Raw genomic sequence first — 72,089 nt, forward strand, 5'->3', positions numbered from 1 at the left:
CAGATTCTACTAACTGAGAAGAATATTTACATTCACTATAGATGGTGACGAGTTCTGGCGTATCCTTGTTCCTAATTTTCATCTCAGTCTGACAATAACGTTTTGATTTACATGATAAAAAATATCTTAATAATCCTGTAATCACTTCCTAGTTAGTTTCATTATCTAAACAACTTTATATAGCAGTGGAAATTAATAGTTATTATGGTAATGTGAACGGATTAACCAGATTAATTTGTGGACTGCTGTAAATCCTACTGTTGTGAAATATATACATTAGATGCAACTTTCCCGGGGGTTCAGTGAGAGATGTGACAACCTTCGGAGCTGTATTTTGCACCCCAGTTGAATATTTGTATTTCCAGATAATGGGATCTATTTACTAAAGGGGGGTACTCATGGGAGAGATGTGTGCTGAGCGATCTTAACACAGACCACTCAGCACACATCTCTCACCCCGCTCAGCACAGCGCGATGTGCTGAGCGAGGGGGAAAGCCGACGGGGGGCCGCTCACTTCACACAATGGTGAAGTGAGCGACCCGCTAGATTGAGCCTGCATGCAGCTCAATCTAGCACTGGCGATAGCGATGCGCGGGCCGCGCATCGCTATCGCTGGAGGGCATACACACGGCAGATCCGTGCTTAAAATCTAAGCAATCTAGCAAGATTGCTTAGATTTTAAGCACGGATCTCTCCGTGTGTACCCCCCTTTAGTCTTGGGTGGAGTTAAAGTGGACAGAGATAAAGTACCAGCCAACCAGTTTTCAAACACAGCTTGTGACGTGTCAGGAGCTGATTGGCTGGTACTTTATCTCAGTCCACTTTGTCTCAGTTCAAGGTTTAGTAAATAGACCCTACAGTCCAGTGACGTGCGGTGGGGTGAGGCAGGTGAGGTAGCTCACCGCACGTCACTGCTACAGTCACCCAACTATTCAAAATCAAGTTCAAAAATCTACAGTAGGGCTTCATCTTTCCAAATTCTGTGATACAGCTGGGGATGTACAAGGGGTCATCTCTAGAGTTTTCTGTAACAGAAATAATTTGTATTACAGTTTTTATGATGCCATTGCTGATTGGGGGGAGGGGGGGGGGGTTCTGCTCCCTCTAGTCTGAGTGAACTGGATATAAATTATTTTTAAAATATAGTCTAATGAGAACACATTAGATAATAATTAGATAGCTAATACATTGAGAAAAGTCCTGTGAAAGAACACTATACAAAGGTCTTTTCTCAGTTTAATAAATAGACCTCTTAATCTAGATCAGGCAATGGGGCAGATGTATTGAGCCCAGAGAAGGCATAAGGAAGTGATAAACCAGTGATAAGTGCAAGGTGATAACGCACCAGCCAATCAGATCCTAACTGTTAATTTACATATTGGAGCTGATTGGCTGGTACGTTATCACCTTGCGTTTATCACTGCTTTATCACTTCCTTATGCCTTCTCCAGGTTAATACATCTGCCCCATTGTTTCATAGCTGATTGGCTTCAAATTTGGTGTTCGTCATTTGAGGACAAGGCGATTACAAATCGGATCAGCCCAAAATCATAGTTGTGCCCAAATCAATTTCTAGACCATTGAAGGGGCCAAATTTGTTCAAATTTCGAACCAGATTGAATAATTGTTATCATCTTTAATTACTGGCAATTCTGCCATTGTGCTATTTATAGCTTTAGCTTTTATGGATTATTTGAGCGAATGGAGCAGACCGGATCACCAGAACTGGATGTGGCTGCTGTGCGAGCCTCTTGCAGAGGAAAGCGCGTCCAGCTGACGTGAGCCTGTAGAACGATAGAACGGTTGTTTTCTTATTTATTAGTTTGTTTTTGTTCTAAAATATTTGTTGTTTCAACCGCATAACTGTTTTCAATTAATCATGAATGTGTGGGAGGTGTATTACATATCACTGGTGTCTGATGGAATATTTTTATTATGTGAATATTTGTGTGGCTGTAAATGGATTTACCCGCCTCAAGACTCTAGGAAGAGTCCTAATAGTTCTGAACTTCTTCCATTTATGGATGATGGAGGCCACTGTGCTCATTGGGACCTTCAAAAGCAACAGATATTTTTCTATACCCTTACTCAGATTTGTGCCTAGAGACAATCCTGTCTTGGAAGTCTACAGACAATTACTTTGACTTCATGCTTGGTTTGTGCTGAGACATGCACTGTCAAGTGTGGAACCTTATATAGACAGGTGTGTGCCTTTCCAAATCATGTCCAATCAACTGAATTTACCACAGGTGGACTCCAATTAAGCTGTAGGAACATCTCAAGGCTGTGGATACTTATGTACATGTGATTTCTTAGTTTCTTATTTTTAATAAATTAGCAAAAATCACACAAAAAACTTTTTTCATGTTGTCATTATGGGGTATTGTGTGTAGAATTTTGAGGGGAAAAAATGAATTTATTCCATTTTGGAATAAGGCTGTAACATAACAAAATGTGGAAAGAGTGAAGCGCTGTGAATACTTTCCGGATACACTGTACATACGAAATACTCGCGGTTAGGATGCCATCCTGACACTGAAGATCCCGACATCAGCGGGGTAAGTATTTTTACTCTCCCCTGTCCCCTACCCTAACTCTCGCCCTCAGGGTGCTAGCCCTCCGGGGGTGTCGGCTACAGCTAACCCTCGGGGGGTGGCGGCTATGGCTAACCATACCTCCTAGTGCCTAACCCTAGTCCCCCTCCCCACAGGCCCTAACCCTGAACCCAGATACTCACATTTGGGATGTCAGCTGTCGTTTAATATCCGGGGCTGAGTTTATGAGTGGTGTTGCGATTCCGTCGTCGGTCACATGACTGTCTGTATCACGGCTGCCGGGATGCTAAACGCATCCCCTCTATAACACTGCAGAAAAGGTCTCTTAAAGAAAGCTGAGTAAGCCGTCTATGCAAAGACATTAACAATAAATGTCAAAATGGCTTCAGAACATTCAGGTAAATATGATTTCTTTTTATAGTTTATTCATAGTCTCTGTCACCAGGCAGTGATACTCAGAAAATCACCATATCGCCAAATATAGCCATTTCACTTTTGCAAAATGTAAATCTGAAAGGACAGTGAAATACCACACAGTGAAACTAACAGTGACTCACAACTTGCATAACAGATAGTCAAAGCAAAGACTTGAGAACAATGTGATTGCTCAATTAAACACATTACATTAAACCAAATTGGGAACTTGATTTTATTAAATGCAACTCAAGTTTTGACTTTTTCCTTTTTTTAATTAAGTCCATCTAACACCTCTGGATATATGTGTAATACAGAGAGCATAACAGAGACTGCCATACAATAAATGGCATCCTAGTGACCACCATACTGTCAACGTTTCGGGGGCGGCTTCCCTTCCTCAGGATTACACCACAGTATACATTTTTACTCTGTGACTAGGGAGGCCAATCCTGGGCCATTTTTTTATCTTTTCAATGTGTCCTCTGCCCAGACCAACCCAGATAATTTAACCTAATCTGGATAGGAGGGTGGGTCACTTGCTGCGAGGAGAGGAGGTGAGGTCCGGGCAGCTGGCTGCGCAGTGTGACCTCTGACTTCATGTCATGCTTCGCAGTGCGCACAGCCGATTGAATCCCAGGCAATGTTAGGCTGGGATCCCAGAATCCCAACGATCCCTGATTTTGGCCACCATATCTGTGACAATTACAGAAACAGATCAAGTGAGTGTATTAGTCAATGTTTCGGGGTCGGTGCCCTTCTTTAGGACTACACCACATCATACAGATATTCTGTGATGTAGTTCTGAGGAAGGGACACCAACCCCTGAAACATTGATTAATTCACTCACTTGATTTGCCGTTCCTTTTGGAGGATGCATGCTTACTGATCTTGGGCACCGGAGCATGCAGTGGATTTGTCTAAGAATGCCGGCAGAAGTTTTGCCCATCTGCAGGGTCAAATAAGCTCACTGCATAGGTGTGTTCTCAACTAGCCTATCACCTATGTGTACTGATGTCACAGGCCTTCTGCCTATTAAGAGAACATCCGACCAGCAATCTGGGCTTGTTATTAAAAGTCTACCTTGCCTTGAGTTCTGAGCCTGGGAAGAGCTCACATGTGACTTGACCCAGCGCTTGTTTTCCTGAACACAATCTTGCTAGAAGTCATGTCTGGATTTCACCTGGAAACATCTGACTACCTGTGTACCAAATTCTGCTACTGACCACGTTACCACAGTTAGCTCTTGTTTGTACTTTGCCTGGATTTAAGTGACTACTTGTGTACCAGACCCTTCTGCCATGCCATTATCACGGATTTACCCTTGGGTGTTCTGTGCCCAGCTGGGTCTGTCTTTCATTTATCCATGTCCGGCTGCTGAACCCGTTGGTTCCACTGCCAGCATCAGGGGCATTGTGAGGGAGGGGGGGGCAGCTACTAAATAGTCAGAGACAGGCTTGATGCAAGGGTCCAGCCGTGCCCCAGGTTCGAGGCTGCCCCCCCTACCCCTTTACCCTTTCATATATGTCAGCAGCAGCAGTGGTTCAGGGGAAACTGCTGCTGCTTGGTGCAGCAGCGGTGTCCCCTGCCTGCACCTGATGTGGGGAAGAGTGATCAGGGCCGGTTCCGGGGCTTCGGGCGCACCGGGCGGCATTAGGGGGCGTGGCTTCGTACAGGGGGCGTGGTCATTTACACCCCCTGTACAGACTGAAATGATGTGCGGTGCGCGATGACGTCATCGCGCACCGCACAGCAAAGGTCCTCTCCACGAAGAGAAACTAGACGCGTAGGCGGCGCCCCGGGCAAAAGTCCTGCTTGCCCATGGCAAGATCCGCTACTGGGAGTGATAGCACTGATTGTGCCTCCCCCAGGATCTTCCCATGACTGAGGGGCGCATGGCACCCCCCTGTATGGCACACATACCAATTCGTGGAGCAGCAAATGCATTTTTTGCACACGGTTTTAGTAGGGGGTGTGGCTATGTATCCATAATTGACCATGCCCCCTATATTATGTGGGCCCTGCACAGGTCTCTACGGCCCTGGCCGGCATACCACGTGGGTTACCAGCCACAGAAATCTTGTCCCTGACTGCAAGTGCGGACTTATTTTATGCAGAGAGCAGCCTTGTGACCACCATACAATACAGAGAGCATCCTAGTGCTCACCATACAAAAAAAGGACAAAAACGCTACCATTGTTAATCATTGTGCCTTCCAACCCTCTGTGATTAGATATTTGCAAAATAGGTTAGCACACTGCAACCCCATAACAACCAATTAGATGCCAGGTTTTAACATCAGAGTGTAGTACGTTAATGAAAGCTAAGATCTTATTGGTTGCTGTATGATACAGCACAAATGCTATGTTTGAACTATGGTATATAAATTAAATATATAAATATACAGAAACCTGTTGCAATTGACCATAACCAAGTGATTCCTAAATTAGGGCATTTAAGGGGTAAGCAGCTGGCTCTTATGAGTAAGTGGACGTTTGTCTTATGGGTAAGTCACTCCCTACACGTGGTATTAGAGAATGTCCATGCAGCTTGCCAATGAATTCCAGCTAAATAACACATTAATTTCATGATATGAGATATTATGAGATATTAATGAATGATAGAATACGGTCATATGATGTTCATTGCATTTCAAGATTCAATTATGTCAGTTTAATTGCATTTAATTATGCTGTCAGTTTCAAGTATACTGCACAGGAAGCCTTAATATGCTGAATATTTACATACAAGGAGTGCCATGCTGCTCACAAATAAAAATACATTTTCATTTAACTTTTCATTTAATTAAGTACCACACAGCCACCACAGCAGGGGTGTGCAAATACCCTAGTGTCTGCAGAACTACATTCCCACCCAGAATTCGGGATGAACATGCTGATCACAGGACAGTCCTCAAATCTCACTAATCTCAAGCAAGAACAATAAACTACCTACATATTAAATGGGGAGGAACTAGGGGATTCTGTACTGGAAAAAGATTTAGGTGTTCACGTAGATAACAAACTTAGCAGTAGTAACCAAAGTAGGAATGCAGCAAATAAGGCAAACAAGGTATTAGCATGCATAAAGCGGGGAATTGATGCAAGGGATAAGAGTGTTATACTCCAATTATACAAATCACTAGTGAGGGCACATCTCGATTACTGTGCACAATTATGGGCACCATACTACAAAGAGGATATCCTGAACCTAGACAAGGTTCAGAGACGGGCGACCAAACTGATTAAGGGGATGAGACGCTAGAATATGAGGAAAGGCTTGCTAGGCTAGGCATGTTTACACTGGAAAAGAGGAGACTAAGAGGGGACATGATTAACATTTAGGGAACAATACACAGAGCTAGCGGGGGAGTTGTTTTTGGTAAGATCATCACAAAGGACACGAGGACACCCGATTAGGTTAGAGGAGAGGAGATTTCGCACACAGAGTTGGAATGGTTACTTCACAGTAAGAACAATACGAATTCGGAATTCCTTGCCTGAGAGAGTAGTAATGGTGGACTCGGTCATTGCTTTGATAAAACTAAATATTTATCTTCTAACATTTACTATATATGGGTAAGAAACTCAGTACGCAATGGGCGTACGGGGTACCGTAAGGGTACGCACTTAGCGTAGCAGACGCTATGCCCACAAGAAGAACACGAGCGGCGCAGACGCTCACAGGATGACACACAGTAAACCTTGTATGCAACACAATGAAAGGCTGAGCCTATACTGTAAACCTTGGTTTTGTAATGTGAACACAATGTAATGCTAATTAACCTCTATTATATAGAAGCCGCTTGAGCGATTGAGACTTTCCGAATACCCTTAGCAATGTAATGATAAACACACAATACCTTGTAAGGTTCCAAAACCTTTACTAACGAGATTTAGTTATGTAAAAAGGGAAAATACAGTTAACATCTTATACACTACAGACTAACATCAATATCTAACATAATAACTACACATATACAATATACAACAGCTTCTTAATCCTAAACAATAACAAAGAGAGAGAGAGAGTATGGCAAATACAAACAGAGAATAAGTTGGTTACAGAGAAAAACTTACACACTGGGGAATGATCGCTGCGCAGTCCTGGTCACCAGCTCTCAAGTTAGTCAGTGATGAAAACCTTTTGTGGAGAGTAGACTGAGCTGGCCCAAACTGGCTGCCTTATATACACTGCATACAGTACACTACAAAGGGGCCTACAATCTCATTGTTCATTGGACACAGGAATCTGTCTTCACATTATAACAAAAGGTCATAGGTTTGTTTGAACAGGTGGGCTGTGACTATTCCAAAATTCTCAGGTGGGAGGGAATCTCAGGTTTCCCCCCACATGTGTAATAAAACAGCAAATACTTTTAAAGTCCATAAACTTCTTTTAAACATAACTATAAGCAGGAGCGATTAATCTCTTTCAAACCAACGCCGGAATGTTACTAATAAAATACTCTACCGTTGCATACCAAACACCACTGCTCAAAACCTGTCTGACCCTTCGTATCATGTAAAGAGGGATCTCTCTGTCCATGAACCAGTTACACTAAACAAACTTACTGATATTATTAAGGAGACCATAACCTACAAAATACACTATTTGGATTAACTATGTGACAATCGAGTGGCCCGCCAGACGCACACAAACTCTACCGTAAATGCACATACCACGCGCTTGAGCGCATGTCCGTGGAGGCGCCGTCACGCAACTGCGAATATGCGCACGCACGGGAGAGAATGTGCACGTGCAGCGGGCAAGCGCATGGGGTTAGTACAAGGCATCATAGGTCGCTATATTTTTTGACTTTGACAGTCCACCCTTTAGCAGTCACCAATAACTGCCACTTCCTAAACAAAACAGAAAAATATATGTCATCATGTAAATACCTTTTTATGATTGGGTAAAGGGAGGAGAGGAGAAGGTGGGAAAAGTATGACCTAGTGAGACAGTAAAAGCATGTGTGTATGAAATCCATGTTTGAGGGGTCATGTATCATCGTGCCGTACGTGTTTTAAATCAAGCTTCGAGGTATTGCGAAGTATACATTTGAATCCTTCTTATCCCGGGTCTGTGGATGGGCTGTCAAACTCTACCAAGCTCTTTTTGGCTTTTGGTTGCAAGAAATGGGGGAGCACATTTAGTTGATGATACATGAAGGGGGGGGAACATGTGAATGCTAATATGTGAGAATCACCTGTCGACTATGTGAGATACTACCTGGAGGTTGTAGAGCTGAAGATAAGAAACACTCGCTATAAATGCAGTCGTAAACTATGTGAGTTTAAATAAACAGTCGCCGATTGAGGTCTTATCTGATGTCTTGTCGGATGTACATGTTGTCTGATGTCTCTCGGTGCTTTTGCTATAAATAGCGAGCAAAAGCTTTTCCATTGTCCATAAAGTTACAGTCTCTAAAGTATTGGGCTATCGTAAAAGTTAAAGTCACTAGGGATATTGGGGGCTTGTGGCATAGTTCATCAATGGTCTGTATAAAAGAGGTTGTCAAATTCTTCTTCCAAGCGGATGTCTTTGTACCTTGGAGGAAAACAAAGGAGAAACGGGTGAAAGAAACGGACCGTGGAATCACATTTTCATCACAACATTGTCTCTATCGTTGGGTCATAAATCAAATTAGTTGTTGTTATTACAGTGTCCTTGCTCCTCAGACTCATCACTCTGGTACTACCTTTACACTTCGTTAAAGCCCGAACGCATCTAAATATCAGGCCAACCAATATGACGACTCCCAGAATACACAAGAGAAATTTCCCTACGTCCATTATAATACCTTGGGTCCATTCTCCTAAACCAGAGAACCAATTTCGTGGGTTCAACCATGACACCCAACTGGTCAGCTCATTACCCACAGCAGCGAGTGTGAGATTGTGTTTCCTTCGAAACTCCCACTTCAATTGCAAAATGTCATCCATCTTTTGGTCTATGACCTCGGCCGGGTCCTCGGTGCTGTTTGTAATATACGTGCAGCACTTTACTCCATACTGAGTTGCTAGGGTAACACAATACCCGCCTGTCACTGCTGTGAGATAATTGAGAATCATCCTATGCTGAACCAGCTCTGTTTTGTAGGCTTGTAACTCTTTCCCAGTGTACCTGAACGTGTCGTCATACATTTCGGTGATATTGTCTAACAAGTTCGCTAGCGCAGATATATATTTATAATTTATCACTCCTCTGGCGGTACGAGTGATATCTAACGCGAGTAAGAATTGAATCCCGGTGGATTCATGGATCAGATCAGAGGCCGGATGCTCTGTCCTTTCAATCAGGTGCCGTTTAACGACGTGCTCGTAATGAGTGTGAGTAGAAGGAGCTTGGGCACCGCGGTGAATGTCTTTTATTTTGTTATGGGATACAGTCATTACTTCAGGCAGTACCTTTCCAATGTAACACAATCCCTCTGAGTTTGGGGCAAGCCACTTATACGCCTTTCTCCCGCATATAAAATATGCATCATCGGGGAGAACATATGGGACAGAGTATGACATTACCATGTTACAAATTTTCCATGTGAAATCTCCAAACCCTAACTCTCCCATCTGTCTAGTACACGTATCCGGTTGTACGATATGTGCACAGTATCCTGGTGATACTTCTCCAACTCGCATGGTCCTACTTCCTAGAGTGTACCTATACCGGAAATATTTTCCACTGTTGGCTATCTGGCGTATAAGCTCTGTTTCTGTGGGCATTCTATCGGCTCTATATGAAAATGTCATGGTTTGATTACTCCATGACACTTCCCAATTTCCCGGCTTTCGGGGATTGGAAATGTTAAAGCATACTAAGGACTTATCCACATGATATTGGTGGAGCTTCAAACTAGGAGGACTAGAGATATTAAACCTCTTGTCCACCGGCCTCCCACCACTTAACTCAAGTACCTCTCCTGCAGTTAAAGGGAAGGGTACTAGTCCTGATTTGCTATGACCTTGAGGTACTTGAGAGCATACCCAACAGTCTGTCTGGTTTAACACTTTACCCACTAAGGAGTGATAGTCACTCAATGGATGCCGGTCCATGTGGACATTAAAACTGGACTGACATTTCTTGATACACCCATCCTCAACTATATTGTCACAATGCCTACAGATGCAGTTCTCTTCAGCTAACAATCCATCACAATTCCTTCTATTGTCAATGCTACCAGATCGTTTTCTGATACTCGCCTTTACTCAGTGATTATGTTGCTCTTGGAAAACTACGCCTCCATCCTGGTCATCAGAACCCATTCCAGATCCTTTCTCGACCTCCATGGTACTCTCACCGAAACAGACTGCTCTGGTCAACATCATGGTCAACAGGAAAATCCGGATCACAGTCTCTTGGGGCAAGTCCATCTTATAGGAGGAAAAGGAGAAATTTGTAATGGGGGTACAAAAAAATAATTGAGGGGAAAGAAAACTGTTACGATGTCTTCTAGTCTTGTTGTTCCTCTTGCTCTGTTGTCATCTTAAAGGTGCTGTCTCTCAATCTTCCAAACGAACATTCTGGTGATACAATATTCCTTCCAAATCTGCGATCTTTCTGTAAGGAGCAAAAAATCTTGCATTACCATTTGTCTAACTGATGTGTGACATACCATCTGTAAAGCATGAGAACATGAGAGAGAAGAAAAAAAAAAAAAACGAGAGAGAGAACAATTCATATATATGTTACCTAAAACAACAAACAAAAAAACATTGTCAGATCTTCCGTTCACCATCAGGCTGTCACACCATCACATCCATTGGTAATCTTTGCGCAGTCTCCCCCCACCAGTATTTCCACACTCTACCCTTTTGTGCCTGGCCAGGACACACCGATGTCGGTAGGTCACACTGGGGTTAGATAGACTTCTGTAAAGACCAAGTAGCTATGTGATGTTTGAGTTCTGCCGATGAACGTCAGAGATGGGGAGAAAGAAACATTTACAGATAAATTACAAAGTTTACCCGGCCGTTCCTGTGTCTACACGGAACTGACCTCCCAATATCATTGACTGTAACCTCAGGCTTACTATCAGTCCTAATGATCACCTTTCCTGACTGCATATTACAGGTGCGGCCCAAACTTCTTCCTATATGATCCCTGATTACAATTTTGTGTGTCATAACTCTGCTCGTGTTTTTGTCTAGGGGGTTGATATGACTTTTGTATATTTCTTGACCTACAATCTCTTGCATAATGTCCCTCTTTGTGACAATGATAACAAACTATCACATTTGAATTTCTCACAGGGGTTTGGGGCTTAAGCTGGTGTGGCTTCGTTGTCAGGGCTTGTCTACTGATTGTCATTTGCTTACTGCCCTGTGACTCCAGGTGTCTTTTGATGTTCCATTCAATTATAACATCATCTTGTGTTGGTTCTACAATATGAGATACATTTGTTTGTGCGTGATATATAACACTGTACGTACCTGTGGACACGACCTCACCTGACCCTCCGTAAGGGGGTTTGACTACTGCCTTTACCGATTTGGTCGCGTCCACCTGGATGTCTTGTATGATGGCTGCTGGAAATGGTGCCGACCTCGTGCTGGGCTCACTTTCTTGCTTGTAATCCTGAGGGAAGTTTAACATGGAGTGCAACTTGCACGGGTTAACAGTTGTACATTTAACAGTTTTACTTTCATCATTGTTACATTCGTTAAAATTATTCTTATCATCTATACAGTTACTAAGTGCATGTTTATCATACCCCAGTGTGCCATTCTCTGTAACCACTTTCTCTCCTGTTGCCATATTTTTCTTACCAAAGTGAGAGTCAGCTGTGTAAGCTAATCCTCCTTGTATTTCACTTTCCCGTTGCCATAACTGTAAATAATCATAATGTTTGATCCGTCTCTTTGCAGATTTAATGAGACATATCCTTCTCCTTAGATTTTGTAACACCTCGGGGCTAAATGGCCTATATGGGTATTGCACCAACCCTCCTGTGGTTGTGCTTCTTGACTCTATCTATAGTGGACTTCCTAGTCTGTTGTACCTGGACCTCCTGGTCCGTGACCTCCTGGTCTGTGTCTACAGTAGACCTCCTGGTCTGCTATACTCTAATGCTCTTATTTTAATATGTTTAACAAGGGATGCCTCCCAAGCCACCGCGCTGTCACTTTCACGTATGTACCTCACGAGAACTCGATTTCCTGTGGTTCCACCCAAAAATGAGAAACTTATATATATGTATACACACTCTTTCACCTCATACACTCTTTACTTTCATTTCTGCGCAGAAATCCCTTTCATTCAGTATCGCAGTCTAGTCCCGAAAGGAGTTACAACTAGAGAAGGATTATTTACGCTAAAATTTAGGACACTGAGAGTGACTTGCGCTATTATCGCGTTGCCTCCGTATCGCCTACTAAAACAATACTATCGTGTGATTTGTATTACGTGGGCGTACCCATACGCTCCGTTGCGTAATATACGCTACGTGCGTCGGCCCTTGCGTCGCGTACGCTTGTCCCGCCCTTTGCTAGGGACACGTGTACACAGGCCAGACACGTCCACAGTAACACAAGTAACACGTTTCTATCAATGCAAATTATATTTAACTGTAATCATTTACTGAACACCACACAGATCTCCCTTGTATCTTAGGCAAAGCCGTGTGCGTGTTTTACAAATTACTCCCTTACGTATTAATTTTACTTTTAACTACCAATAGCAACAAATCTTTCTCAGCACGTTATCAATGATAAATGGCAAACAGGAAAGCGAGATGTGAAATTACACAAATGACAAATGCAGGTGTGTGCGTGTGTTGCGTACGCAATGTGTATCAAACAGAAATAAAACAGTTTTAAAAGACAATAGCGTACTGTTCTTACCTTCCGGTTCCGGATTCCACCAACTCTCCTATAGCGTAGCGATGCAGACGCTTATCTAGTCAGCACTACCGTATCCCTCACCACCAACACGGATACGAAGGGATACGCCTTCCCGCCCTTTGCTGGCAGATAAAGTCTGCTTGTGTTCGCTAGAGCGGATATGTGGAGGATGGACGAGCCGCCAATTGATAAAACTAAATATTTATCTTATAACATTTACTATATATGGGTAAGAGACTCAGTACGCAATGGGCGTACGGGGTACCGTAAGGGTACGCACTTAGCGTAGCAGACGCTATGCCCACAAGAAGAACACGAGCGGCGCAGACGCTCACAGGATGACACACAGTAAACCTTGTATGCAACACAATGAAAGGCTGAGCCTATACTGTAAACCTTGGTTTTGTAATGTGAACACAATGTAATGCTAATTAACCTCTATTATATAGAAGCCGCTTGAGCGATTGAGACGCTCCGAATACCCTTAGCAATGTAATGATAAACACACAATACCTTGTAAGGTTCCAAAACCTTTACTAACGAGATTTAGTTATGTAAAAAGGGAAAATACAGTTAACATCTTATACACTACAGACTAACATCAATATCTAACATAATAACTACACATATACAATATACAACAGCTTCTTAATCCTAAACAATAACAAAGAGAGAGAGAGAGAGTATGGCAAATACAAACAGAGAATAAGTTGGTTACAGAGAAAAACTTACACACTGGGGAATGATTGCTGCGCAGTCCTGGTCACCAGCTCTCAAGTTAGTCAGTGATGAAAACCTTTTGTGGAGAGTAGACTGAGCTGGCCCAAACTGGCTGCCTTATATACACTGCATACAGTACACTACAAAGGGGCCTACAATCTCATTGTTCATTGGACACAGGAATCTGTCTTCACATTATAACAAAAGGTCATAGGTTTGTTTGAACAGGTGGGCTGTGACTATTCCAAAATGCTCAGGTGGGAGGGAATCTCAGGTTTCCCCCCACATGTGTAATAAAACAGCAAATACTTTTAAAGTCCATAAACTTCTTTTAAACATAACTATAAGCAGGAGCGATTAATCTCTTTCAAACCAACGCCGGAATGTTACTAATAAAATACTCTACCGTTGCATACCAAACACCACTGCTCAAAACCTGTCTGACCCTTCGTATCATGTAAAGAGGGATCTCTCTGTCCATGAACCAGTTACACTAAACAAACTTACTGATATTATTAAGGAGACCATAACCTACAAAATACACTATTTGGATTAACTATGTGACAATCGAGTCGCCCGCCAGACGCACACAAACTCTACCGTAAATGCACATACCAAGCGCTTGAGCGCATGTCCGTGGAGGCGCCGTCACGCAACGGCGAATATGCGCACGCACGGGAGAGAATGTGCACGTGCAGCGGGCAAGCGCATGGGGTTAGTACAAGGCATCATAGGTCGCTATATTTTTCGACTTTGACAGCTTTTAAGAATGGGCTAGATAAATTCTTAATGGATAAGGCTATTCAGAGCTATGGTGGGTAAATCAAGCATAAATAAAATAAAATATAAGAGTAATAGACATAACGGCTAAACATTTACCACAGTTAAAATTAGTCCTAAAAATATACTATTTTTTCAACCTCAGAAACTATGTTACTATGTTACTATATATTGTATATAAGTACCAGATAATTCTATCTATCTAAATATATATATACACATATATATATATATATATTCACCACTCATAAGGTGGGGTGCATGTAGCCCATGGCCACCTACTTAAATATATACAAACAGAAAATTCAGCACTCACCATAGCAAGCTCACTTATCCTCACAACATCAATGAATAATTGATGGGGGTTTAGTTAGTGAATTGGCCAATGCACGGAAGCCTGCAAACCGCTCGCCAAGGTACTCCACCTTCTTGCAGGTCCTACAATATCACAGAGTCTTAAAAATTAAAACCTGGCAACTGTATCACACATAATATAACTGCAAATATGCCCACTAGGTTTAATGTGTACCTGCCATATACCTTATGGCTTTTAAAGGTACACTAGTCACCTGACACTGGCTGATAAATTACTAAAGAACAGCTGACACAGGTTTAGAACAATTGAGCTTACATAGGGGTGCATGAAAAAGCTTGTGGCCACAGTTAATAAGAGTTGTGAGGATAAGTGAGCTTGCTATGGTGAGTGCTGAATTTTCTGTTTGTATAAACATATATATATAGAGAGGATAGAGGAATAGAAGCTGTTAGACACGTTCTTGAAAATGACCTCAATAATTCTCCTCTAGAGGTCACCTTCATTATTGATTGCATCAAGTTAATTCTAGAACATAACTTCTTCGAATTCAATGGTACCCATTTCCTACAAAAACAGGGTACCGCGATGGGGACCAAGTTTGCCCCATCGTATGCTAATTTGCTGATGGGTGAGTGGGAAAATAAGTTTATATACAACACAGAATTCGAAAAAGTGAACATAAAATTATATAAGAGATATATTGATGATCTGCTATTCATTTGGCAGGGGGATTCGGAAAGTATTGCAAAGTTTATGGATCATTTGAATAAGAATGACTATAATTTGAAATTTACCTTCAAAACAGACCCCACCACCATTGATTACTTGGATCTAGAATTGATGGGACACAATCTAGAAGGAGTTACTACTAAGACTCACTTTAAATCTGTCGACGCAAACAGTTATATACCCAGTGACAGCTGTCATCATTCTGTTTGGAAAAATGGAGTACCCTACTCTCAATTTGTCAGGATTCGTAAAAACTGTAGTGATATCAATAGTTATTGGGAACAGTCAACCATCTTATATAACAGATTTATTGAAAGGGGATATGACATTAATTTTCTGAACGAAGCCAGATGGAAAGCTTCCAAAAGATCTAGGGTTGAACTAATAAGAGAAAACCCCACTACTTCTCAAAGTATTAGTCAATCTAGACCTTTTGTCACTCAGTTTAGTAAGGATGCCAACAAAATAAATAAAATAATGAAAAAACATTGGAACATACTACAGAAAGACCCCATTTTAGGACCTGATCTGCCAGATAGACCAAGGCTAGTCTTTAAACGCGCTCCGAATCTAAAAAGTATGATAGCACCGAGCACCCTCAAAGTGGAGAAGTTTATGAATACACCAAAGGATTTTCTTTTGGGCAACAAATGGGGTTGTTTTCCATGCACCCACTGTATTTGTTGCAAATACATGCAAAAGGCCATTGTGAAAATAAAACTAGATAATGGTAGTTTTCATTTTCTGAAAGATCGGGTAACCTGTACGACTGAATATGTGATCTATAAAATAAATTGCCCTTGTGGTCTGTCTTATGTGGGCAAGACGAAACGTAGATTGAAAATTAGAGTCCAGGAACATCTGAGGAATATCAAAAACAAAATGATGTCACACAGTTTGCCCAGACACTTTGCGGAAGTACATCAATCAGATGTGACCGGGCTGACTTTCACAGTATTAGAACATATTAAACCCGATATAAGAGGAGGAGATCGAGATCTAATATTAGCCAAATGAGAGTCATATTGGATCTACACATTAAACACTCTGCATCCGATTGGTCTCAATGAGAACATCGACATAGTCTCCTTCCTGGGTTGTTGAGTTGGGTCCATTATTCTGGTCAATATTTCAATAGAATACTTTATGAAAATATGATATATATGCATCCTTAGATATGAAGTAACTTTTGTCGACATGGGGACGTCTAATTATTCGTTATGTTTAACTCTAGATACATTTGATCCACGCGTGTTATATCTAATAGCCCTTAATAATATAAGACTGAGGGCTACTTCCCTTATGTAGTACTTTATATGTTATGTATAACCTTAATTATATTTGATCCACGTGTGTTATATTCAATAGTTATTAACAACATAAGATTGAGGGCTATCTCTTTCATGTATCATTTTATGATCCTCCAAATATGACAGTGTGAATTATTGTTCATTCACCACACTTTATAAATAGGATATATGTAAATTCTCGAATGCATATCTGCAAGTGACTAATAAACTATGTGATAAGTGAACCAAAAAATCTCTATTGTATGTCATATTATATTATTATTAATGTTATAATGTTTGTAAAGACATTGAGAAAATAGCGTTTAAATTCCATCAATACGCGTTCTCTCTCAAAAATGTGGGACACCCAAGAGTTAAATATCATATATCACTTTAACACTAGTACTCTCTGAAGTATAGTGTATTATTAGTATGGACAGAATGCCTAGCTAAAATAGGAATCGATACTGTGCGTCTCACCGTCTGGACAGGTGGAACGCACAGGCGCCTGTCGCGGAAGTGACGCATTGCGTTCCACCCTCACTATGGATGGAACACACATGTCTGTGTCGCGTGCGTTCCATTCATACTATGGATGGAACGCACGGGTCCGCTGATACGGGCTCCCTGTTTCTTGCTCTGACCGGGATCTGTAGTAATCCCGGATCGGATGTACCTCCTCTGGGCTTAATAATAATTCACCATATGTCCCTTCTGGGCTTAATATACTTATCTAAATTGGGAGGTGCAACGATTGGACGGAAGTCCATGCGTTCCACCATGCGACAGGTGGAACGCAGGGCCGAAATAGACGATTATCTGTTCATTTAAACCTTCTATCTCATACCCTACAGTATCCTCTTGATTTATGAACTTTATTTTTATAAGTTTAGGAATAGAATATTTATTTGTTGGGTGTGAATAGCCCTCTATAGCTATTTATTTGATTGACCTATCAGCAGAGAAAGGAAGTGATGTAATACCTCTACAGGTATAAATAGGTCAGGCCCTCACATGTCAGTTCACTTGACATTGAGGAGAGAAAGTAGTCACAAGGTCCAGGATCCTGCTATGTAAGTAATTATTTAGGTTAATCTTATCTTTTTGTTTACTAATTTTTTTAATTAATCAATTAATTAAATCCACTTAATTTTTAGTTGGTTATCCTTGTTTTACCTGGATTCCTGTCCGGTATTATTGACTTTGGTTTTAAAAGTAAGTTATTTATAATTCTTACGATAGAACCTCAATTTAAAGGTCTGCATATACCTTATCCAAATGATCAAATTTATTTAGATTTTATCTGGCCTTCCCTAAACCTCTGAAGACAGTTCATAATCGGTTACGGGTACCTTTTGAACCCAAATGTGAGTATAACAATTAAAGATGGTTAGTTCTAATAGTCAATTAACCCCAGTTTGAGACAACCCTTTTTTCTATAGATACTTCCACTATATTCTACATGGAAGATTTTGGATGTATGAGATTCATTTAATGTGAGTGAGCCATGTCATCTTGTAGCTCTCAGTGTAAAAAGTAATTGGGATCTTTCTGACAGACTTTATCCTTTATAGAATACCTCACACCAAATACCATAATTAACAGTGGAAATACTGTAATCACTAATAACATACTTTATGGTCGTAAGGGATCCACCCGAAGTAATACCCATAGTAAGTAGTCACTACCAACCATTGCATTTGTTGAGAATGTTTCTCTCTTTTCTCATTGTCTGATGATCCTTTGTATGTATAAATTATCTACCCTTGATTATTAGCTGAATGAATATATGTTGCTTTTTGAATGAATACTTGTTATTTTTCTAAGAAAAAAGAATGTTGAAATTGAAATGCATTCTATGACATCAATTGATATTCCTCTTCCCTTGTTCTTTACTTTTCTTCTTCCTCTTTCCTTCATGACCAGCTACGAACTGTACCCCTGATGAAGTCCTTATAGGACGAAACGCGTTGGGTTTATGAAAATATTTATGAAGTGCCACATATGTACAAATTAATAATGTGCTTATGAACTATTGTACTTCTGTATGATTTTAATGTTTTAATGCTTGATTAAAAAATATTGCTATTCGGTTCTTGCTGGTTTCCAATATCTGGAGTTAATGTTACAGTGCGCCTTCTGAATACTTTATTTTATATATATATATATATATATATGTATATATATATACACAAACAAATATAGAAAACCACAGCACTCGCCACCCCAGAAGCGGGGTGCAGTGTCTGCACTCACCACTCATAGGGTGGCGTGCATGCAACCCATGGCCACCTACCCAAATACATACAAATAGAGAATTCAGCACTCACCATAGCAAGCTCACTTGTCCTCACAATATCAATAAATAAATGATGGGGGTTTAGTTAGTGAATTGGCCAATGCACGGAAGCCTGCATACCGCTCGCCAAGGTACCCCACCTTCATGCAGGTCCTACACTACCACAAAGCCTTAAGAATTAAAACCTGGCAACTGTATCACATATAATATAACTGCAAATATGCCCACTAAGTTTAATGTATGCCTGCCACATATCTAGGGGCTTTTAAAGGCATACTAGTCACCTGACACAGCCGATAAATTACTAAGGAGCAGCTGACACAGGTTTAGAACAATTGAGATTACACAGGGGTGCATGAAAAGGCCTGTGACCATGGTTAATAAGAGTTGACCAAAGATTAACCCCATAATATACAAACAAATATAGAAAACCACAGCACTCGCCACCCCAGAAGCGGGGTGCAGTATCTGCACTCACCACTCATAGGGTGGGGTGCATGCAGCCCATGGCCACCTACCCAAATACATACAAATAGAGAATTCAGCACTCACCATAGCAAGCTCACTTGTCCTCACAACATCAATAAATAAATGATGCCTTAAGAATTAAAACCTGGCAACTGTATCACATATAATATAACTGCAAATATGCCCACTAAGTTTAATGTATGCCTGCCACATATCTAGTGGCTTTTAAAGGCATACTAGTCACCTGACACAGCAGATAAATTACTAAGGAGCAGCTGACACAGGTTTAGAACAATTGAGATTACACAGGGGTGCATGAAACCTTGGCGAGCGGTATGCAGGCTTCCGTGCATTGGCCAATTCACTAACTAAACCCCCATCATTTATTTATTGATGTTGTGAGGACAAGTGAGCTTGCTATGGTGAGTGCTGAATTCTCTATTTGTATATATATATATATATATATATATATATATATATATATATTACAAGATCCGAGGGCGCTAATATACAGCTTCCCAATTTAAACCATCCAGTATTACCAACTTATTTATAAAAGTATATTTTCAATTATAACATCCTTTCTTATACATATAAAATGTATTCAAAGTAAAATAGATAAAATAAGCAACGCCATCAGTTTACAGCCACATATACAGCATTTGTCATTACAGTTCACAGCAGTGAAAGAGAATTCATCCACTTTAGATTCAGCTCTTTAGGTTCCTTTAGTGGCGTTTAATCTTAATACAATGCAGATGTTGAATAAACGAGATAAACCCAACGCGTTTCCTCACCAAGGACTTCTTCAGGGGTATATAATCTGGATGGCAGATAAGACAATTTCAGACTAAAGAATCCTATACACATAAATAAATAACAGGGAATATAAAAAATCTAGGCTTAGATACATACCAGGTGCCAAAATTACTTGTACATGAACTCAATTAGGCAGCTTGACATAAAATGTGTACAGCTTGATCTGCCGTAAGGTGGCCTATCTGGAAACTGGTAAGTATATGATATACATTAGTGCGCACCTTTAGAACAACATCTATCATGAGAGGCAGGTAGGGAAATTCATACATTAAAAAAGATAAAAATCAATCAATTAGTAAAATCATGCACTTTGGACCTGTTTACATGCAATCCACAGCCCGAGTTTGGTTTTTAAATCTGAGTTCCGAACTAACAGTAGTGATTCCGAACTTGGACTCGATTTGACTTGGAACCCCTAAGTTCGGGTGTGTTCGTATTTCCGCAAAAAGGAACCGCACATCCAGTGGCGGAACTAGCAAGCGGTGGGCCCAGGTGCGACAAAATGCTTTGGGCCCCCCTCCCCATCCCATCCAAGTCCACCCCCTCACCCCTTGAGAGGATCTGGTGAGGGGGACCTGCTCAGGGCAAGAGAAATGGATACCTAGCAACAGTGCCGTAACTAGACATTTTAGCACTGTGTGCAAGAAACGACATCGGAGCCCCACCCCTGCATGTAAAACAGGGGCAGTGCGCATCGTAGGCGCGCGCAAAAATACATAGTGGTGTGGCTTCGCGGGGAAGGAGTGTGGCCACAAAATAATACCAATTCCTAAAACGGTGCACAGTAGTCTCCATTCTTCAAATTACGCTGCACAGTAGCACCACTACACCAGGTAGAGACCCTTTTACACCTTACAGCGAACAGATTCCTCTTTTTACACATTACGGCAGACAGCGTCCCCTTTTTACACATTACGGCAGACAGCGTCCCCCTTTTTATACATTACGGCAGACAGCGTCCCCTTTTTACACATAACGGCAGACAGCGTGCCCTTGTTACACATAGCGGCAGACAGCGTGCACTTTTTACACATTACGGCAGACAGCGTACACTTTTTACACATAACGGCAGACAGCGTGCCCTTGTTAAACATAGCGGCAGACAGCGTACACTTTTTACACATAACGGCAGACAGCGTCCCCCTCTTTACACATTACGGCAGACAGCGTCCCCTTTTTACACATTACGGCAGACAGCGTACACTTTTTACACATAACGGCAGACAACGTACACTTTTTACACATAGCGGCAGACAGCGTGCCCTTGTTACACATTACGGCAGACAGCGTGCCCTTGTTACACATTACAGCAGACAGCGTCCCCTTGTTACACATTACGGCAGACAGCGTGCCCTTGTTACACATTACGGCAGATAGCGTCCCCTTGTTACACATTACGGCAGACAGCGTGCCCTTGTTACACATTACGGCAGACAGCGTGCCCTTGTTACACATTACGGCAGGCAGATTCCCCCTTTTTACACGTTGCGGCAGGCAGTCCCCCGTTTTTACACATTGCGGCAGGCAGATTCCCCATTTTTACACATTATGGCAGGCAGATTCTCCCTTTTTACACATAGCGGCAGGCAGATTCCCCATTTTTACACATTGCGGCAGGCAGATTCCCCATTTTTACACATTGCGGCAGGCAGTCCCCCCTTTTTACACATTGCGGCAGGCAGTCCCCCATTTTTACACATAGCGGCAGGCAGTCCACCCTTTTTACACATTGCGGTAGGCAGTCCCCCATTTTTACACATAGCGGCAGGCAGTCCCAACAAATAAATAAAGAAAGAGACAGAAAGAAATAAAGAAAGAAAGAGACAGAAAGAAAGAAAGAAAGAAAGAAAGAAAGAAAGAAAGAAAGAAAGAAAGAAAGAAAGAAAGAAAGAAAGAAAGAAAGAAAGAAAGAAAGTAGAATCATACTTACCCTCTCCGCTGGCTCAGGCTCCTCGTGCAGCTTGACGACTCCCGGGCAGTAGACGAGGTGGAGGAGGGAGCCGCAGCAGCGCTGTGTTATTGGTGGAGGCGCTGCTGCTGCTGCCCCCCTGCTTCACTATAGGCTGTTCTCGGAAGACAGCCTATAGTGAAGCAGAGGGGCAGCAGCAGCAGCGCCTCCACCAGTAACAAAGCGCTGCTGCGGCTCCCTCCTTCACCTCCGTCCTCCTCCTTCCCCCGTCCGTGCCGCTGCTCTTCTCCTCTGTGGGCGGCTGTGCGCTGCGGGCAGCGGTTGCCCGCAGCGCACAGCGGCATGTAATGAGTCAGTTTGACTCTTACATGCTTGGGCCCCTGGACAGAGGCGGGCCCCAGTGCTGCGCACTGCTTGCCCTGCCGGTAGTTCCGCCTCTGCGCACATCTCTAATTTGAACACGTAAATATATATATATATATATATAGATACATACAGATGTGTCCTTATCCAACGTTGCCGCTATGCGTATGCTCCTGAAGAGGCCCGCCACTACCCAGACCAGCAACATGTTTCCCTTGGCACGAGTCGCCCCGACCTTTTCTGCAGGATTCAATTGACCAATGGGGAGCTGCGAGTATGACCTTGTGACTTTGGACTTGGGGCGGAGTCGGGTAATTGGTCACAGGCAGCGGGGAAGAAGACTGGATAGGAGACTTGTACTACAGTACAGATTGCTGTGTACTGTGCGGCTGATTGGTTGCGGGAACCTGGGAGAGATGCAGGTACCACCTGGTAGCTCCATGCCTGGTGGGGCTGCCTCAGTGTGTGCAGCGGCCATATGCAGCATTACCATTTTAGTCCACAGAGCAGATGTTCTAAGCTTTGAAGAAAGATAAAGTGGAGTGAGTACCAACCAGCTGCTGTCATTTTTTAAAAAGAACACGGCAGTTAGAGCTGATTGGCTGGTACTTTATCTCTCTCCACTTTATCATTCTCCAGGACTTAGTAAATCTCCCCTTATATAATTAACTCATGTTCCTACTTGGACCGAAACTATTTCACGATCTATGTTCTTTAACACTGAGATTCCTGGAAGAAGATCTGTATGTACAGGATGAACACTACATAAAACTGTTGACAGTCTGCAGACAGAATGGTGAGCATCTCGGACAGGCATTTACAAATGAGCAACAAAGCAGCCACAGTGTCCGGGGAGATAATTGACTTTGGTATTTAAGAAAAAAAAGTCCCTTTCTTGTGGACAGAATTCCCAAACGGAGCCATCTGCCCCAACACTAATTTGTCAGATCATTTCTGATCGCTAAACAATTATTATTTTTTTTGGCGTTTCTTGAACACAGAATATTTTTTGATGGTCACGTTTCAGCATTATCTCATCAATCGGGCAATTGATGAAAAGCAGAATAGCTATTCCGCCACAAATTAAGCGCCTCCCACACAAAAAGAAACAAGAAGTCAAAATTTGACTCTAAAATGTTGTGATTTGTTTTGGTGTATTAATTTTCAATATTGTATTCAATAAAACAAGTAAAATTTATTCTGATTCTGATTCGGGTTTTATTATATTTACTGGTGGGAAAAAAGAATAAAACACACACACACACTATTACAAAAATACACATTTATGGCCCTCATTCCGAGTTGATCGCTCGCTAGCTGCTTTTAGCAGCAGTGCAAACGCTAGGCCGCCGCCCTCTGGGAGTGTATCCTAGCTTAGCAGAAGTGCGAACGAAAGGTTAGCAGAACTGCTCGTAAAAATTTTCATGCAGTTTCTGAGCAGCTCCAGACCTACTCCTACCTTGCGATCACCTCAGTCAGTTTAGTTCCTGCTTTGACGTCACAAACACGCCCTGCGTTCGGCCAGCCACTCCCCCGTTTCCCAAGGCACGCCTGATTTTTACCTGTCACACCTGCGTTTTTTAGCACACTCCCTGAAAACGGGCAGTTACCACCCAGAAACACCCACTTCCTGTCTATCACTCACCGATCAACACAGCGACAGAAAAGCGTCGCTCGGCCTTGTATAAAACTGCATAGTTTTGTGTGAAAATACTTCGCGTGTGCGTATTGTGGCCCGTACGCATGCGCAGAAATGGCGCTTTTTCAATGAATCGCCGCGCTGCGACCGAAAGCAGCTAGCAATCAACTCGGAATGAGGGCCCATATCCCAAAACTCAGTTTTGCCATTATGTGCAAAAGATTTATTCACCTGGGTGGATGAGATATTCCTGCCTGTCCCTTCCTAATTACTCTTTCTGTTTGTAATAAGTGTGCACACTCCATCCCTTCGCAAGTTCCCTTTATGGGTACTCACTATGGGGGCCGTTGTTCACTGCGTAGCGATTATTGAAAAAAATGGCTAATCTGCGCATGCGTAGGCATCGCAATGCGCATGCACGTCATATGGGTACAAAGTCCTTTGTGGTTTTGCCCTGGTTCTAGCGACGAATCCAATCGTACAGCCAAACGCAAGGAGATTGACAGGAAGAGGGCGTTTCTGGGTGTCAACTGACCGTTTTCTGGGAGTGTTTGGAAAAATGAAGGCGTGGCCGGCGCGTTTGCTGGGCGGGTATCTGACGTCATTACCGTGTCACTCATCGCAGCAATCATCGCACAGGATAAGTAACTACAGGGCTGATCTTGTTTTGCACAAAATGTGTTTGCAGGCGCTCTGCTGCACAGGCGTTCACACTCCTGCAAAGCGAAAATACACTCCCCCGTGGGCGGCGACTATGCGTTTTCACGGCTGCTAAAAACTGCTAGCGAGCGATCAACTCGGAATGACCCCCTATATCCATCCCAGAGCCAGATCATGTACATTTGCAAATATACAGCTGGGTTATCTACCTACAGATCTTAAGAGCGAGGGGAACCACTGACTTATCTAAAATCGGTGCAGTGTGTGAGGTGCACACAGGCCCCTGAGTCCAGCGGGGGCCCCCACTGCACACGCTGCACCCATTTTTTGAATGCACACCCCTCTGGAGTCTCGCGCCGGCATCTATAGCGCCGTTAAAACACCGTGGTAAAGAAATCACTGCGTGGTAAAGAAATCACTGGGAAAATGGCCGCCGTGCCATTTTCCCGGAGATCTGCGCATGCGCAGTAGAGTCTGAGCCAGAGGCGTAGCTAGGGTTTTCGGAGCCCAGGGCAAGATGGAAAATGGCGCCCCCCCCCAAAAAAAAAAAAAAAAAAAACACACCAAAAGAAGCATGTGCGCGCGCCGAAGGGGTGTGGCCACTGAAAATGGCCCACAGTGCCAGTTACATTGCCCCACAGTGCCAGATACAATGCCCCACAGTGCCGGATACATGCCCCACAGTGCCAGATACATGCCCCGCAGTGCCAGTTACATTGCCCCACAGTGCCAGATACAATGCCCCGCAGTGCCGGATACATGCCCCACTGTGCCAGTTACATGCCCCACTGTGCCAGTTACATGCCCCACTCAGTGCCAGATACATGCCCCACTGTACCAGTTACATGCCCCACTCAGTGCCAGTTACATGCCCCACTCAGTGCCAGTTACATGCCCCACTCAGTGCCAGATACATGCCCCACTGTGCCAGTTACATGCCCCACTGTGCCAGTTACATGCCCCACTCAGTGCCAGATACATGCCCCACTGCCCCCCCCCCCCGGTCACTCACCGCTTGTTGATATGTGAGGGGAGGAGAGCGCAGCGCCGCGCCTCTCCTTCCCCTCACCGCTCCAGGTCTCCGGCGGCTGTGTGGCGCCGGTTCGTTAGCCAATCAGAGCTCGCGGACCGGCAGCCAATCAGGAGCCGGTCCGCAAGCTCTGATTGGCTAACGCCGCCGGAGACCGGACACACGCCAGCACTGCTAGTGCTGGCAGCGGCGGTGAGGGGAGGGAGAGACGCTGCGCTCTCCTCCCCTCACATTTCGGCGTGACGGGGGCGAGTGGGGCATGATGCCCTGCCCGCCGGCGGCGCCCCCCTCTCCTGGGCCTGCCAAGGCGCCCAGGACACGTGCCCCACTCGCCCTACCCTTGTTACGCCTCTGGTCTGAGCCCTCTAGTGCTCAGACTCTCAGAGCGGCCAGAATTTACCCTTTGGGTGTGTATATAGAGTTACGTTCTAATCTGAGCTGAGTTAGATCTTCTCCGGTAAGCATAGGGAAGGTGTAAGGGGTGTGGTGTCCTTTGTCAACATTCTTCAAGTTGACATTCATCATATCGACATGAGAATGTTGACATGGTCATAATGTCAACAGGCAGCATATCGACACGCTTGGCATGTCAACATTGACCATGTTGACACTGTTGAAATGTTGATATGATTAGAATGTTGACAAAAGGTCCCTAGTGGTGGTGGGATCCGGACTATAGGTTGGCATACATTAAGCCGACAGTCATTTGGTTGACCCCATATGGTCATTATGCACAAGGTCTACGTGGACAAAAAGGTCAACATATTAAAGGTCGACACTGGAAAATGCCGATAGGTTCAAAGGCCAACATGTTCATATGGTCGACATCACAATGGTTGACACACATATAATACATGTTTTTTGGACTTTTTCCTTCCTTGCTATCCATGTCATTAATCACAACCCTTAGAAACCTTGTGGAGAGTCGGGGTGTGACTTACATGCAACTCTACACCAGCCACAGAGAACCTAAAGCCAGACAAAGGGCGGGATGTACTAAAGATAAAAAGTGGCAAAACCCCCATTAGGGGGTTTTATCACATTTGAAAATGTGGTAAAATAAGAATTTACTTACCGATAATTCTATTTCTCGTAGTCCGTAGTGGATGCTGGGGACTCCGTCAGGACCATGGGGATTAGCGGCTCCGCAGGAGACAGGGCACAAAAGTAAAAGCTTTAGGATCAGGTGGTGTGCACTGGCTCCTCCCCCTATGACCCTCCTCCAAGCCTCAGTTAGGATACTGTGCCCGGACGAGCGTACACAATAAGGAAGGATTTTGAATCCCGGGTAAGACTCATACCAGCCACACCAATCACACTGTACAACCTGTGATCTGAACCCAGTTAACAGCATGATAACAGCGGAGCCTCTGAAAAGATGGCTCACAACAACAATAACCCGATTTTTGTAACAATAACTATGTACAAGTATTGCAGACAATCCGCACTTGGGATGGGCGCCCAGCATCCACTACGGACTACGAGAAATAGAATTATCGGTAAGTAAATTCTTATTTTCTCTGACGTCCTAAGTGGATGCTGGGGACTCCGTCAGGACCATGGGGATTATACCAAAGCTCCCAAACGGGCGGGAGAGTGCGGATGACTCTGCAGCACCGAGTGAGAGAACTCCAGGTCCTCCTCAGCCAGGGTGTGCCCCTGACCAAGTAGCAGCTCGGCAAAGTTGTAAAGCCGAGACCCCTCGGGCAGCCGCCCAAGATGAGCCCACCTTCCTTGTGGAATGGGCATTTACATATTTTGGCTGTGGCAGGCCTGCCACAGAATGTGCAAGCTGAATTGTACTACACATCCAACTAGCAATCGTCTGCTTAGAAGCAAGAGCACCCAGTTTGTTGGGTGCATACAGGATAACAGCAAGTCAGTTTTCCTGACTCCAGCCGTCCTGGAAACCTATATTTTCAGGGCCCTGACAACATCTAGCAACCTGGAGTCCTCCAAGTCCCTAGTAGCCGCAGGTACCACAATAAGCTGGTTCAGGTGAAACGCTGACACCACCTTAGGGAGAAACTGGGGACGAGTCCGCAGCTCTGCCCTGTCCGAATGGACAATCAGATATGGGCTTTTGTGAGACAAAGCCGCCAATTCTGACACTCGCCTGGCCGAGGCCAGGGCCAACATCATGGTCACTTTCCATGTGAAATATTTCAAATCCACAGATTTGAGCGGTTTAAACCAATGTGATTTGAGGAATCCCAGAACTACGTTGAGATCCCACAGTGCCACTGGAGGCACAAAAGGGGGTTTTTGCAGTACTCCCTTGACAAACTTCTGGACTTCAGGAACTGAAGCCAATTCTTTCTGGAAGAAAATCGACAGGGCCGAAATTTGAACCTTAATGGACCCCAATTTGAGGCCCATAGACACTCCTGTTTTCAGGAAAAGCAGGAATCGACCGAGTTGAAATTTCTTCGTGAGGCCTTCCTGGCCTCACACCACGCAACATATTTTCGCCACATGTGGTGATAATGTTGTGCGGTCACCTCCTTCCTGGCTTTGACCAGGGTAGGAATGACCTCTTCCGGAATGCCTTTTTCCCTTAGGATCCGGCGTTCAACCGCCATGCCGTCAAACGCAGCCGCGGTAAGTTTTGGAACAGACATGGTACTTGCTGAAGCAAGTCCCTTCTTAGCGGCAGAGGCCATGAGTCCTCTGTGAGCATCTCTTGAAGTTCCGGGTACCAAGTCCTTCTTGGCCAATCCGGAGCCACGAGAATAGTTCTTACTCCTCTACGTCTTATAATTCTCAGTACCTTAGGTATGAGAAGCAGAGGAGGGAACACATACACCGACTGGTACACCCACGGTGTTACCAGAACGTCCACAGCTATTGCCTGAGGGTCTCTTGACCTGGCGCAATACCTGTCCAGTTTTTTGTTCAGGCGGGACGCCATCATGTCCACCTTTGGTCTTTCCCAACGGTTCACAATCATGTGGAAGACTTCCCGATGAAGTCCCCACTCTCCCGGGTGGAGGTCGTGCTGAGGAAGTCTGCTTCCCAGTTGTCCACTCCCGGAATGAACACTGCTGACAGTGCTAACACATGATTTTCCGCCCAGCGAAGAATCCTTGCAGTTTCTGCCATTGCCCTCCTGCTTCTTGTGCCGCCCAGTCTGTTTACGTGGGCGACTGCCGTGATGTTGTCCCACTGGATCAATACCGGCTGACCTTGAAGCAGAGGTCTTGCTAAGCTTAGAGCATTGTAAATTGCTCTTAGCTCCAGTATATTTATGTGGAGAGAAGTCTCCAGACTTGATCACACTCCCTGGAAATTTTTTCCTTGTGTGACTGCTCCCCAGCCTTTCAGGCTGGCATCCGTGGTCACCAGGACCCAGTCCTGAATGCCGAATCTGTGGCCCTTTAGTAGATGAGCACTCTGCAGCCACCACAGAAGAGACACCCTTGTCCTTGGAGACAGGGTTATCCGCTGATGCATCTGAAGATGCGATCCGGACCATTTTTCCAGCAGATCCCACTGAAAAGTTCTTGCGTAAAATCTGCCGAATGGAATCGCTTCGTAAGAAGCCACCATTTTTCCCAGGACCCTTGTGCAATGATGCACTGACACTTTTCCTGGTTTTAGGAGGTTCCTGACTAGCTCGGATAACTCCCTGGCTTTCTCCTCCGGGAGAAACACCTTTTTCTGGACTGTGTCCAGAATCATCCCTAGGAACAGCAGACGTGTCGTCGGAGACAGCTGCGATTTTGGAATATTTAGAATCCACCCGTGCTGTCGTAGAACTACTTGAGATAGTGCTACTCCGACCTCCAACTGTTCTCTGGACCTTGCCCTTATCAGGAGATCGTCCAAGTAAGGGATAATTAAGACGCCTTTTCTTTGAAGAAGAATCATCATTTCGGCCATTACCTTGGTAAAGACCCGGGGTGCCGTGGACAATCCAAACGGCAGCGTCTGAAACTGATAGTGACAGTTTTGTACCACGAACCTGAGGTACCCTTGTGAGAAGGGCAAATTGGGACATGGAGGTAAGCATCCTTGATGTCCAGGGACACCATATAGTCCCCTTCTTCCTGGTTCGCTATCACTGCTCTGAGTGACTCCATCTTGATTTGAACCTTTGTATGTAAGTGTTCAAATATTTCAGATTTAGAATAGGTCTCACCGAGCCGTCTGGCTTCAGTACCACAATATAGTGTGGAATAATACCCCTTTCCTTATTGTAGGAGGGGTACTTTGATTATCACCTGCTGGGAATACAGCTTGTGAATTGTTTCCAATACTGCCTCCCTGTCGGAGGGAGACGTTGGTAAAGCAGACTTCAGGAACCTGCGAGGGGGAGACGTCTCGAATCTCCAATCTGTACCCCTGGGATACTACTTGTAGGATCCAGGGGTCCACTTGCGAGTGAGCCCACTGCGCGCTGAAACTCTTGAGACGACCCCCCACCGCAGCTGAGTCCGCTTGTACGGCCCCAGCGTCATGCTGAGGACTTGGCCAAAGCGGTGGAGGGCTTCTGTTCCTGGGAATGGGCTGCCTGCTGCAGTCTTCTTCCCTTTCCTCTATCCCTGGGCAGATATGACTGGCCTTTTGCCTGCTTGCCCTTATGGGGACGAAAGGACTGAGGCTGAAAAGACGGTGTCTTTTTCTGCTGAGATGTGACTTGGGGTAAAAAAGGTGGATTTTCCAGCTGTTGCCGTGGCCACCAGGTCCGATGGACCGACCCCAAATAACTCCTCCCCTTTATACGGCAATACTTCCATGTGCCGTTTGGAATCTGCATCACCTGACCACTGTCGTGTCCATAAACATCTTCTGGCAGATATGGACATCGCACTTACTCTTGATGCCAGAGTGCAAATATCCCTCTGTGCATCTCGCATATATAGAAATGCATCCTTTAAATGCTCTATAGTCAATAAAATACTGTCCCTGTCAAGGGTATCAATATTTTCAGTCAGGGAATCCGACCAAGCCACCCCAGCGCTGCACATCCAAATGAGGCGATCGCTGGTCGCAGTATAACACCAGTATGTGTGTATATACTTTTTAGGATATTTTCCAGCCTCCTATCAGCTGGCTCCTTGAGGGCGGCCGTATCTGGAGACGGTAACGCCACTTGTTTTGATAAGCGTGTGAGCGCCTTATCCACCCTAAGGGGTGTTTCCCAACGCGCCCTAACTTCTGGCGGGAAAGGGTATAACGCCAATAATTTTCTATCGGGGAAAACCCACGCATCATCACACACTTCATTTAATTTATCTGATTCAGGAAAAACTACAGGTAGTTTTTTCACACCCCACATAATACCCTCTTTTGTGGTACTTGTAGTATCAGAAATATGTAACACCTCCTTCATTGCCCTTAACATGTAACGTGTGGCCCAAATGGAAAATACGTTTGTTTCTTCACCGTCGACACTGGAGTCAGTGTCCGTGTCTGTGTCTGTGTCGACCGACTGAGGTAAATGGGCGTTTTAAAGCCCCTGACGGTGTTTTAGATGCCTGGACAGGTACTAATTGGTTTGCCGGCCGTCTCATGTCGTCAACCGACCTTGCAGCGTGTTGACATTATCACGTAATTCCCTAAATAAGCCATCCATTCCGGTGTCGACTCCCTAGAGAGTGACATCACCATTACAGGCAATTGCTCCGTCTCCTCACCAACATCGTCCTCATACATGTCGACACACACGTACCGACACACAGCACACACACAGGGAATGCTCTGATAGAGGACAGGACCCCACTAGCCCTTTGGGGAGACAGAGGGAGAGTTTGCCAGCACACACCAAAACGCTATAATTATACAGGGACAACCTTTATATAAGTGTTTTTCCCTTATAGCATCTTAATATATATAATCATATCGCCAAATAAGTGCCCCCCCTCTCTGTTTTAACCCTGTTTCTGTAGTGCAGTGCAGGGGAGAGCTTGGGAGCCTTCCCACCAGCATTTCTGTGAGGGAAAATGGCGCTGTGTGCTGAGGAGAATAGGCTCCGCCCCCTTTTCGGCGGGCTTCTTCTCCCGTTTTTCTGAGACCTGGCAGGGGTTAAATACATCCATATAGCCCCAGGGGCTATATGTGATGTATCTTTTAGCCAGTATAGGTATTTCATTGCTGCCCAGGGCGCCCCCCCCCAGCGCCCTGCACCCTCAGTGACCGCTGGTGTGAAGTGTGCTGACAACAATGGCGCACAGCTGCAGTGCTGTGCGCTACCTCATGAAGACTGAAAAGTCTTCTGCCGCCGGTTTCTGGACCTCTTCACTCTTCGGCATCTGCAAGGGGGTCGGCGGCGCGGCTCTGGGACCGGACTCCATGGCTGGGCCTGTGTTCGATCCCTCTGGAGCTAATGGTGTCCAGTAGCCTAAGAAGCCAATCCATCCTGCACGCAGGTGAGTTCACTTCTTCTCCCCTAAGTCCCTCGTAGCAGTGAGCCTGTTGCCAGCAGGACTCACTGAAAATAAAAAACCTAACAAAACTTTTACTCTAAGCAGCTCTTTAGGAGAGCCACCTAGATTGCACCCTTCTCGGCCGGGCACAAAAATCTAACTGAGGCTTGGAGGAGGGTCATAGGGGGAGGAGCCAGTGCACACCACCTGATCCTAAAGCTTTTACTTTTGTGCCCTGTCTCCTGCGGAGCCGCTAATCCCCATGGTCCTGACGGAGTCCCCAGCATCCACTTAGGACGTCAGAGAAAACTGCTTAACGATGCGGAGGGTATCGCCATATTTTTATGGCGATACCCTATAGAAGCCTATGGGCCTCTTACCGCATCCTGCCGCCTCCACCGCCTCAGCATACCTGCATACAGGCAGCCCATGGCCCCGGAACCCAAACTCTTCCTCCCCCAGCATCACAGCCGTAGGCCCTTCCGACTGCAGGGAGGAGGAGCCCGGGACTGACTGCTGACGTCACCTCCCAGGGCTGGGAGGTGACAGAGACCCCAGGGAGATGATGGAGACCCCGCGCACACCTTCTCACAGGTATCGCAGGGGTCCTCTGTCATCACATTGTGATGTTAACATCATGTATTTTAATATTTCCTGCCCGAACAAAGATATAAACATCATTATTTCATTTTTGGAACAACTGGTACAGGACACAAACCCTGCATTTATAAACAGAATACAGGCCAGGTTTATCACATGCAACGTAACGTAGGCACGTGTACAACAAAACCTAAATTATCTGTTAGAATTGCTAAGATAATTCATGCTATATGGCGACAGCGGTCACATGTAAGGAACACTTTTAAAATGAATTTATATTGTTCTTTTTCATGGTTCTAACCTTCTGTTCGCATGAAATCTACATTACAAAGCTCCAAATAGCCGAATCGCAAGTATGCAGGATGCTTATTGCTGACCCAAGCGTTTAATACGCATATATAGAGTGTGATATGTATTCCCTATTGTTATAGTCTGAGTATAGCTCTGCCTTCAGAGAGTGTCCATGAGAACAGAATCTGGCTCTGTCTGGGCCGGTGAGTCACGGGGCACCGGGCTGACTTTGATTTATGCCGCGGTCATCGCGTCCTGTATACTGTATATTCCATTTAAAATCAGCCTGTTATCCTGACATGACCCGTCTAATCCCCCCTTCCCCAGGATGAGTCAGGGCAGCCCAAGCCTCAAAAATCTGTGATGTGATCTTCATATGATGCTCACATTTATATTTTACTTACTAAGGGAAACTAAGGGAACAGTGACAGGACCTCCCACTCCCGCGCGTCCGTATCATGTTACGCTGATGTTATATATTCTTAGATATAGCCTTCATGTTGTTGGTGATTCACAGAAAATATACCGTGTTAGCAAAAATCGCACTAAATTGGAGAAGATAGGCAGAGGTCACACCCTTCATTTAACTGAATGGTAGAAATTCTGCCCACTGTACATAAAGGGCTCTATATAATATAATAATAATAATAATAATAATAATAATAATGATAATAATAATAATAATTATTATTATTGTTAACTGTTACATAAATGGCATCATATGGCGTCTATAGCGATGTTAATTGAGAGCAGCATACATGAAAAATATTTAAATTCACTAAACAAATACCGGCTGGTGTTTAAAAATAATAAGCCACACATTGTATTATTACGTATAGGAGACAGTAGATTATAAAGGGAAGGGCCATACTGTACTTATGTCATGAGTTTACATTCTAGACCAAATATCAGGCTAGATTAATGTTTGTGGTGCCCCTGCCATTAATATCAAAATGAAATACTGCCGAAGTTATTAAAAAGTGTTATGTAGAAATACCCCCAGTACCACAAGTGAGTTGAACACGATGTAGTGCTGCTTGTTTACATTATACCACAGTAGAGTTTCCCCATTTCTCATTATGCCACACAGCGTCTCCAGTTCACATTATGCCATACAGTGGTTCCAGTACACATTATGCCACACAGTGCCTCCAGTTCACATTGTTGCCATACAGTGGTTCCAGTACACATTATGCCACACAACGTCTCCAGTTCACATTATGCCATACAATGCGTCCAGTTCACATTATGCCACACAGTGCCTCCAGTTCTCATTATGCCACACAGTGCCTCCAGTTCACATTATGCCATACAGTGGTTCCAGTACACATTATGCCACACAGTGCCTCCAGTTCACATTGTTGCCATACAGTGGTTCCAGTACACATTATCCACACAGCATCTCCAGTTCACATTATGCCATACAGTGCGTCCAGTTCACATTATGCCACACAGTGCCTCCAGTTCTCATTATGCCACACAGTGCCTCCAGTTCACATTATGCCATACAGTGGTTCCAGTACACATTATGCCACACAGTGCCTCCAGTTCACATTGTTGCCATACAGTGGTTCCAGTACACATTATGCCACACAGCGTCTCCAGTTCACATTATGCCATACAGTGCGTCCAGTTCACATTATGCCACACAGTGCCTCCAGTTCTCATTATGCCACACAGTGCCTCCAGTTCACATTATGCCATACAGTGGTTCCAGTACACATTACGCTATGGTGACCCCCAGTTCATGAAATACCAGACAGTACCCCTAGTTCACAAAATTCTACACAGTCCCCTCAGTTCCCATTTTGTAAAACTGTGCCTCAAGTCTACATTATGCCACACAGTGCCTCCAGTTGTTACAGTGCTCCATTTCACATTATGCCACACTTTAGTGCCCAAGCTAACATTATGCTACACTGTACTGCCCCCAGTTAACATTATGCCACACAGTGCCCCAGTTCACATTATGGAACACAGTGCCCCCAGTTTACGTTATTCTACACAGTGCTTACAGTTCCTATTGTAGTTGTGCCCCCAGTTTACATTATGCTCACAGTACCCACCACTTTATATTTTGTCATGCAGTGCCCACAGTTTACATTATGCCACACAGTGCATCCAATTTACATTCTGCGACACAGTGCCTCCAATTTACATTATGCCACACAGTGCCTACAGTTAACATTATCCAGAGTGCCCCCCAGTTCATACATTGCTACTCACCTCCGTGTGCTTAGGTGACTTGACATGTTTACACTGGAAAAAAGGAGATTAAGAGGGGACATGATTAACATGTACAAATATAAGAGGACAATACACAGAGCTAGCGGGGGATTTGTTTTTGTTAAACTCAACACAAAGGACACATGGACACCCACTTAGGTTAGCGGAGAGGAGATTTCGCACACAGAGACAGAAAGGTTTATTCACAGCAAGGACAATACGTATAAAAAAAGGAACAGACATAACGGCTAAACATTCACCACAGTTAAAATTCAGTTTTAAAAATATTACAGTGTAGGAGATCACTAACAGGTTGAACTCAATGGACAGATTGTCTTTTTCCAACCTCAGAAACTATGGCCCTCATTCCGAGTTGTTCGCTCGGTATTTTTCATCGCATCGCAATGAAAATCCGCTTAGTACGCATGCGCAATGTTCGCACTGCGACTGCGCCAAGTAACTTTGCTATGTAGAAAGTAATTTTACTCACGGCTTTTTCATCGCTCTGGCGATCTTAATGTGATTGACAGGAAATGGGTGTTACTGGGCGGAAACACGGCGTTTCAGGGGCGTGTGGCTGAAAACGCTACCGTTTCCGGAAAAAACGCAGGAGTGGCCGGAGAAACGGTGGGAGTGCCTGGGCGAACGCTGGGTGTGTTTGTGACGTCAACCAGGAACGACAAGCACTGAACTGATCGCACAGGCAGAGTAAGTCTGAAGCTACTCCAAAACTGCTACGATGTTTGTGATCGCAATATTGCGATTACTTCGGTCGCACTTTTAAGAAGCTAAGATACACTCCCAGTAGGCGGCGGCTTAGCGTGTGTAACTCTGCTACATTCGCATTGCGACCGATCAACTCGGAATGAGGGCCAATGTTAAAAAAATATCAGAGCTACAACGCTGCAGCCATAACACTACTATCAACTGGAACCTTCTTGTTCCTCATCTTTTGTCACATATCAGGGTCTCAGCCCTACTTGCCTAACCCAGTGATAGCCATCCATGCTCCTCCAGGACACCTATGGCACTCCTGAGTCCTGTGTCACTATCTATAAACAAACACTCTCTGCTGTTCTGTAGATGGGTGCGACCATCTTGGATTGCATCACATGTTCCGTTCTGATAAACCAGTCTCCAGCCACTCCTGTCTCTTTTAGCCAGCCTATCAGTGCATGGGGCGGTATCCGGACTCCAGGTCGACAACAAAAAGGTTGACACACCTTAGGCCGACGCCAATTGGTCGACATACCTTATGTCGACGTGGACAAAAGGTCGACATGGACAAAAGGTCGACATGAACAAGGTCGACATGGAAAAAGGTCGACATGAGTTTTTTTATGTTTTTTTTCTTTTTTGGAACCTTTTCATACTTAACGATCCACTTTGGACTACGATTGGAACGGTAATCTGTGCCGAGCGAAGCGAAGGCACCATGCCCGAAGCATGGCAAGCGAAGCGAGCCATGCGAGGGGACGCGGTGCACTAATTGGGGTTCCCGGTCACTCTACGAAGAAAACGACACCAAAAAAACATAAAAAACTCATGTCGACCTTTTTCCATGTCGACCTTGTTCCTGTCGACCTTTTGTCCATGTCGACCTTTTGTTCATGTCGACCTAAGGTGTGTCGACCAATTGGCATCGACCTAAGGTGTGTCGACCTTTTTGTGGTCGACCCTCAGTCCCAGACCCCATGGGGCACCCTACAAAACCAGGAATTGCTGGTTGCACATCCCCAGAACTCTCAGTCTTAGATGAAGGTCTCCTGGCTCTTATACTGGTGCAGTATTCCTAGTGCCCTGTCTCTGACTGCAGGAACTCATACCAGCATTACCTGTATCCATCTCACACACTCCACTGTGGATTCTGTGTCCCGTTGATTGCTTAATCAAGTGCCAGTTTAGAGTGATTAATTCCCTGAAGTGGGTTCCAGGTGTGTGGAGATCTGTTCAGGCCTCAGTCCTGAGTGTCCGGTGACCGGTTCTAGTCTATTATTTCTTTTAACACAATACATAAGGTATACTTGAAAAAAAATCAGTTGCTTGGTTCATTCTATATTATATTGCATATATTAAAGTTTTTATTTCACCTATATATTCTGTTTTATCTTCCTCATACTTCCACATACTTTATCTTTTCCACTCCATGCAGAAGGAAAACATCTTACTATCATTAACTCTTACAATATTCTACATAGTGTAATAAATAGAGCCCAAAGTTTGTTGGTAAAGCCCAACAAAAGCAATGTGGGCTGAATTAGCAATACAGTACTTCGTGAGAATTCGTGAGCATTTTAACTCTGCAGGTGTCCAGAAATTGCTTTCACGCTGCCTTCTACTCTTTGAAACAGGTGTTTTGTGGGTGGTGCCGTATATCTCAATGAGAGTAGTAGTAGATATGCGACATTTTTGTAAATATTGCATCAGCTTACAAAATGAAGTTTCCACTCTTTGTGTAGATTAAAGAGTACAGCAAAAGCTAAAGGTTAATAGTTACTTGAGTGACTATACTGGAAATTCAGTAGATGGCGCTGTACAGTGTCTTAAGAATCTTGTGTAGTCTCTTTATTGTGCTAGTGTACTCTCTTCTATCTTCTGATTGTTACACTTCTAAATCAGGAAGTTACATGTTCTGTCACAGCACAATGGCCCTCATTCCGAGTTGTTCACTCGCAAGCTGCTTTTAGCAGCATTGCACACGCTAAGCCGCCGCCTACTGGGAGTGAATCTTAGCTTAGCAGAATTGCGAACGAAAGATTCTCAAAATTGCGAATAGAAATTTCTTTGCAGTTTCTGAGTAGCTCGACACTTACTCTGCCACTGCGATCAGTTCAGTCAGTTTCGTTCCTGGTTTGACGTCACAAACACACCTAGCGTTCGCCCAGACACTCCCCCGTTTCTCCAGCCACTCCCGCGTTTTTCCCTGACACGGCAGCGTTTTTTCACACACACCCATAAAACGGCCTGTTTCCGCCCAGAAACACCCACTTCCTGTCAATCACACTCCGATCACCAGAACGAAGAAAAAACCTTGTAATGCCGTGAGTAAAATACCAAACTTCTTAGCAAATTTACTTGGCGCAGTCGCAGTGCGAACATTGCGCATGCGCAGTTAGCGGAAAATCGCACCGATGCGAAGGAAAATAACGAGCGATCAACTCGGAATGAGGGCCCATATGTCCTGTAATTTTTCCCTGTCTAATACTTGAACAAAGAAGTATATTCTGCAATAGAAAGTTTGTCTGTGAATCTGCTACACAATCCCTGGTTCAAGAATCCATTAATAGCCAACATTTAAAAATTACTTTATTACAAATGACATACAGTATATTATTGTCTTATTGTATTTGTTCTGTGTTGTGTATGCTGCCTATGAAAGGATATATTTGTGTTGTGTTTGCTATTATATTCACTTGTTATGTTTGTCCCTTTTTGTCATAATACACATGAAAACTTTATTTAAACAAAGTTATTAATAAAAGAATAAGAACATTAGGGAAATATTAAACTATGGCTAATAATTGGTTTATTAATGGTTCACAAAGAGAGGATTATGGGGATGCACCTTACATGGGGCCTCATTCTGAGTTGATCGCACGCTGCCGATTTTCGCAGTGCAGCGATCAGGTTACTACTACGCATGCATATGCACTGCAATGCGCAGGCACGTCGTACGGGTACAAACAGCAGCATTGTTGCTTTGCAATGCTTCTAGCGACGATTCCATTCGCACAGCCGTTCGCAAGGACATTGACATAAAGAGGGCGTTTATGGGTGTCAACTGACCGTTTTCTGGGAGTGGTAGGGGACAGCCTGAAGTGATCGCAAGGGCTGAGTAAGTTCAGACCTACTCAGAAAGTGCAAAAAACTTTTTTGTCCCACTCGGCTGCACATGCGATCACACACTTGCAAAGTGAAAATACACTCCCCCGTGGGCGGCGACTATACGTTTGCACGGCTGCAAAAAGTAGCTAGCGAGCGATCAACTCGGAATGAGGGCCATGGCTTGTAAGTTTTGGATTCCCTCTACAAAAATTTTACAAAGAAGACAATAAAGTACAGTAAAAGGTATAGTAGTAGTAGTAGTAGTAGTAGTAGTAGAAGTAGTAGTAGAAGTAGTAGTAGTCAGGGCCATCTTAATGTACAGGCACACTGGGCAGCTGCCCCGGGCTCCACAATTCTAGGGGCCTTTGAGCAGCGGTGGGTGGTGGTCACACAATCAGAACAGTGAGGGAATGATTTTTTGAAATTGGTTCTTCTGAATGGGTGGATAGGGGCCCCAGTACTTTACTTTGCATAGGGTCTACAATGCTGTTATGAGTAGTAGTACTAGTAGTTGAAATTAAATAAATGTTTTATATTTCACTCCCAGATTCTAGAATAATCATCAGAACCTCATGAAGTTGTTTATTTTAACAATGAGAACATAAGGTTAAAGATTGAAATGCATGATTCACCCAACCTTGTTCCAGCTGCAACTCATTTCATAAAAATTCTGCCCTGACAATAGTTAAATGTTTCACAGGACAATTGGGCCATTATCAGCATTGTCTCCACGGCTGAAACGCACACAGAAGTAGAATATTACTCACGGGTGGCTTTAGGACTCATTCCCAGTGGCGCCAAGTTACACGCATGTATTGGCATTGGTAACGCCAGTGCGACACATAATGTACAACGTCAGTATAACCGCTCGCGTATTCATTTGCTTTCCACCTCGTTGTGTCCCCGCATGGTTTTCCAAACGCGTTTTGGGCCATTACATGCATTGTTAATGTTTTTATTTAAATTATTTTATTGAACCAAGGAACAAGTGGTATAGGCTAACCACCCTAGATGTTAGGATTTCCCGCTAAGATTTGCACCTGACTTTTTCCCATACTGCCCTGCTGTTAAACTGCCTACTGTAGCAGTGCTTCTCGCATTGACCACAGGAGGAGGCACTTGGTGACGTTCTCTGTGCATAAGTTTTTCTAAATGTTCATGATATCAGTTTTGCGAATCATGACTCCCGTACTTGTACTTGACCTGCAAAGCTAGACCTAGCATTCACGCTGATTCCTCCGTAGATTTACAAATCTGCCTCTATGTGTTTTTATGCACCATAAAGCAAGTTTTGGAGCATAATAAATCATTCTTAATAATTCCAGTGCTTGGAAACATTTTGATAATGGAGGGTTCGAAACAATAGGGTTTGTGTTACCAAACTCCAGCATGTTGCAATGTGTTGGCAAGGTGAAACGGGGTGAGCTTTGTGCAGCATGCCAGGCTAATGAAATGCAGCTTCCTAAATGAATCAATACAGCTGGAAGGATGACTCTGTTTGCTAATCAAATTAAAATTAATTTGTTTGCACAGCTCGTTAGCTTTCCTGCCACACGTCCACAGTGTTGTTGAATTTGGGTTTTCTGAGTAGCCGACCAACTGTATTAAATGCTGCCACCTGCAATAAGGGGTGATGAGAGGGGGAGATGGGCACAGTGCATCTGGAGTTGGTGATCATGGTGGGGCAAATGTAGCTCAGCCAGATTCTAGATGGGAAAGCAGCTGCATGCAGCCTGGGTCAAGCCTGGGTCTAGGAACAGCTGCTCAAGGTTTCAATATACCTGCAATATGCAAGATATCCATTGGCGTTTTTCTATAATGGATGCAATGTGTGCAGTGCCGCATACACAGCACCCATTTTTAATACTTACCTTTACGGAGTCCAGTGTCGGGCGTCAAAAAATAGGAGCGTGGCTTCATAGGGAAGGTTATGCCCTGTTTAATTATGGACCCAGTAGTTGTGCTAACTGTAGCTGTGCCCCCTGTAGATTTGCCCTCAGTAGTTGTGCCCCCTGTAGATTTGCCCCCCTAGTAGATGTGCCCCCTGTAGCTGTGCCTGTAGTAGTTGTGCCCCCAGTAGCTGTGCCCCCTGTAGCTGTGTCCCCTGTAGATGTGCCCCTGTAACTGTACCCAGAATAGTTGTGCCCCATGTAGCTGTGCCCCCAGTAGCTGTGCCCCCTGTAAGTGTGCCCCCTGTAGCTGTGCCCGGAGTAGTTGTGCCCCCAGTAGCTGTGCCCCCAGTAGTTGTGCCCCCTGTAGCTGTGCCCGGAGTAGTTGTGCCCCCAGTAGCTGTGCACCCTGTAGCTGTGCCCCCTGTAGATTTGCCCCCAATAGTTGTGACCCCTGTAGTTGTGCCCCCTGTAACTGTGCCCAGAGTAATTGTGCCCCCTGTAGCTGTGCCCCCTGGTAGCGCTGCTTACAAACACTAAAAAAAAAAAACCAATACTCACCTTCCCCGCTCCTGCTTCCCGACTGCCGCATCTCCGTCTCACCAGTTCCTCTGAGTCTGGGCCCGTCTCCGCCCGTCTGATGTCATGACGTCAGATGCCCGTGCGTGTAAGGTCACGGCGTCACATGCAAGTCACGGAGTGCGGCGGGAGGGAGGTAGAGAACCGACGCAGCGTTCAGCATCCCGTCTGTTGGGATGCTGGCGGTCACGTGACCGACGCCAGAATCCTGTCACCACTCAAGAGACCGGTGCCAGATCACCGACAGACGGAATGCCGAAGGTGAGTATCGGGGTTCTACCTTAGAGTTAGAGCCCGGTGGTGGTAGGGGGGTTAGGTTAGGTACTAGGGGGGGATTAGGGTAAAGCACTGGGGGAGAGGGGGGCCCTACCCGCCACCCCCCAAGGGTTAGCCGTAGCCAACACCACCGGAGGGTTAGCCCTAGCCACCCCTTCCCTGCAGGCAACGGGAGGGGGGGGGGTAAAAATACTTACACCCTCTACTTACCCCCTCCGATGTCAGCAAATTCAGGGCCAGATGCATAATCGTTTGGAAAGTAATAAAATGGAGAGTGAAAAAGTACCAGCCAACCAGCTACTAACTGACATTTTTCAAACACAGCCTGTGACATGGTAGTTAGGACCTGATTGGCTGGTGCTTTTTCACGCTCCATTTTATCACTTTCCAAGCGATGATGCATCTAGCCCTCAGTGTCGAGATAACGTGGTCCACCGGTATCCCGACCACCGGGATATTGTATGTATTCCTCTGTAACAATGATGAATAATAGCATTGAACCCTATATGATTCCCCTGCACAATGGGAAATAATAAATCACTGAGGGACATCTTGTTTCCAGCAATCTGATAGGTCACATTTTCATGAACTCTCAAACTGCCTCAGTGATGTCATTGGCTGCTAGAGGATTTACACACTTGCCTACCGTCCGAAAACGGCCGGGAGGCTCCCGAAAATTGTGGGGCACTTCGGCTGCCCGGAAAAAGTGGGCAAGTCTCCATCATACCCATCCCCACCCCTCACCCTCCTACAGCTGGTAATCTGGGCATTGTATAGCGGGGGGCAGAGCTGCAATGAAGCAATCGCTCGTCCATGCCCTGCACCACCCATTTATGATGATGCCACTCTCCCTGTAGTGCCGACCTGGCCGGAAATTGATAAGTATACTTTACAAGCTTTATTCAGTGAATCCACAAGATGAACCGAACTGTATGCAGGAGACGGCCAGACTTATACATTCCAGCAATCAAATATTACTTATTGCCGCAAATTGATGTGTTAGGAATATTTGACATAGGGGGCACACCACAATTAACATTAAATATGCTCTTAAGCAGGCACAATCACAACCCCAAGTCTGTCACTGATTGTGGCGGCACAGCATAAAAAGGTGAACCGGTGTTCATAATGGGGTGTGGCCACAATTCCTATGTGTGCTCGGCCATGCCCCCTTAATGCCTTGGCCCTAACTCTCTGCACTGTTACATGCTCAATTTAATCTAAACAATGAAAAACCCGCAGTTGTGACGGCAATATGTCTCAGTCCGTTTGTTTTATCAATAAAGAATAGGCAGAGCTTTCAGACTTCTTCTGTTCCCTTACTTTAATCCTTTAATGAGCTGTATACACCCAAACCACGTGGGGTTAAATGAATGCCTCACTGTAAAGCACGTGATCCTGTTCCCGCTCTGTACAGAACACAGCTATCATGCACTAACCATGGGTCTTGCATCACAGGTACAGTATCAGGGACATGCAGACAGCTTCCAGGGTACAAGGTGCCAATGAAAGCACATGGTAAAAAAGAAGGGATTATTGGTCCTTAAATGGGCCCACTCAGACCCCAAGCCCCATCCCTGACAATACAGCCGCAGTGAAGTGCTCTGACCTCTTGCTGAACTGTATTTTGGCATGGGACTGATAAAGTGGAAGAGCCTTTACAATGTCTAACACAGTGATGTCATAGGAGTGGCAGTGGCTCGGTGAGCGCTGCAATAATTCAGAAACATTACACTGATTAGCAGAGGGCTATCAGCGTCTGATGGCTCCAGGAGCAATTTACCGGCCAGACTTAGGCATTTTCATCATGTAGGTTATTAGTAATCCATGCTGCGCTTACGCACTCAACATTGTACAGTGCTGCAAGGTACAGTGAAAAATATTATTAATATAAAGGCACGTGCGCACACAATGACTAGTTTGTCTTGTCCAGGTGACTGGGTTCACTTGTTCCAAACAGTAAGTACAGGAAAATTATATTTAAAAAATCAGCTGAGTTCAGCGTCACTAACGATATATTATTTTATGGGTTTTCATAATGAAGGTACAGCAAGCTAAACAATTTGCTTTATCACATGATTTGCATGGGTGTAGTATGGTATGCTGACGGCTGGGCTCCCGGCGACCAGCATACCGTCGCTGGCATACCGACAGTGTGGCGAGCGCACGCGTGCCACGCTATTTATTCTCCCTTCAGGGGGGTCGTGGGCCCCCACGAGGGAGAAAAAGTGTCGGTATGCCGGCTGTCGGGATTCCGGCGCCGGTATTCTGTGCGCCGGGATCCCGACAGACGGCATACTGAAAACCACCCGATTTGCAGGTATTGTCAATTGCATTGGAGCACCACTATATCAGATTAGGATACTGTACAGATACAGTAAGGCAGCATGTGTCGTGGCCGGTATACGTTTAATTTGCCGGCTGACGGGATCCCGGCAGTCAACGGCCAACAGCCGTAATATCGGTGCAACAGGACTATTCCCACTACCGCAAGGGGACTCTGCGCTCGCCCCGCTGCCAGCATACTGGCAGCTAGGATGCCGCTGTCGGTATATTAGCACCCGGCATCCCAGCCGTCTGTAATTCATACTGAACCCCTTGGCCAGCCTTTAAGTATTGAATGGTAAAGAAGCGACTTGGGTGCCAGCAGATGCAGGGCCAGCAACAGAAATTTTGGGGCCCCATACAGTGATATCTCTGGGGCCCCCTCAGATTAATATATATCTATCCATCTATCTATCTATCTATCTATCTATCTATCCTGTATGTATATATATATATATATATATATATATATATAAAAGCACAACAAAATTTGCAGCACTATTTAATAAATATGTATATCGCTCCTTCCTCACCCCACACACACTGCAGTCTGTCTCCCCTCCAGTGACTCCATGCTGCATTCCCAGCTCGTCTACCCCGTTCCAAAGCCCTGTATCCCCTCACCAACCCACTCTTACCCCATGGAGAGACCCCCCTGCGCTGCACTCACCAGTACCCAGACCCGAACACTACACAGCAGACCCCACCAGAAGCGCAGCCATATCCCGGTACTGCCTGCAACAGAGCTGGACGCGGAAGAGCGGGCGCACACTCGCACTGCACAGTCACTATGTGTGAGAGGCTCCTGTCACTCTGAGGCTGCGTCCACACCGCCTACAGCTCGCTGCCCTATTTGGACAAGACGGCTCACATACATACCGGGCACTAAGTGGCATGTCCTTGGGGCCCGGTACAGGTGTCCCCTTTGACCCCCCCTGTCGCCGGCCCTGAGCGGATGTCACAAGTTTTATTAATCGATTCAAAAATGATGGAGCTGTTACTATTAACTGTCAGACACAGGAAGCCCAGTGCTCAGGAAGGGGGCTGCTGGGATGGAAAGAGAGCTTGGTGCAGTGCTCTATATAAATGCTTCAAGCATGGCTGATGCTACAACTTGGCGAAAGCTGGTTTAGAAGGAACATAAAACTCTGTATGAGTGACATAATGCCTCTTATTCAGTGTTTCTAATTGATCCCGCGGTACCACCAATGTCGGATTAACGGGGCAGCCAGAGACGTCACCCAGGGCCTCCACCCCGCGCACTTCTACTGTATATCATAAGTGTGGGGGCGATATGGCATACTGTATGTGAATTGGTGGTTCTGTGTGGCATAATGTGTACTGGGGGCACTACGGTGTGTTTAGCACATTTGTGGTGCTAGCCTGGGAGTGCTCTGGGGCCCCTATAAACTGTAGGCACTCTGGGCTTAATCCACCCCTGAGTGCCTTTGCAATGAGATGTCAGAGTAGCAGTCAGAAGCTTCTTACCAGTGTTGGGCTGGGAGTGTGATGCTGTGTTATTCTGCCACAGCCCAGCACCATAATACCAATCCATACCTCCCAACTGCCTGGAAGCACATGAAAATCAGTAATTTCTGCATTGTGTAGCAGGGGTGGGACCACAATGATGTGGTTGCGTGGTCATGACCCCTGCTGCGCCCCGTATTCAGCATCACTTTGCCCCTCCATGCCTCCCCATGCCACGCCATACCTCCCGCTGTGCCAACCAGGCTGCCCCCTCCACGCGCAGACCCCAGACCATCGGATTTGTAGGTAAACCATTGGGATTACACACAAAACTGAATTAGGTACTACTGTATATTTGTAAATTCCGCATTTATAAGATTTTCTCAACTATAAATAAAGCCGGAGACGATGCAGTTGTGTGGACGGTGTATAATAAGGGAGATGTGTGGAACAGAAATGTGTTCCAGGAATACTTATGGCCAAAATCTGGCAGAGAACCATGGAAAATCTGACACCTGGCGACATGAGATCTGTGCGTTATAGAAAAGCGGTGATCCCGCCATAATCACTGATCCCTACTGATGACCTCATTCTGTCTAATGCATGAAGTCAGTGGTGCCGCATGTCTCTTTCTTCATGGAAGTCCTACACCTCATTCCTTAGTGTTATAGTAGTGGCTCAGGCAGGAAAGGTGAGGCTTCCTATCAGGAAAGGATGAGACTCGTCCTTCCTCTGCTTCCTCCTGATTAAGTAATAGCAAGCTGCATGGAGTTGCAGGGAAGCAGAAATGACAGACTGTCTGTGTTCTGTGCAGCGGTACAGTATGTCACAGCACCGGGGAACAGCTGGGAACATACAGAACTTTGTTCCTCCTTCTAACTAACAATGGCGTAGCTCAGGAACAATCATCTGCTGTGCCAGGCAGAAACATCGACCTGAGAGTAATTCTATAAAGTCAGGTCTACCAGATCTAATAGGATAATAACTATTTGTAACAATCTGTACTCAGTCTCAGACCAGCCTTTGAAATGGGTTTGGTATGAATTGCTGACGGTCATTAGGCCAACATGAAAATGTTGGCATGGTTGAACTGCCGACACGCAACATTTCAACATGCAGTGACCATATTTATTCAAAGTATATATCCACTACCGTCAACCCTATTCCCTACCCCTGTCCACCCCCACCCCCCAGTGTTTACCTTAACCTCCACCACCCGAAACCTAATCCTAAATTCTTCCCTGCAGCTTAATCCTTATCCACCCTTCTGCAGCGTAGCCCTAAGGGTGTGTACACATGGTGAGATTCGGGCTATGCCCGATTCTCACTATGCGACAGGGGCCGGGTCGGCACATAGTCAGTATTGCAAGCACATAATGAGTGCGCTTGCGATACTGGGTATGTGCGATTTTGGCTAAGTGTCAATTTTGACTATAGAGAGAGCCAAAATTGACTTGCCTGCACAGTCTATCTTTTCTTTCGATGCCGACCGCGCGGGACCGCGCATCGGCATCGAATCGGGATCACAAGGTGACTGTCACCTTGCGATCTGCACTAACTTTTCTTCCGATTCTGACTATATAGTCAGAATCGGGAGAAAAAAATCTCACCGTGTGTACACACCCTAACCCTCTCCACGGCATTTAACCCTAACAGTCGGCATCCTCAGAATGTTGACCTTTTACAAGGTGGTATGGTAATTGTCAATCATGTGACCGTGTCACCATTTTGAGGTGCTGTTGACAGTTTGACCATGTCGGCATTATAATGTGATGTTGAGATTTTGAATGGTTACTATCAACTATATGGCCTATGAGACAGGTCCAGCAGTTTTTAAAAATCCCTTATCAATCGTGCAGTGAGTAAAAGGCTATAAGGGAGATTTATAGAGCTTTCTACAACAGTGTTTCTCAATCTCAGTCCTCAGGACCCCTGACAATTCACGTTTTCCGGACCAGCTAGCTGGTGCCCAGTGATGTTTATTACTGAAACATTACAAACATCCACAGGTGGTCTGGAAAACATGAACTGCGGGCCGAGTTTGAGAAGCACTGTTCAAAAGAGAACAAGTGGAGCAACCACTGATGAATGCTTGAGAAACTAAATGCATTAGGTGGCCTCTTAGTGTAGTTTCTGGTGACTAAAGATGCTGTACTCAACTGGACTGAGTAGAGTGCAGGGATCTACAAATCTCATTGGAGGTCCCCACTACCCTGGTGTGTCCTGTAGAAATATCGTGCCATCAGGCTGGATCCTAACAAGTTTGAGGAGGCTGCAGCCCTAGTGGTTACAGTGACAGAGTGCAGTAGGGCCTGTCCTTTAACCATTCAGTCTTAACATCATTTGACTGCCACAGTCACATGATACATAGCGCAAGCGGTCAAGTGTGCAATGGACTGGGAAGTAAGCAACGAAGGTGAGGGGTAACAGACTGAAGCTTTGCCTGGGTTGCCAGGAAACCTTGCGCTAGCCCTGTCCAGCGCAATGGGTATATTTCCCCCCTTTGTGGCGATGTCCATTTATTTTGTGCCATTGCATATGAACGTATATCACAGTGGTAATTCTTGCAGGGAGTTTTTATCGTAATGGGAATTTTTGAAATGTAAATATTTTTTAAAACAGTTATGGTGCCCATACACTTGTGAGATTATCGGTACTAGCCTTCTATTTCGACCACATCTGTGAGAGAAATCGGGGGATTGTATGCACATATAAGGTACCTTTCAACACAATGCACGGGCACGCCGGTCGAATCTCGCGTCTCAAGATATTATGTGCTGCACTTAATATTTATCGAATCGGGGCGTGATCGCATGCTGTTTTTTACCACTTTCGATGTATCACACCGCGATGTGCGATATGTGAAGACAGGAGATGACTTCCTGGCCACTCCTCTTCCCCTCACTGCGCACATGACTGGAGAGAAGGCTGCAAGCACGCTGCTGAGCTCCGCACAAACACTGCACAAGGTAGGCAGGCTATACCACTGGCCACCAATGATTATTCCTTTTTACCAACACTGCCCACCCTTTATATAGGCCCCTGCCCAAAATGCTGCGCCACTGCAAGCCCCAGCCGGCCGCGCCCTAAACGCCATTATACTGCACCACTGACCACCAATGATTATTATGCTGTTTTACCACCACTGCCGACCATTATGCTGCACCCACCATTATACTGGCCCCCCTGCCTTTGCTGGGCCCTCTCCCTGTCTGCCCTCACCTTCAGCACAGAGTAGCACATGAGAGCCTGATAGCGGGTAGAATCCATCTCTACACACACACAGCAGTATAGAAACACTTTGTAATGCCGGGCGGAACAAAGCAGTGTACGGTAGCTAGCAATGTGGAACGAGCAGCAGCTATAAACCAAACCTCTAGTCACAGTCTCACAGAGCAGACAGAAGTGCACAGACTATAAAATGGCTGCTTGTTTATATATCCCCCCTATAGGCCAGCCCTCTATTTAAATTTTCTTAATCTGGCAGATAAATCTGGTGTGCTTTTGGTCAGCATGAGATGCGCTCGAATTCGATCATCCGATACCAGCCGATTTCCAGTCGTAAGGGGCATGAGATAAATCTCAGGATTGTATGCGCATCGAATGCACTAAAAATGCACTTTCAATGAGATTTGTCTCAAGGTGAGCTTCAAGGGAAATCGGGCCCGGTATTGCGTCGAAAGCAATCGCACAAGTGTATGGGCACCATAACAGTTAAATTATTTGGTCCCATTTCCTAGGATGGGGGGAGGGGGAGGGGGGTTTGAGTGTGTTGCACGCAGGTCTACACTGCTCGCATCAGTGGCGTAACTACTGCCCCCGCAGCCCTCGCGGTGGCTTGGGGGCGAGGGGCTGCGGGGGCGCCACTGATTTACAGCAGACTGACATGCGGACGAGCGTCCGCATGTCAGTCTGCGGTCTGCTTCCCTCCGCCGCTTTTTGGAGGGACAGCTCGCCTCTCCTGTGTCCCTCCTGCATCATCTCCGGCGGCCGCGGGTCTAATAGGGGGAAGTGCCGTCCGTGAGCTCTAATTGGCTCACGAACCGGCACTTCCCCCTATTAGACCCGCGGCCGCCGGAGATGATGCAGCAGGAGGGACACAGGAGAGGCGAGCTGTCCCTCCGTGTCCCTCCAAAAAGCGGCGGGGGGGGGCGCGGAAGAAATATCTGGCACTGGGGGCATTATTGGCACTGGGGGGAATATCTGGCACTGGGGCATATATGGCACTGGGGGCATATATGGCACTGGGGGGGGGAATATCTGGCACTGGGGGCATATATGGCACTGGGGGGAAATATCTGGCACTGGGGGCATATATGGCACGGGGGGGAATATCTGGCACTGGGGGCATATATGGCACTGGGGGGAATATCTGGCACTGGGGGCATATATGGCACTGGGGGGAATATCTGGCACTGGGGGCATATATGGCACGGGGGGAATATCTGGCACTGGGGGCATATATGGCACGGGGGGAATATCTGGCACTGGGGGCATATATGGCACTGGGGGGAATATCTGGCACTGGGGGCATATATGGCACTGGGGGGGAATATCTGGCACTGGGGGCATATATGGCACTGGGGGGGAATATCTGGCACTGGGGGCATATATGGCACGGGGGGAATATCTGGCACTGGGTGCATATATGGCACTGGGGGGGAATATCTGGCACTGGGGGCATATATGGCACTGGGGGCATATTTGGCACTGGGGGGGAATATCTGGCACTGGGGGCATATATGGCACTGGGGGGAATATCTGGCACTGGGGGCATATATGGCACGGGGGGAATATCTGGCACTGGGGGCATATATGGCACGGGGGGAATATCTGGCACTGGGGGCATATATGGCACTGGGGGGAATATCTGGCACTGGGGGCATATATGGCACTGGGGGGGAATATCTGGCACTGGGGGCATATATGGCACTGGGGGGGAATATCTGGCACTGGGGGCATATATGGCACGGGGGGAATATCTGGCACTGGGTGCATATATGGCACTGGGGGGGAATATCTGGCACTGGGGGCATATATGGCACTGGGGGCATATTTGGCACTGGGGGGGAATATATGGCACTGGGGGCATATCTGGCACTGGGGGCATATGTGGCACTGGGGGGGAATATCTGGCACTGGGGGCATATGTGGCACTGGGGGGGTATATGTGTACCTGGCACATGGGGGGGGCTATATTTGGCACTGGGGCATGTGAGTACCTGGCACCGTAGGGGAATATCTGGCACTGGGGTCATATGTGGCACTGGGAGCACAGCCCTAGCAACGAGGACTACCTCCTAGCAACGAGCATGACACCCAGTGCATGAAACACCTGGCAACGAGCATGACACCCAGTGCATGAAACACCTGGCAACGAGCATGACACCCAGTGCATGAAACCCCTGGCAACGAGCATGACACCCTGAGCATGAAAACCCCTGGCACCGTGCATGGAACCAAGAGCATGAAACCCCTGGCAACGAGCATGACACCCAGTGCATGAAACCCCTGACAACGAGCAGGTAATTGAAAAGTAATTAGAAGCCTTACTGTAGGACTTAATGTGTAATGGGCATTACGGTGTGTGGCATAATGTATCACGGACATTGCGGTGTGTGTCATAATGTGTCACAGGCATTACGGTGTATGGTATACTATATCGCGGGCATTGTGATATGTGGTATAATGTCTCAGGATCATTGCAGTGTGTGGCATAATGTATCACGGACATTGCGGTGTGTGTCATAATGTGTCAGGCATTACGGTGTGTGGTATACTATATTACGGGCATTGTGGTATGTGGTATAATGTCTCAGGGTCATTGCAGTGTGGCATAATACATAACGGGCATTGCGGTGTGTGGCATAGGGTATAACGGGCAGGGCATTGCGGTATGTGTCACAGGCATTACGGTGTATGGTATACTATATCACGGGCATTGTGGTATAATGTCTCAAGGTCATTGCAGTGTGTGGCATAATGTGTCACAGGCATTGTATGTGCTATAATGTATCGGGCATTGCAGTGTGTGGCATAATGTATCACGGACATTGCGGTGTGTGTCATAATGTGTCACAGACATTGTATGTGCTATAATGTATCAGGGGCATTGCAGTGTGTAGCATAATGTATAACGGGCATTGCGATTCCTGTCATAATGTGTCACAGGCATTACGGTGTGTGGCATAATGTGTCACAGGCATTACGGTGTGTGGCATAATGTGTCACAGGCATTACGGTGTGTGGCATAATGTGTCGGGGGCATTACAGTGTGTGCATATTGTGTCATGTGCATTATTGTGTGCGGCATAATGTCTAAGGGCCATTGCAGTATGTGGCATAATGTATACTGGGCATCACTATAAGGAGGAAAAATGACAAATAATGTAAGGGGCATGAATCAGGATTATTTTTCTATCCTGTGGTGGCCAACGTCTGGGCGTGCAGGTTGCAAAACTGGGGTATAAGGTAGTCTTTTCCTGCAATACCACGCCCCTTTATGCGAAACCACGCCCACTCAAATGAAACCACGCCCCTTTTTGGCGCGCGCATATTTATCCCTTTCTTGCTCCCAATTATGGATTATGGGGGCGCCGAATAATTTTTTGGCTTGGGGGAGAAAAATTTCTAGTTACGCCACTGGCTCGCATGATTTGTTCAAATGATCCTGCACAGCTGCAAAGCTCCATGGAAAATTATTTGCAAATGTCAGCATCTGTGTATAACCACCGGGAAGCAGCAGCATCAATTGTGTGATTTATCCCTGAAATGGAAATAAACCTTTCCACTACTAAGATACCGTATTATTCCTGGATATTCCAATATTCACACCGGACTCTAGAGGCTGTTAGACACAGCCTGCAACTGGGATGCAGCAGGCAAGGGACAGTTCTCAGCCTCTCCCTGTCCTGGATTCAGTTCATGGAGGAGGATGATGATGATGATGATGATGATGACGAGTCACACAGAGGAACGCAAGAGATGGCAGGAAACTGTGGCCTGAGTGGAAACCAGGCCCCATGGAGTCCCATGTTACGGAAGAAATGTATCCTGAACCTGATTCTGAATCACACGCAAGTTTGAACGCAGCCGCATCCAATGGTGTGTCTGTAATAGCATCCATAGTTGTTGTTTTTTTCATCTTTTTGTCCATCTAATTATTGTAGACCTGCTGAATGTAGATCTTCTAAACCGCATCTTGTGCATTAATGCCAACTTTAAATTTCTCTTATTCGGGAGAATCCCGGAGAAGTGATGCAGCCGACAGCTCTGGGGGGGAAGGGGGGGTGGTATTCAGTATGCCAGATGTCGGGATCCCGGCGCACAGTATACCGGCGCCGGAATCCCGACACCCGGCATACCGACAGATATTCTCCCTCGTGGGGGTCCACAACGCCCCTGGAGGGAGAATAAATAGCATGGCGCGCGTAGCGCGCCACCATGCCCGCAGCGTGGCAAGTGCAGTGAGCCCACAAGGGGATCCTTTGCGCTCGCCACGCTGTCGGTATGCCGGCGGTCGGGCTCCCGGCGCCGGTATTCTGGTCGCCGGGAGCCCGGCCGCCGGCATACCATACTACACCCCTCTGGGGGTTAGGGCCGGAATCTCACTTCATATGGCACTGAATGTTGCATTTGTTGGGTAGTCTCTGGAAGAGTGGGTGGATCTCCCGCTTCCCATTCACTTACTAAATCGTGGGTTCTGTGGGGAGGAGGCAGGGTTAATAAAATGTTGTGATTCACATCATTTTATCCCCACCATCTCCATACGACCAGTATTATCGGGTGTAGTACTGCTGACCGCCGGTCAGCTTACCGACGCCGGGATCCCGGCGGGCAGGGGCGAGTGCAGCAAGCCACTTGCGGGCTCGCTGCGCTCGCCACGCTGCAGGCTCGGTGGCGACCTGCGGTCGCCATGGGTTCTATTCCCACTCTATGGGTGTCGTGGACACCCACGAGTGGAAATAGTCCCTGTTGGTCGGCATGCCGACCATCGGGATAGTGAGCCGTCGGGCTGGTGGAGGAGGTCATGTGACTGTCGGTCAGCTGACGGCGGTCACATGAATACCACCCGTATTATCTAGTTGTCTTGCCCACTTCACTAGGAAGTGAATTCGGGAGCTCCACCCACTCTTATGGGGGTCCGGGTCTACCCGAACAAACGTGAGTGTCCCACACCTTCCGGGAGAGTAGGTAAGTATGCTATAATGATTTCTAGCAAACTGCGCATGTGTCGTGGGCTGTGAGCGCATCTTAAGGTTCTTATGTGCAGTTCTGACCCACACATATATCTCAGTCTTTTCTATGTGACCGCTGAGTGAGCATTACAGAGTGTCAGCTGGGCAGCAACAGGGTGTTGGCACATGAGGTAATTCTTCCATGGGCGTGTCCTGGGTGGGTAGTCAGAGATGAGTATGGTCAGTGCGCACTAAGGGCCCGATTCAGCATAAAAAATGCATCTGCAATGCGTTCGCGTGCTGAAGCCCTTTTACAGTGTGCGCACGCGTAGAAGCCGCACTGCGCATACGCACACAGTGAGATGCCAGGCAGAGGCGTTCGTGGGGCGAGAGGCGGTGGTGCGTCTGCATCTAGGAGGGGCGTTGTGGCGTTGGGGGGGCACGGTCCAGACAATGCAGGCATGTCCAGACCATTTTGCGACCCAAAAGGTGGCGGGTAGCTATCTGCCTTCCCTGCTAGGCTGCATAGGCAGAGGGCTACCTTTATTATGCGAGCGCTTTGCTACAGAGCGAAGCATTCACATAATAGCGGCGGGGAGGGCCCGGCATGTGGGGCGGACTTGTCCTGTGCTAAGCGTCCACTAGCATGCTAGTGTAAAGGGGTTTTTAGTTGTACGCATTTTTGCACAACTACATCCCATGCTGAATTACAGTAGGCCCTAAATTCAGCTGCATCTTGCATCTAGCATGGGGGTAGTTGTAACAGCCAATGACATCAGCTGCATCTCCTGCATCTAGCATGGGGGTAGGTGTAACAGCCAATTACATCAGCTGCATCTCCTGCATCTAGCATGGGGGTAGGTGTAACAGCCAATGACATCAGCTGCATCTCCTGCATCTAGCATGGGGGTAGGTGTAACAGCCAATGACATCAGCTGCAACTTGCATCTAGCATGGGGGTAGGTGTAACAGCCAATGACAGTGATGACAGCGACTCTCGCAGACTGGGAAGGTGCAAAGGTATGGAAGACCTGTATGACTCAGAATATGGGCGTACAGTTATATTAACTTTTTGCTCGTATTCCATTTGCAGTGAGCATTCAGAATCATCCTGTTCTCTATAAACATCAGGGCCAGCGACGGGGAGGGAGGGGGGGGGGGTCAAAGGGGCACCTGTACCGGGCCCCAAGGTTTAGAGGGGCCCCAAGGATATGCCACTTAGTGACCGCCAGGGATGTGAGACATATTGGGGGTCATTCCGAGTTCTTCGCTCTGTATTTTTTTCTCGCAACGGAGCGATTGGTCGCTAATGCGCATGCGCAATGTCCGCAGTACGACTGCGCCAAGTAAATTTGCTATGCAGTTAGGTATTTTACTCACGGCATTACGAGTTTTTTTCTTCGTTCTGGTGATCGTAATGTGATTGACAGGAAGTGGGTGTTTCTGGGCGGAAACTGGTCGTTTTATGAGTGTGTGCGAAAAAACGCTGCCGTTTCTGGGAAAAACGCGGGAGTGGCTGGAGAAACGGAGGAGTGTCTGGGCGAACGCTGGGTGTGTTTGTGACATCAAACTAGGAACGACAAGCACTGAACTGATCGCAGATGCCGAGTAAGTGTGGAGCTACTCAGAAACTGCTAAGAGGTGTCTATTCGCTATTTTGCTAATCTTTCGTTCGCAATTTTGATAAGCTAAGATTCACTCCCAGTAGGCGGCGGCTTAACGTGTGCAAAGCTGCTAAAAGCAGCTTGCGAGCGAACAACTCGGAATGACCCCCATTGTCCAAATAGGGCAGTGAGCTGTAGGTGGTGTGGGCGCAGCATCAGAGTGACAGGATCCTCTCACACACAGTGACTGTGCGGCGCTAGTGTGCGCCTGCTATTCCAGGTCCAGTGGTGGAACTAGCGAGTGGTGGGCCCAGGTGCAACAAAATGCTTTGGGCCCCCTCATCCCATCCAAGTCCACCCCCTCATTCCTGGAGAGGATCTGGTGAGGGGGACCTGCTCAGGGCCAGGGAAAAGGATACCTAGCAACAGTGCCGTAACTAGACATTTTAACGCTGTGTGCAAGAAACGGCATCGGAGATCCTCCTCTATGTAAAACAGGGGCAGTAAAAAATATAGGGGCGTGGCTTCATGGGGAAGGGGTGTGGCCACAAAATAATACAAATTCATATAACGGTGCACAGTAGTCTCCATTATTCAAATTACGCCGCACAGTAGCACCACTACACCAGGTAGAGCCCCTTTTACACATTACGGCGGACAGATTCCCCTTTTTACAATTTACGGCAGACAGCGTCCCCTTTTTACACATTACGGCAGAGTCCCCTTTTTTACACATTACAGCAGACAGTCCCCCTTTTTACACATTACGGCAGATGGCGTCCCCTTTTTACACATTACGGCAGAAAGAGTCCCCTTTTTTACACATTACAGCAGACAGTCCCTTTTTTACACATTACAGCAGACAGCGTCCTCTTTTACACAGTACGGCAGACAGCGTCCCCTTTTTACACATTACGGCAGACAGAGTCCCCTTTTTTACACAAAACAGCAGACAGTCCCCCTTTTTACACATTACAGCAGACAGCGTCCCCTTTTTTACACATTACGGCAGACAGCGTTCCCCTTTTTACACATTACGGCAGACAGCGTCCCTTTTTTACACATTACAGCAGACAGCGTCCCCTTTTTACACATTACGGCAGACAGCGTCCCCTTTTTTACGCATTACAGCAGACAGTCCCCCTTTTTTAGACATTACAGCAGACAGCGTCCCCTTTTTACACATTACGGCAGACAGCGTCCCCTTTTTACACATTACGGCAGACAGAGTCCCCATTTTTACGCATTACAGCAGACAGTCCCTCTTTTTTTAGACATTAAAGCAGACAGCATCCCCTTTTATACACATTACGGCAGACAGCGTCCCTTTTTTACACATTACGGCAGACAGCGTCCCCTTTTTACACATTACGGCAGACAGCGTCCCCTTTTTACACATTACAGCAGACAGCGTCCCCCTTTTTACACATTACGGCAGACAGCGTCCCCCTTTTTACACATTAAGGCAGACAGACAGAATAGATAGATAGATAGATAGATAGATAGATAGATAGATAGATAGATAGATAGATAGAAGATAGATAGACAGACAGAAAGAATAGATTATACTTACTGTCTCCGCTGGCAGTCAGGCTCCTCGGTGCAGCAGCTTCTGGCAGATCCCAGGAAGGGGAGAAGGAGGGGGAGGAGGGAGGGGGAGGAGGGAGGGGGAGGAGGGAGCCGCAGCAGCGCAATGTAATTGGTGGAGACGCCGCTGCAGCTGTCCCTCTCCTTCCACATAGGCTGGCCGCCACTGCTGTGATGAGGGAAGCGCATCCCAGCATTCACAGCGGTGGCTAGCCTATGTGGAAGGAGAGGGACAGCTGCAGCAGCGCCTCCACCAATTACACTGCGCTGCTGCAGCTCCCTCCTCCTCCCTCCGTCCCTGCTGCTCCTCTCCTCTGGCCCGCAGCACACAGCGGCAGGCACCATGCAATGAGTCAGTTTGACTCATTACATGCTGCGCTGGCTTTGGACCCCTTTACAGTGGCGGGCCCCGGTGGTAGTTCTGCCACTGTCCAGGTCCCTCTCTGTTGCAGGCAGTTATGGGACATGGCCATACCTCCGCGCAGGTGGATAGGGGAAAGAGGTGTGGCCTATGAAAATGGACGTGGCTTCACGGGAGGACCCGCGATCGTGAGCCACGCCCCCGGTTTCGTCACTGAGGGGGCAAGCCCAGCGCTCTGTGAGCCGCTGGCATGCCCTCTCTCCCTCAGTCTGCATGCCCCACCCCCCACCACCACCATGGAATACTGCGACCCGTGGGTGGGACAGCGGGACAGTCCCCAAAAAACGGGACTGTCTCGCGAAAATCGGGACAGTTGGGAGGTATGCATGGCAGCAGCTCGCTGGCCAGGATTCCTGTGCCCTGTGCAGGCTTCTTCTGGTAGGGTGTGAGGGTCGCATGGTTCCTGCTGTGTGGTGTGTGGGTCTGGATAGTGGAAAGTGCAGCCCAGGGGAATCTCTCCTCAGGGTAAGAGTGGATTGGTGAGCGTTTATATGGCTTTGGCATGGGGTGGGAGAGCTGGAAATGCAGTATGTAGTCCATAGTTACCAACATTCTGGCTGCTCTCTGCGGGAGAGAGCAGCCAGGTCGGCTCACAGGGCGGCAGGGGAGGCTGAGACGAAGAGGAGGGGGTGGGCCGGAGGTGGAACGGGGGCGGAGCAAGGATGGGTGGGGGTGGAGCAAGGGCGGGGTCACAATACCTCCTTTAAGCCACGCCCCCGCTCTGTAATGCCGCGATCACCGGCATTACACTGCAGGGGGCGTGGCTATGATGACGCGATTCAGCAAGAATCGCGTCATCGACTGCCCGGACCGCTCACTTTACACACTAAGTGGGCGGACGGGCAGGGTGGACCCCCGCGAATCGGGAGACTTGCCTGCTCTTCCGGGGGGCCGGGAGGGTCACCCGATTTTCGGGAGCCTCCCGGCCATTCCGGGAGAGTAGGCAAGTATGATGTAGTCATTGGGGACAGACAGACTGAGGGATGTGTGGGAGAAAGGGGTCTGAGGGGGCCCCAGAGACATTACTGTACGGGGTCCCGAGATTTCTGTTGCCGGCCCTGATAAACATTCATTGGTTTTGGTTTGATTTTGAAGTAAATATCTAGTAAAACATCAGCACAAGTAATTCCCATTTTAAGGTTTGGGGCTTTTTGCACTGCAAACATGCTTTTTCCACTTGGTAACTGAGCTTTACCGGTGGAGTTAGGAACCAGGCCTCCGTGCAGACTCTCCATTCCAGATGGCAGTGAAACCGTCTGTAATTGCCTTCAGTGTAAAATGTAACTAGCTGTAAAAGAACATTCTACAGTATTGCAGATTGCGAAAACAAATACAGGCTCAATCATCTACGTTGATCTTATGCAACTGTTCACATGGCACCGAGGCTGTTCCAGGAATTCCCAACTTAATCGCTTTCTGGAAATGCCTGCAGAAAAATGTATGGAGCCATTTTCCAACCTGTGCCCTGTGATTATGAAATGACTTGAAAGAGGAGAAAAGCTGTTTTAGATATTTGGTCATATTTCAGTGATTACAGTCCTGCACTGATGTACTTTACGAAGGACCTGTTACCAGTACACCGGCCTTATACTTTTAGGTTTTAGTTTTTAGATAAGCTGAAGGCTGCATAAGCCTGAGGCCATATAAGAGCCCAATTTTTTGTGATTGGTTGTTTGTAACTAAGCAGTTGCTAGGCAGATCAGTGTTTCGTGGGTAATTTTCCTATAGGATTATAGGGCTGTCCATCAAGGGGTTGGTCTTGGAATAATATATAAGCCATGGTCATGTGCCTCAGACTTCCTCTTGCCATTTTGGAATGCAGTGAGTAGCTGTGATCAGATCTTAAACTTATTGTCATGGCTGTTTTTATTTATTTATGTTTTGCTGTATTTAGGCCTAACCTTATTACATAGTGCTATTGTCCCAGCCTTAGGCATATTTGTGCTTCCGTCTCCTGCCAGCACTGTGAGTTGTGTCCTCCTCCCCCCCCCCCTCCCCTCCAGCCTTCCAACTTTTGCGTGCGGTGCCTTCCAGGGTCCCGGCACCGAGGATGCCCTGTCCGCGGCAGTTCACCCCTCCTCCCCGCCGCCTAGCTGAGGCTGCGCACCCGCTCAGGGCGGCCGGTTACCGCCGGCCTCCTGTGCGGGTGGTCTTTTCCCCTTATACGTCGCCCGCCGGAGAGCAGTTAGTGCTCTCCGCGGGCGGCCGGGCCTTCCCAGCGGTGGCTGCGTCTGGCGGTCGGCGCGGCGTTAGAGCCGCGCACGCCGGGGGCAGGACCCCGTCTCCCGGAGCTCCCTCCAATGCTGGCCTTGTGTTGCGAGACCCGGGTAGCGGGTCCCGCGGCAACGCATTAGGCAGCTTTGGGACGGGTATGTCACCGGCCAGCTCCCAAGCGGGTGCCTGTCTGCTGGAGGACTTGCCCGTCCTGCCCCCGTAGTCCGGCATGTCTGGGGGGCCGGGGACTGGGCTTCCCATTATCTCAGATGGGGAGGCTGTTGCACTGCTGCCACACTCTGCCCCCCCCCCCCCCTTTTGCCACGCTGCAAGCTGCATTACAAGGATCCATCCGAGTGCGCTCCCGGATTCCCGGATCCTGCTGCCGTAGTCCGGGGGTGCCGCCTGCTGGCCACCCTGCAGGTGGTCTCCGCTCACAGTCCTAGGGCCGCCGCTTTTGTGCCGCGCGGGGTCACCTATGCTTCTCCCGCGGGGTTTCGGGCAGCATCCTCCGTGGCCGGGACCTGGTCGGGGGCACAGCACTTGCCTTCCATGAGTGCGGCCGTCTCGCCTCGCTGGTCTATGTCCCGGGCCCCTAGGTTGTCCCCTTAATTTCCTGCGGATTTTTCGCAGGCCCGGGGCTCGCTGTACCCGTGGCAAGCCCCTATGGCGCCCGGGTTGGTCCCCCCCGCGCCGACCTCAGGGTCTTACCCGCTGGGTCTGGGCCCCGCTGCTCCCCCACAGATTTGCTTTTTGTTTCCCCCTTGGCACAACCCCCTTCTGCGTTGCATCAGGGTTCCGTTGCCCAGCCACACTGGCCTCCTGCTTCCGGGTTGGTCAGTGGTGAGACGGGCGGAGCACCATTGCCCGCCCCAGCTCCCCTTTCCCATATTCCCTTCCCCCACCCTACCCCTCCCTTGCCTCCTGTTCCCTCCCCCCCCCCCCCCGGCTGCTGCCGGTTTTGGCTGCCTCCCTACCAGGCGGGGGTCCCCGGCGCCTCTGACCATGGCCCCGCCCCCACCCCCGGGTTGCGGCATTTGACTTGCCCGCCTGTGCCTCCTGTATCGTTGTTGAAGCGTGGGCGCTTCCTGCGCTTGTTGTCCCCTCTGTTTTGTCTGAGCAGGTGTCTGGGAGGCCGGGGGAGTCGGGGCTTCGGCGCGGAGGACCCGGGGGCCGAGGAGGGATGCGGCTGCAGCGGCAGCAGAAGACGCACCGCCGAGGTCGGTGGCGGTGGAGGCAGCTGATGGTGTTCCAGGTTCTTCAGGCACTGGTGAGCATGCCGTTGTTTTCCTTATTGTTACAGTACTTCTTTAACCTTCTGTAGTGTTCCTCTGGTTCTCCTTGGCGCCCGCGTTTAGTTGGCTAGGCTCCTTGCACGGCGCGTGGCGTTAGGCGTTGCGGAAGGGCAAGGCGCCGGCGGCTACTGTTCCCTCCGCCCTCTGCGGTTCACGTAGAAGGCAGATGGGGGGGGGGGGGCATGGGATAGACGGCTTTCCGTACTTTCATCTGTGGTTATGGTTGTTGGATTTTACGGCTTGTTACACCGGGTCGCGACCTGCCGAATATCCCCACATGGTGCAGTATTTGTTTCAGCGCACGCAATTTAAATACGAGGTTTAAGCTTGGGTAGATTACGGCGTTACGTCCATCGTGTTCGGGGTGGTAGCGTAATTTTTTATTGGGTTTGGGGTTGGGGGCAGGCCGGACCGCACAGTGGGGTCTCAGGCCGCAGGCCCCTCGCAGTTGGCTCTTCTGTTTTGCGCTCCTTGGTAGGGGTGGGGTTTTTTTCTCTTATGGCAGGGGCAAGTGCTCTATAGGCGTCCACTCCCGTTTTTGTCACTCCTACAAATTTGCAAGGCCTGTCTCCCGTCCGGGTGCGGTGCTCAAGCCACGGGCGGGTAACCTTGCCCGTGGTGGCACGCCGGTGTTTTTAGTCTGCTCACGCTTTCCCGCATCAGGTCCGGCGGAATGTGGTCGCAGATCCGGCTTGGGGCTCGGGTGGGCCCTATGCCGTTTTTTCCTCTCCCCGCTTGTGCATCTTCCCCGTGGGGTTGGTGCCCAAGGACCCCGGGCTGGTGCCACCTTATCCGCCATTTTGTCTTATCTTCATGGGGTTTTCTTTTCATGCTCCATTTCCGAGACAGTGCGCAGGGTGAGTATCGGTCTTTTATGGACTCTGCGTTTTTGTCGCGTGCACATGGACCGGGTTCCTCCTTTTTGGCCAACTTATACGTCGGGTCGTGTTTTCTCCTCTTCCCCTGCACCCCCATCCCCGGCAAGTTTTCGGGCCTCGATTAGGTGCCAGTTTTATGCTGACGGGTGGGTGCCCCTGGGTTTTTCTGTCTCAGGTGCCTCTTTTGAGAAATTGGGAGGCATTCGATTTGCTGCTATCCTTCGGTAGGTTGCCAGGTCTTTGTTCGGGGTCCTGGGTGTTCCCGTTGCCCCGGTACTCTGCTTGGGCACTACCGGTTGCCTGAGTTTTCAGGGGTCGGTGCTCGGCACAATTGCAGGTTGCTGTCGCCTTCCCGCTGACAAGGTACCGTCACTTTGGGTTTTAGTAACGTCTGCTCGGGGTACCGCGACGTTCGGCTTCAACGGGTGCAGTTGTTGTTAGCTCCTCCTCTTTTGCGAGAAGGTTTATCCCCATGGGTGGCATAGTTTGCAAGAAACCTAAAGGCCCCTGCGGGGTCGGCCAGGTAGCGTGCCGCAGTTTCCCTTCCCGCGGGATCAGAGATGTTTTGGTGGATTTGGTCTTCATTCCTATAGTTTTTTACGGGGAGGTTTTTTGGGCCTCCTCCTCCTTGTCCCCTACGGTCCCCCCAGGCTTTGCGGCTGTTGCGACATCGGCTTGGCTGCTGGCGGTGCAGTTTTAACATCCCGCTCCCGGAGTCGGAATGGGTTTGCGGATGCTTTGGCTCTTTGCAGTTTGATGAGGGCCGTGAGTGGGTTCCGGGGGTGGCGTCATAAGGTTTTCTCATGCCCGTCTTCTGTCGGGCGGATTGTCCAGGCGGGTTGGCTACTCGGACTAGGCACGCGTTGGCTCCTTCCTCGTTTGGGGCGTCTGCTGCGTCCTGGTGTTTTTTCAGTAGGTTGGATACAGCGGGTGTGTCCCTGGTAGACGGTTTGATGGTTTTCCTGTTCGAGCGTTATTTGGGAGGGAGGTCCTAGGCGGCCATGTATCCTGCCTTTGCGGGCATTTCCTTCCGTTCTAGGCTGCGCGGGCTGGTGGACCCCGCTTGGTCTTTCGTTAGCACTTAAGTGTTGGGGCTAGGTGCCCCGCGACTGCGGATACACGTAGGCCTGCTACATGGCAAAATTTGGAGGAGTTGCTGGGTGTGCTGCCTACTGTCGCCGAGTTGGTGTGGGAGGTGGCCCCTGTTTAGATTAGCCTTTGCTTTGGCTTTCTTCTGGGTTTTGCGGGTAAGCGAGGGGTGGCGAGCAGCAGGCATTTCGGGATTCCGGGACCTTTCTCTGTAACGCGGGTTGCAGGGTGGTCGGTTGCTCTGCAGGATGGTGTGATCCAAATCGGATCAAGCAGCTGGGGGTCGCTGGGTGTCCCTGGAGGCCCAGGAGGTGGTGGGTGTCTGCCCGCTGCGCCTGGCGCATGAGTATAGATGGGCCTCCGGGGGGGCGACCAGTTGCTGATACAGGCGCTCGCTGGTCCTCTCACTAAGGTACAGTGTTGCTGCCGTGTTTGGGTTCGGTACCCATTCCTTGCGGAATGGGGCGGCTGACCATGTGGCAGCCACAGGGTCCGCCACGGCAGCTGTTCAGGAGCTGGCCCGTTGGCGGTATACTTATTTGGTCCTATTCCTTGCGGATTGGGGTGGCTACCATGCGGCAGCCACAGGGTCCTCCTCGGCTGCTGTTCAAGGCTGGCCCGTTGGCGGTATACTTCTTAGGTCCTATTCCTTGCGGTTGAGGGAGGCTGCCATGCGGCAGCCACAGGGGCCTCCACAGCAGCTGTTTAGGGGCTGGGCCATTGGAGATGTACTTCTTAGGGCCTATTCCTTGCGGATTGGGGTGGCTACCTTGCGGCAGCCACGGGGTCCTCCTCGGCAGCTGTTCAGGAGCAGGGCTGTTGGGGGTATGCTTATTATAGGTCCTATTCCTGGCGGACTGGGGCGGCTTACCATGTGGCAGCCACAGGGTCCTCCACGGCAGCGGTTCAGGAGCAGGGTCGTTGGGGGAATGCTTCTTGCAGGTCCTGTTCCTGGCGGATTGGGGAGGCTACCATGCGGCAGCCACAGGGTCCCCCTCGGCAGCTGTTCCGCTGCTGGGCCGTTGGAGGTATACTTCTTAGGTCCTGTTCCTTGCGGATTGGGGAGTCTGCCATGCAGCAGCCACAGGGTCCTCAACGGCGGCCGTTCAGGAGCTGGGGCGTTGGAGGTTTACTCCTTATAGGTCCTATTCCTTGCGGATTGGGGTGGCTGCTGTGCGGCAGTCACAGGGTCCCCCACGGCAGCGGTCTAGGAGCTGGGGCGTTGGGGGTATACTTCTTAGGTCCTATTCCTTGCGGATGGGGGTGGATACCATGCGGCAGCCACAGGGTCCTCCGCGACAGCTATTCAGGAGGTGGTCCGCTGGGGGTATACTTTTTAGGTCCTATTCCTTGCGGATGGGGGTGGCTGCCGTGCGGCAGACATAGGGTCCCCCTCGGCAGCTATTCAAGGGGTGATCCGTTGGAGGTATACTTCTTAGGTCCTATTCCATACGGATAGGGGTGGCTACCATGCGGAAGCCACAGGTTCCTCCACGGCGGCTATTCAGGAGGTGGGCCGTTGGAGGTATACTTTTTAGATCCTATGCCTTGCGGATGGGGGTGGCTACCGTGCGACAGCCACAGGGTCCTCCACGGCAGCTATTCAGGAGGTGCTCCGTGGAGGGATGCTTACTATAAGCCTTCTGCCTATGGATGATGTTTAGTTGCGCCTGTTGCGCTAACCCAAAAACTAGTGACAATGCTAAATTCCTTTGTCGTATAAACAACCCTTATGAAGCTAAGAACACTGTACGCTGCTTACTTAAGAAATACCGTAATGATACGCTATTTGCGTAACGATCGCTCAGCCGTAGGCGAGACGCTCAAGCGTCACGTTCGCTCACGGCCCAGTGATCACAGGACACGTTATTGGTTATGTCTAGGGGAAAGATTCGCTGTAACGTAGCATACGCTAGAGACCACGAGGAGGTCACCAGCGGTGCAGACGCTCACAACACTATACCTTGATATTAAACCTTATACCGATGAAACACACAGAATACCTTAATGTGAGTACAGGGTGTAAATGCAACCTTGTGTAACCTGACTATCTACAAAGCTGTTTGAGCGTCACCGACGCTCAAGTGAACACTTAATACTATAGTAAATACACTGATACTGGTTTAGGGTTCCAAAGCCTATAATCTGTATTATATCTAGTATACTTGTAAAAGAGTAACACAGTACAAATGATACACTACAATATAACAAAGACTTCCTAACCAAACACCTAACTAAGGGATAAACTACAATGCTATCCTGGTCTAACACAATACAATACAATACTATAAAGTTTAGTCTAGGGGAGATATTAGAGAAAAGAGAGAATAGAGAGAGAGAAATTGGCTCACAGAAAGACAATGATTACGGAGAGAACTTACGCACAAAGGGGATGATCGCCTGCGCCTCGATATCCAGCTCCCGATTATCAGCAGATAACCGTTGATGAGAGAGTGAGAGCTGGATGTGGTCGGTCTGCCTATTTATGCCCCACACACAATGCAATCTCCTAGTCCCTACAATCCTACAGTTTATTGGACACAGGAATTCGGCCCTGTACTGTAACCAAAGGTCATAGGTTGATTCATACAGGTGGGCTGTGCTGATTTCCAACAGCTCAGGTGGGTGGGGAACTGGGTTTCCCGCCGCATACCTGAGTATGTGCAAATCATAGAAATGGACATAAACTTCTTATGTCCATAACTATTCGCACGAGCGATTAATACGCTCCAAACCAACACCGGAATATTGCTAATTAAATACTCTTCCGATGGGTATCAAACACTGCTGTATGACTCCTGTTAGACCCTTCGTGCAATACAAAGAGGGATTCCTCCGCTCAGGGACATTCTATCTAAACCAAACTTACAGAAACTATTGAGGGGAACATGATCTATAAACTACATTAATTGTGAACTTTTGTAACGAATGAGTCGCACGCTACGATCACATAAACTCTACCGTAAATGCGCATACTGCGCGTGCGAGTGCACGCTATTGCGGGTATGCGCTTCCACGGGAGAGCGTACGCATGCGCAGCACGGACCAGTGTGCGGTGCAAATATGGCAGTGTGCACTAAGACATTTTTCTGACTTTGACAGTCCACCCTTTGGCAGTCAATAATAACTGCCACAAAATATTTAAGGAGAAAAATGTAAGTCAGGGGTTAATTGATTTCCATGGTGGGGAAAGGAAGAAGAATGGAGTAGGTGTGAAGAGAGTATGACCTAGTGAGAAAGTAGAAGCATGTGTGTATGAGTCCATGTTTGGAGGGTCATGTATCATCGTGCCGTACGTGTGGTAAATCAAGCTTCGAGGTATTGCGAAGTATACATTTGAATTCCTTCTTATCCTGTGGTACAGGTCTGTGGATGGGCTGTCAAACTCTACCGAGCTCATTTCGGCTGTGGTTGTAACACAATGGGGATGCACATTTTAGTTGATGATACATGAATTGGGGGGGGGGTATGTGGTTGCTGCTATCTGTGCCTGTATTCCCTATCGACTATGTGTGTTATTGCCTGAGGGTTGCAGAGATGAAGATAAAGAACACTTACGAAAAATGCAATGATATTCTATGTCAGGGTAATGTACGTTCGTCGATTGAGGTCTTGATTGGTGTCGGTTGATTGGAGTCTTCTTCTTTGTGCTTTTGCTCATAAATCGTGAGTAAAACATACAACGTCCATGGATTTACAAAAAATGTTGGGCTAGCGTGGTTTTAAAGTTCCTAGGGAAACTGGGGTACCCATGGCATTGTCCATCAAAATCTTGTTTATCAGGTCGTCTGCTCTTCTTCTTTCCATCTTTCCGTTGTCGGCCCCTTGGCTCATCAAATCCTTCGTCTACGTGGGTCTTTGTACCTCGGAGGAAAACATAGAAATGGGTGAAAGACGGACCGTATACTCATTACATCATTACGTCATGGTTTCTAGCATTGGGTCATAAATCAAATCCAGGTTAATTACAGTTTCCTCACTCCTAAAGCTCATCACTTTCGTACTTTGCTTGCACCTCATCAAAGCCTGCCCGCATCTAAATATCAATCCAATAGATATAACGACACCCAAAATACATAGGAGAAACTTTCCAACATCCATTATGACTCCTTGAGCCCAGTCTCCTAAACCGGAGAACCAATTTCGCGGGTTCAACCATGACACCCAACCAGTCAGCTCATTACCTACAGCAGCAAGGGTGAGATTGTGTTTTCGACGAAATTCCCACTTTAATTGCAGAATATCGTCCATCTTTTGGTCTATGACCTCTACCGGATCCTCGGTGCTATTTGTGATATACGTGCAACACTTTATGCCGTACTGTGTTGCCAATGTAACACAATATCCGCCTGTTACTGCTGTAAGATAATTAAGAACCATCCTATGCTGAACTAGTTCTGTTTTGTAAGCTTGAAGTTCTCTTCCAGTGTATCTAAACGTGTCATCATACATTTCAGTGATATTATCTAATAAATTGGCGAGTGCGGAAATGTATCTATAATTCATCACACCTCGAGCGGTGCGAGTGAAATCTAACGCTACCAGAACCTGAATCCCGGTGGATTCATGGATAAGATCAGAGGCCGGATGCTCTAACCTTTCTGACAGTTGTCTTTTAACGAGGTGCTCGTAGTGAGTGTGAGTATAAGGAGTTTGGGCACCACGGTGTATGTCTTTCATTTTGTCATGTGTTACAGTCATCACTTCAGGCAATACTTTTCCAATATAACACAATCCTTCAGAGTTTGGGGCAAGCCACTTGTACGCCTTTCTCCCGCATATGAAATATGCATCATCGGGGAGAACATAAGGGACGGAGAAGGACATGACCATGTTACAAACCTTCCAGGTGAAATCTCCTGACCCTAATTCTTCCATCTGTCTAATGCACGTATCAGTTTGTACGATATGTGCACAGTATCCTGGTGATACCTCTCCAACTTTAGTAATCCTATTTCCTAAGGTATATCGATACCGGAATGATTTTCCTCTACTGGCTATGTGGCGTACGAGCTCTGTATCTGTAGGCATTCTATCTGCTCTGTGTGAAAAGGTCATGGTAAGGTTGCTCCATGACACTTCCCAATTTCCCGGTTTTCTGGGATTGGAGATGTTAAAACATATGAGGGACCTATCCACATGGTATTGGTGGAGCTTCAAACTAGGAGGGCTGGAGATGTTAAACCTCCGGTCCACCGGTCTCCCACCACTTAGCTCAAGTACCTCCCCTAACGTTAAAGGAAATGGTACTAGCCCTGATTTACTGTGACCCTGAGGTACTTGAGAGCATACCCAACAATCTGTTTGGTTTAACACGTTACCCACTAAGGAGTGATAGTCACTCAATGGATGCCGGTCTATATGGATATTAAAACTAGATTGGCATTTCTTTATGCATCCATCTTCAACCAGATTATCACAGAGCCTACAGATACAATTTTCCTCAGCTAACAATCCATCACAATTTCTTCTATCGGATCGTTTTCTGATACTCGCCTTTGCTTGTTGGCTTGGTTGATCTTGGAAAACTACGCCTCCATCATCATAATCGGAACCCATTCCAGAACCTCTTTCGACCTCTATGGTACTCTCGCCGGAACAGACTGCTCTGGTCAACATCATGGTTAACATCAAAATCCGGACCACAGTCTCTTGGGGCAAGTCCATCTTTGAGGAGGAAATAGAGAAGAATGAGAAGGGGGAAAAAGAAATTTTAAGGGAGAGGGGATGGGAAGTGGAGAAAACAATAAAAGGGAGAGGGGAGTCGACAGCTGCTTTCGGTCTTCAAGGCTCAGGTGCCGCCTCAGTCCTCCTGGAACAGACACTCTAGTGATACAACCTCTACCGTCTGTTCCTTATCACGGGACTTCTCTGGATCAGCAACCTTCTTGCAGTGGGATGAATGGACCCAAGTCTCTCTCTCAGCAACCTTCAATGCTGTGGTGCTAGTCAATAAGACCTGGTATGGTCCTTCCCATCTATCAATAAGACAACCTGAGCGTAGAAAATTTCGTATCATTACATAATCCCCAGGTTCAATGTCATGACAATTACTATCTGGTAAATCAGGAATCACCAACTTCAGATTATCATTTTGATTCCTTAACTGCTTACTCATGTTAATCAAGTACTTTACAGTTACTTCATTGTTACATTTCAAATCATCCTGAGGGTTAATCATGACATGCGGTTGTCGACCAAACAAGATTTCAAAAGGGGACAGATTAAGAGGGGACCTGGGAGTGGTTCTGATGCTATACAAAACAATGGGTAAAGCTTCTGGCCACGTCAATCCTGTCTCTGCCATTACTTTACTCAATTTATTTTTAATGGTGCTGTTCACTCTTTCGACCTTCGCACTCGCCTGTGGACGGTACGGAGTGTGCAGCTTGCTATCAATACCCATCAACTTACACATTCCTTGAAAGACATCACCTGTAAAATGGGTACCCCTATCACTTTCAATGATTCTAGGGATACCATATCTACATACAAATTCCTGCACAATTTTCTTAGCTGTAAACATAGCGGTATTTGTAGCTGCTGGAAAAGCTTCGACCCAATTCGAGAAAACATCTATACAAACAAGTACATACTTCAAATTTCTACATGGGGGTAATTGAATGAAGTCAATTTGTATTACTTGGAAAGGGCCGCCGGCAGGTGGGATATGGGATGGTTCTGTTGGTATTGCTTTTCCAATATTCTTTCTCAGACAGGTAAGGCATGACATTGCTCTTTTACTAGCATGAGAGGAGAATCCTGGGGCGCACCAGTATGCTCTTACCAACTTGCACATCCCCTCCTTGCCTAGATGAGTCAGCCCGTGAGCTGCTTCAGCCAGACACGGAAGGTATGCCCTGGGGGCCACTGGTTTACCATGTCCATCCGTCCAGAGCCCTGAGGACTCCTGGCCATATCCCTTTGCCTTCCAGACTGCCTTCTCCTGAGTGGAACACAAATTCTGCATTTCACACAACTTTTGTGTGTTGATGGTATTAAATACCATCAGTTGTGTGGTGTCTGTCCGTATGGGGGTAGCAGCTGCAAGCTTTGCGGCTTCGTCTGCTCGGCTGTTACCAAGGGATACTGGGTCTTGGCTATATGTATGTGCTTTACATTTGATAACAGCCACTCTGTCGGGTTCCTGTATCGCTGTTAGAAGCCTTTTTATGTGAGCTGCATGCGCTATCGGTGTACCAGCTGCCGTCATGAAATTTCTGAGACGCCATAGCGCTCCGAAATCATGGACTACCCCGAACGCGTATCTAGAATCGGTGTAGATATTGGCAGACTTACCCTTAGCCAATTCACATGCTCTGGTTAGGGCGACCAGTTCAGCAACCTGGGCTGAGTGAGGTGGGCCTAGCGGTTCCGCTTCTATGGTGTCTTGGTCATCTACGACTGCGTATCCAGTACACAAGTCTCCCGAGTCTGACTGTCTGTGACAACTACCGTCCGTGTAGAACGTGAGTTCTGCATCTTCTAGTGGATTGTCACTGATGTCAGGCCTTGCGGTAAAATTTTGGGTCAAATATTCCATACAATCATGTGTATCTTCCTTTGCATTAAATCCTCCTTCCCCATCACTCTCACCTCCCACCCTTTGTGCCTGTCCAGGCACACCTGGGAGAAATGTTGCAGGGTTTAATGCACTGCATCTCCTTATGGTGATGTTTACGGGGGCCATTAGTGCTAATTCCCATCTCGTAAACCTGGCTGATGAGACGTGTCTGGTTTGGGCAGAATTCAATAAGGCAGATACCGCATGCGGTGTATGGATTGTGAGGTTGTGGCCTAGCACGACATCTTCGCTTTTCGTCACTAGCAATGCTATCGCCGCAACGCTACGCAAGCATGTGGGGAGGGATCGCGCTACCGTGTCTAGCTGAGCGCTGTAGTATGCAATTGGCCTGCTGGCATCACCGTGTTTTTGTGTTAGTACACCTGCTGCGCACCCAGCACTTTCTGTTCCGTATAGTTCAAAGGGTTTCCCATAGTCTGGCATACCTAGTGCTGGTGCCTGCGTTAGGCATTGCTTGAGTCTCTCAAATGCTGTTTCGGATTCGTCTGTATGCGAAATCCGATCAGGTTTGTTTGAGGAGACCATTTCCTGCAAAGGTAGTGCTAATATGGAAAACCCTGGGATCCAATTACGGCAATACCCACACATTCCTAAAAACGTCCTTATCTGTTGCTGGGTTTGTGGCAGTGTCATGTCTCTAATGGCTTGGATTCTATCAGCGGTCAGGTGTCTCAGTCCTTGTGTTAGACAGTGTCCCAAGTATTTTACCTTAGCTTGGCATAATTGCAACTTGTCTTTGGAGACCTTGTGACCTGTGTCTGAAAGATGAAACAGGAGCTGTTTCGTATCCTTCAGGGATGCCTCCAATGAATCAGAACACAGCAGTAGATCATCCACGTACTGTATCAACACTGATCCACTTTCCGGTTGGAAAGACTGTAAACAATCATGCAAAGCCTGAGAAAATATACTTGGACTATCTATGAAACCTTGGGGTAACCGAGTCCACGTGTATTGGACTCCTCTGTATGTGAATGCAAACAAATATTGGCTGTCAGGGTGCAGAGGTACCGAAAAGAAAGCGGAGCAGAGGTCAATAACAGTGAAAAATTTGGCAGTGGGAGGAATTTGCATTAGGATGACAGCTGGATTAGGCACTACGGGGAACTGACTCTCGACTATTTTGTTAATTCCCCTTAGATCCTGCACTAGTCTGTAACCCCTCCCCCCACTCTTTTTAACAGGGAAGATGGGACTATTTGCTGTGCTGGACGTTCTTACTAGAATGCCCTGTTGTAGCAAGCGCTCTATTACGGGAAAAACTCCTAACTCCACCTCTGGCTTCAGAGGATACTGTGGGATTTTTGGAGCTATCCTACCATCTTTTACTTGTACTACTACTGGAGCTACGTTTGCCATTAATCCAGTGTCCTGTCCATCTTTTGTCCAAAGTGACTCTGGTATCTGAGATGTCATCTCTTCTACCTGGGATGGATTCCTATTTGTCATAATGGTGTGTGACATTAATTTTGATGGGGAGTCTAACATGTCTCGTACCTCTTGAGCGTGATTCTCAGGTATGTCCAAGAATACACCTTCAGGAGTACAATAAATGACGCA

The sequence above is a fragment of the Pseudophryne corroboree genome, chromosome 5 (assembly GCF_028390025.1).
Source record: "Pseudophryne corroboree isolate aPseCor3 chromosome 5, aPseCor3.hap2, whole genome shotgun sequence".
NCBI classification, from domain to species: domain Eukaryota; kingdom Metazoa; phylum Chordata; class Amphibia; order Anura; family Myobatrachidae; genus Pseudophryne; species Pseudophryne corroboree.